Genomic DNA, 72,089 nt, shown 5'->3' on the forward strand with positions numbered 1-72,089 from the left:
AGAAATCAATATGTAAATGTGTCAATAAGTCGGAGAAATTAGAGACAAAGTATGTCAAAAGTATTTTTCTGAACAGAATTTATGAATTAAATTTATTCAGTTTTTTCATACTTTTTGCTTCTTTTGATCTGTTATTTATTAACTTCATATACTGAGGATATGAAGTAATAAATATTCAGTTTTTTTAGAATTTTAAAAAAATCCAAGTTCAAATTAATCGAGAAGTCTGGGTATTTATAGTGAAAGTGGATGACTTGTCGAGAACTCAAAAATAGACATTTGGAGTTGCCTATTGAGAAGTCATTTTGAGAAATGAAGTACATGTTGAGAAGTCATTTTAAATCACTCTTATAGAGAACTCAAACTTGACTTATCGAAATATCAAATAAATACCCAGTTTGTCCCCAAAAATGGACTGAAATAATTCTAACTTTTATTTGAATAAATTCAAAATAAAATTAGAATTCATTTTCCAAAAGTATTTTACCAAAATAATTTATCAATTTAAATTATCTCAGTTCTGAGTTATTGATAAGTTAAAGGATTGTACTTGTAGAGAACTCTGTGAATGAACATTATTAGAGAACTTTACAAGGACTTATCGATAAGTCATTTTAAACCTATCGAGATGTCAGTAAGTTGACTTATCGAGGACTCACTCGAGAAGTCCTAAAGTGACTTGTCGAGAAGTCAATTTATACTTATCGAGAACTCAGTTTTCTAAATACTTTTGGTTATTGTAATTCTGCCTGAGTTAATTTTACATATTAAGGATGTAAATTAACAACTAAGCAGTTTACTCAGAATTTGAAAATTTTCAAGTTAATTAAATTTGAAAAACAAATATGTAGAGATTTCTCAAATATTAATAATTCATATTTCAGTTAATTTCTAATTTAATTAAATTAACTTTGATTTACTGGAGATTAATCAGCTGCAAAACATTTGTTGAGTTCTTGCCTTATGATGAAGAATTGAGTATTCCAATTTCACCTACAAGTCTAGTGAAAGTTTCTTCATCCAAAGGTTTAGTAAAAATGTCAGCTAGTTTTCTGTTGGTACAAAAATGAGCTCAATGGTACCATTAGTAGCATGTTCTCTAATGAAATGGTACCTCACATCAATTTGCTTTGTCCTAGAATGATTAACTGGATTAGCTACTATGGATATAGCACTAGTATTATCACACATGATAGGAATTTTGTGTAACACTAGGCCATAATCCATTAGCTGATTTCTAATCCAAAGCACTTGAGCACAACAACTCCCTGCAGCTATGTATTCAGCTTCAGCTATAGAAGTTAATACAGATTGTTGTTTCTTGCTATACCAAGATACAAGTCTTTGTCCAAGAAATTGACAGCTTCCACTGGTACTCTTTCTGTCAACCCTGCATCCATCAAAATCTGCATATGTGTATCCAATAGCTTCAAAACCAGTTCCCTTAGGATACCATAATCCCAAGTTTGGAATTTCCTTCAAATATCTGAAAATCCTCTTTACGGCCATCAAATGTGATTCTTTTGGATTGGCTTGAAATCTTGCATATAGACATATTACAAACATGATGTTTGGTCTACTTGCTGTCAAGTAAAGTAATGATCCAATCATCCCTCTATAGCTTGAGATATCTACACTCTTGCCCTTTTTATCTTCATCCAACCTTGTTGCAGTAGACATAGGTGTAGATGCAGGTGAACAATCAACCATTTCAAACTTTTTCAAAGGATTCTTGACATATTTAGTTTGGCTGATGAAGATACCATCACTTCTTTGGCTGACTTGAAGTCCAAGAAAGTAACTCAGTTCCCCCATCATACTCATTTCATATTCACTTTGCATAAGCTTGGAAAATCTTTGGCACAACTTCTCATTAGTAGAACCAAATATAATATCATCTACATAGATCTGAACTAGGATCATATCTTCATCATATTTCTTGTAGAAGAGAGTCTTGTCTATGGTTCCTCTAGTAAAATCATGCTTCAATAGAAAATTTGATAGTGTGTCATACCAAGCTCTAGGTGCCTGTTTTAGTCCATAAAGAGTCTTGAGTAACTTATACACAAAGTTGGGAAATTTTGGATCCTCAAAGCCAAGAGGTTGTTGCACATAAACTTCTTCTTCTAGCTCACCATTCAGAAAGGCACTTTTGACATCCATTTGATACACTTTAAAATTTGAATGTGCAGCAAATGCTAGAAAAATTCTTATAGCTTCAAGTCTTACAACAGGAGCAAAAGTTTCATCATAATCAATCCCTTCTTCTTGTGAGTAGCCTTTTGCAACCAACCTTGCTTTGTTTCTGATAACTATACCATTTTCATCCATTTTGTTCCGGAACACCCATTTTGTTCCAATAATGCTTCTTTTATTTGGTGCAGGAACTAACTTCCAGACTTTGTTTCTTTCAAACTGATTCAGCTCTTCCTGCATGGCAGATATCCGGTCCGGATCCAGCAGAGCTTCATCAATTTTCTTAGGCTCTACTTGAGACAGAAAACATATATGTAGGCACTCATTAGCAGTTGCACATCTAGTCCTCACACCAGCAGTAGGATCACCAATAATTGCTTCTCTAGTGTGATTTCAATCCCATTTTCTAGTGTGAGTTTGTTGACTGGTGTCTTCATTATTTTCTCCATTATTAGTATGACTGGTAGATCCTTCTTCTCTTTCTCCCCCTGAGTTTGTGCCATCAAGATCAGGTGTTTGAGATGAGCTTCCATTACCATGATTTCCCTGTTCAGTAGACTCTTCATTCATCATTTGTTGTGCATTGACTTCATCTTCTCCATCAGAATCACTATCAATATTGAGGTTTTCAAATGTAAGGGCTTCAGCTTCTTTATCATCAAGGCATTCCAAGCCTGGACATTTGTCATCATCAAAGGTCACATATGTGTTTTCCATAATCTTCTTTTGATTAATCACATAGACTTTGTAGGCTGTTATTTCCAGTGAATATCCCAGAAAAATTGCTTCAAAGACCTTTGAGTCAAATTTTCCCACATAATCATAATTATCTTTCAAAATGTAACACTTGCTTCCAAACACATGAAGATGCTTTACAGTAGGCTTTCTCTTGGATATGATTGAGTAGGGTGACTTGCCATGTGCCTTGTTGATGAGATATTTGTTCTGAGTATAACATGCAGTGTTGACATCCTCTTCCCAGAAACTTGTTGGCATCTTGCAGCATTATTCTAGCAGCTTCAACCAATGTTTTGTTCTTTCTTTTAACTACTCCATTTTATTGAGGTGTCCTGGCAGCTGAGAATTCTTGAACAATGCCTTTGTCTTTGCAGAATTCAGTTAATGTAGCATTTCTGAATTATGTTCCATTGTCACTTCTCAGTCTTTTCACACAATTGAAATCTTCAGCCTGCTTTTCTATCTTCTTGATGTGCTCAATTATGATATGTGGAGTTTCATCTTTAAAGTACATGAACTCTACCCAAGTGTATCTTGAGAAATTATCCACCATCACAACTGCATATCTGTTCCTTGAGATTGATAAGACATTTACTGGTCCAAACAAGTCCATGTGAATAAGTTGCAAGGGTGCACTAATAGAATTCACAGTTTTTGACTTGTGACTAGATCTTTTTATCTTTCCTTTCTGACAAGCTTCACGGACTTCAACTTGAGCAAACTCCAGCTTGGGCATGTCTCTTACTAACTCCTTTTTGACTAACTTGTTAATTGCCTTAAAATTCAAGTGAGACAACTTCTTATGCCATAGCTTGCTTTGTTCTTCAGATGCTTTGGTGTAGAAGCAACAAATACCATCCTTATTTATTGAGTCCAAGTCTGCAACAAACAAGCTTCCTTTCTTTGCTCCTTTCAGAGCAATTTCACCAGTTTTCTTGCTGATAAAGGTACATTCTTCTTTGTTGAATAAAACTTCAAAGCCTTTGTCTGCAAATTGGCTGACACTGAGAAGATTCACCTCAAGACCAGCTACTAATGCTACATCATCAATGACAATATTTTCAAAAACAATCTTGCCATATCTCATTGTGAATCCCTTGCTGTTGTCTCCAAATGTCACCAATGGGCCATCTTTTTCCTCGAACTGTGATAGCAGGGCCTTATCACCTGTCATATGTCTGGAACATTCACTGTCAATGATCCATATGACTTTCTTCACTTTACCCTGCACACAATGAGATTCAGGTGTGTTTAGTAACCCAAGCAGTGTTGGGTACTTTCTTCTTATTAACTGATTTAGCAGAAGTAGAGTGATTTATTTCAGATAAAATAGAGTTCAATAATTGTTGTGCATTTTCCCTTTCTGATGTAGACTCAATTTGTATTTCTTTTAGGTCTACTCTCAGTTTATGACAACTCTTCATCACTTTCAAGTTGCAAGGGATGCAATCAAACTTATCACGGAATGAGTAGGGATCATCTAAATCTGCTTCATTGTATTTGCAAGTTCCTTCAGTTGGCTTACTAACACCCTTTTTACAAAGTTGAGTTAGATGATTTGTAGAACTACATATTCCACACTTCTTGCCAGGAATATCTACAGCATAGTTCAAATTGTTGCTTTTATTTTTCCCAATTCTTCCACTTTTATTTTTCTTCTTCTTACTTGCATCTTCAATCTTGGTTTCTTTGACAGGAGTTTTGGTATTTTGGTTATCCAAAAGATTTTCTTCATCCTTGGAAGATTGAATTGAATCTGCCTTCTTCTTTTCATTATCCTCATCTGCAATTTCTTGCTTGATAATCAATTCTTATTCACTGAAGTTTACCTCACAAGTCTTAAATACTGGTGACCCAACATTTTTCAGCATTGCTGTAACATTTTCACTATTTGTTGTTTTTTCTCTATCACCAGTGTTTTTCTTCTTGTTGTTTAAGGAATTATAATCAAGACCAATGGCAATGTTTGCACATGGTTTGTTTTTCTCATGGTACTGACCAACCAATTCAGATGCATTCTTGAAGGACTTCAACTTTACTTTACTTCACTTTTCTCCAGTTTTTCTCTTAGCACAGCCTCAATCTCATTTGCACACTTGAGCTTGTTTTTCAGATAGCCATTTTCTTGTTTCAAGGCTTCAAGCTCCACTATCAACAATTCAGCTTCTTGTTTTTCACTTTCAAGCTTCTCATTTAACTTTGTTAATCTGCTAACTTCTTCATTAGCAGCAACCATGCTTGTATAAATGTAAATATTTATGTGCTCATCTTTTTAACAGTTTCCTTATATTGATTCTCATTTAAATCAGTGGAGGTAAGAGTTGGTACATGTGATTTAGATGAGGATGATTCACCTTGCTCCAAGTCCATGAGTGCATAGTTTCCAAGTTCTTCATCTTCATCATTTTCAAAATCATCCCAACTTTTACCTTCTGCAATATAAGCTTTGCTTTGTTGTTTCTTCAGAAGAGCTTCATACTTTGCTTCAAGTTCAAGATAAGTCTTATCTTTCTTTGCCTTCTTGGGTTTCCTGCATTCTGTAGCAAAGTGGCCTAGTTCATCGCAGCTGAAGCACCTTATATTAGATCTGTCAACAGATCCAGTTTTGTAACCACTTTTGCTATCAGAATTATACTTCCCTTTCTCTTTCCAGCTGTTGTCTTTGTTAAAAGATTGTCCTTTACTTTTGAAGTATCTTGGCTTTCTTACTCTAATATTAGAGAATTTTCTAGCCAGATAGGCCATTGACTGATCTAGCTCATCCAGTTCTTCAAGAGTGTAGAACTCATCCTTTTCCAATTCTAGTATGACTTGCTCCTGTGAATCAATTATTCTCTGCTCACTTGTTGAGGCAACTCAGGTATGAGATCTGGGTTCATCATTGGTTGTTTGGCCTTCATTTACTATTAAAGTACTTGAACCATCTACAACATGTCCTTGGCCAGATCTCAATGATTGCCTTTGAATCATCTCTAGTTTATAGGTTTTGAGAATTCCATATAGAACTTTAGATTTACCTCTTCAGCTTCATAGTACTTGTCATGAAGCTTCAAGTCATTTATCAGCTTATTAAATATTTCAAACACTTCAGTAATGTTTTCCTTGGGCTTAGCCATGAAACCCTCATACTGTGAAATTAGTATTCTTCTTTGATTAGATCTAACTTCCTCAGTTCCTTCACAGAGTATTTCAATCTTCTCCCATATTTGCTTAGCAGTGTCACGGTTGACAATGTTGTTGTACATCACATTGTCAATTGACTCAATCAATATCAATTGTAAGCTGCTGTCCAGGGAGACTTTCTCCTTTTCAGGGTCAGAATACTCAGCTGGATCTTTAGGAGCATAATGAGCTGGTATGAACATGTCTTGATCTATAGATTCCTCAACTCTTACCATAGGAGTGAATGGTCCATTCTTGAGAATCTGAACATAGAGTGGATTGGCCATCTTGATAAACAGCATCATTTTCTTTTTCCAAAGAGTGTAGTTAGCTTTGTCAAAGGTAGGAATTTTGATGCTACCGATTTTCTGTGTATTCATTCTTCCAAGATCTTGAATCTGTTTTCTTTCAGATTTTTCTCTGATACCACTTGTTAGGTAATGAACCACACACAGAGGGGGGGTGAATGTGTTTTTCTGATTTTAGGCTTTTCTTGAAAGATAATGGTTGAACAAAGTAAATTAAATCTTGTATAGAAAAGTGTTCATGCAGAAATTAAACTTGCGCAAAATAATGAACACAGATCTTCAAAACTCACTTAATTTTTGTATTAAAAATTAAGATGCTTTGCTACAAAATTTCTAAGCTCTTCGAAGTTAAAGAGCTCGGCTTTTTCTCGAAAGTGTTACAAGAATTTTGATCTAAATTGTTACTTCTAACTAGAAGACCAGTTTTAAATTTATAGCTCAGTTAACTGCTGGTTTACACAGTGGATAATAAACATGCTATTAGCTTTTCTAAACTGTCACTTGTCATTTCTATTAATAGAAAAGAAAATCTTCTATTTCTGGCTTAGCATATCTTTAGTATCCCGTGTTTACTTTAATCTTCCTCTATCAGTTAATCTATTCCATTGATCTTGCACACACTTCAAGCTGCTTTTTGTAGACTTGTCAATCCAGTTATTGGATTGTTTGTTGATTATTTATCTTGGATATTAAACTGATCTGCAATTCTGTACTTTGAGACTGTACTTCGAGATCTCCAGTTTGATATATTTGAACACTTGATATCTCGATAAGTACAAAGGCTTATCGAGATCTCTAGTACTCCATAATGAGTTTGGCTTGTAGAGGTCTTTAGCTCATCGAGATCTCTAGTCTTCATAACTTTACTTTACTTGTAGATATCTCTGAGTTCTCAAATGGATATAGACTTATCGATAACTCTGAGTTCTCTAGTGAAAGAATGACTTGTCGATATCTTTTTGAGTTCTCGAGTAGCTTTCCTGACTTCTCTACTCCTGGTGGATATTGCTTATCCATTGAGTAGATATATAGCTCATCCATCGAGTAGATATATAGCTTATCCGTCGAGTAGATATTGTTCATCCGTCGAGTAGATGTTGTTCATCCATCGAGTAGATATATAGCTCATCCGTCGAGTAGATATTTCTTATCCGTCGGTACTCTCTGGATTTTAAATGACTTCTCGATAAGTCATTCTGGAGTTCTCGAATGACTTCTCTATAACATTAAATCTGTGACTTGTAGAGATCTTGACTTAAAACATTTTTCTCCAAACAGATTTATTCAACTCCAAGCTTCTTCAAAATTCTTCCGAGGCGTGATCTTTTTTATCTTCTTCCAGATACAATCCTTGGCTTGATACTGTTTTAGGAAAAAGACTCCAGTCTGCTCTTTTGCATTTTTACAGACTTTAAGTGTTACAAGTACAAAATACAAATTTAGATAACAATACAACTAACTTAGGGTTGTCCCCAAGCTTAACTGATTACTGAAAATAACTATTCATTAATCTTCCACTCAGATCATAGATGCTAATGACATTGTTAGCTTTGGTAAACTTTGACATCATCTATTATATATTAGAAATAGTACCTCTTGTGAAGTGATTTTCTAAGAGAAACTTTGATAAAGTATCATACCAGGCTCTAGATGTTTGCTTCAATCCATAAAGTTCTTTCAAAAGATAGTAGACATATTCTGGAAAATTTGGATTTTCAAAACCAGGAGGCTGACTGACATAGACTTCATCCTCCAAATCTCCATTTAGAAAGGCACTTTTAACATCCATTTGATAGACTTTGAAATTGGCATGGGCTGCATAGGATAAGAAAATTATGATGGCTTCAAGTCTTGCAACAGGAGCAAAAGTTTCATTAAAATATATTCCTTCTTGTTGATAGTAGCCCTTAGTAACCAATCTAGCTTTGTTCCCGACAACTATGCCATTTTCATCCATCTTGTTTCTGAATACCCACTTGGGGTCAATAGGATTCTTTCCTTAGGCTCGGGTACCAGCTTCCATACTTTAATCCTCTCAAATTGGTTTAGCTTCCTCTTGCATAGCTAAAACCTAATCAGGATCCAACAGAGCTTCTTCTACCTTTTTAGGCTCTTCCTGAGATAGAAAGCTACTATATAGACATTCCTCTTGAGTTGCTTTCCTTGTTTGCACTCTTGAGGATACATCACCAATGATCAGTTCAAATGGGTGATCTCTAGTCCATTTTCTCTGTTGAGGTAGATTAGCTCTAGATGAAGAGGCCTCATTGTTGTCTTGATGTGTGAATGAGTTTTGATTAGAAGAAACTCCCCCTAAGTTTGTGGATCTTTGATTTGAAGAAAGAGTTCTTTCTGTAAGTGATCTATTTTGATTATCAGCTTCTCTGATTGTTTCAACGGATGATGCACTTTGTATTCCGACAGATGAAGCTGATTATCTTCCAATGGATGATACATTTTGTACCTCGACTGATGCTGAATTTTGTGCATCATTGGAGATAGACTTTTCTGCATTATCCTTAGCCACTATTTCTTGAACCCTATCATCATCACTGTCATCACAGATTATCTCAACATTGTCAAATTTGAGGCTATCATGAAAACCTTCATCTTTTAGTCCTTCAATCTTCTTATCATTAAACACAACATGTACATATTCCATAACAATGTTTGTTCTAAGATTGTAGACTCTATATGCTTTTCCAACAGCATATCCAACAAAAATTCCTTCATTTGCTTTAGCATCAAACTTTCTATGATGTTCAGTTTGATTCCTTAGAATGTAGCATTTGCATCCAAAGACATGAAGAAAATTTAGAGTTGGCTTCCTATTCTTGAACAATTGGTAGGGTGTCATGCATTTTGCTTGATTGACCAAAGAGATATTCTGAGTGTAACATGCAGTATTCACAGCGTCAGCCCAAAAATATGTTGGTAACTTTGATTCTTCTAGCATTGTCCTTGCAGCTTCAATAAGAGATCTGTTTTTCCTTTCCACCGCTCCATTTTGTTGTGGAGTTCTAGCTGCAGAAAACTCATGCATGATCCCATTCTCTTCACAAAATAATCTCATCACAGAATTCTTGAACTCAATTCCATTGTCACTCCTGATTCTTCTTACTTTGAAATTAGGATGATTGTTGACTTGCCTTATGTGATTGATGATGATTTCACTAGCTTCATCTTTGGATTTTAGAAAATATGTCCAAGAGAACTTTGAGAAATCTTCTACAATTACTAGGAAATATCTTTTCCTTGAGATGGATAACACATTGACTGGTCCAAACAAATCCATGTGTAATAGTTGCAAAGGTTCTTCAATTGTTGAATCGAGCTTCTTTTTGAATGATGCTTTAATCTTCTTTCCTTTCTGGCAGGCATCACATAATCCATCCTTTGAAAACTCCATTTGAGGAATACCTCTCACCAATTCTTTCTTGACTAGCTCATTCATGGTCTTGAAGTTTAGATGGGATAGTTTCTTGTTCCATAGCCAACTTTCATCTTGACTTGTGTTAGATATATTTGATAATGTCATGACTAATATGATTTATGTTTAGTTTTCAGATCTTACTTAAACAGGATAAATCAGTACTTACTGGAAGTCAGGACTTAAGGATATCAGTACTTATAATATCAGAAGATTATCATCAGAAGATGGATATCAGAACTTAAGTACTGAAGGACGTTCAGATAAGGACAGCAGCTGATTAAAGGAAAGAAGATCGAGACAAACATAAGAAGAGATATGCATGAAGAAGGAATTCTATGAAGAATAGAATACTTGGAAGAAAAGATATCTGATTGATATATTTTAGGAAGCAGAATTATATTCCATATCAATTAGCGATTATCTTGTAACTGTGTAGTATATAAACACAGACATAGGGTTTACACTATAAGTGTTATCATATTTGAGAAGATTATTCATTGTAACCCTAGCAGCTCTCGTGATATTTGTTCATCACTGAGAGGTAATAGTTCCATACTGTAACAGAGTTTATTGTTTCAATAAAGTTTGTTTTCTGTTACTTGAGTTATTAAAGTTCGATTTGATTGTACTTTACACTGTATTCACCCCCTCTACAGTGTGTGTGACCTAACAAGTGGTATCAGAGCCTATATGTTAACGCACAAACAGTTTAAGATCCAAACACAATCATGTCTGACACAGAAACTCCAACTAAGCCCAGACCTCCAAAAACACAAATTCAAAGTCGGTATGAAACCATCAGAGTTCCCATATTGAGACCATCTGAATATGCCATATGGAAGGTGAGGATGACCATGTTTCTGGAAGCTACAGATCCAGAATATCTTGATAGAATCAAGGAAGGACCTCACAAACCAACCAAGCTCACTGTTGCAGTTGCAGGTGAAGCAACAAAGACTGTACCAAAGGAGAAGAGTGATTACATTGCTGAAGATATCGCATCAATTGCTAAGGATGCTAAGGTACAACACTTACTGCATAGTGCCATTGATAATGTAATGTCAAATAGGGTAATTAACTACAAGACTGCAAAGGAGATATGGGATGCTCTGGAAACAAGGTGTCAGGGAACTGATACAATTAAGAAGAACAGGAAGACAATACTCACTCAAGAGTATGAACACTTTGACTCAAAGGTTAATGAGTCATTGACTGATTTATATGATAGATTTGTCAAACTCTTGAATGATTTATCACTAGTTAATAAGGAGTATGATCTTGAAGATACAAACCTTAAATTCATGTTAGCTCCTCTTGAATGCTGGGATTTGAAGGCAACAACAATAAGAGACAACTATAATCTTGATGAAACAACTCTTGATGAAATCTATGGAATGCTTAAGACTCATGAACTTGAGATGGAACAAAGAAGCAAGAGGAAAGGAGGAAATTCAAGGACAGTTGCTCTTAAGGCTGAAGAAGAATCCCCCAAGGCAGCTACCTCAAGGAAAGACAAGGGTAAAGCTCTTTTCACAAAGTCTGATACTGAGTCATCAAGTTCTGAAAGTGATGATGACTCAGATTCTGAAAGCTTGCCTGAGACTGATGCTGATGAGGAGATGATGAAGCTGTGTGCTCTTATGGTGAAAGGGATCACAAAGATTGCATACAAGAAGTTCAGGAAGGGAAAGAAGTCACAAGTTCTGATAAGAAGAATTTCAGAAGATCTGAGGGCAGAGGAGGAAAGTCTGATAGAGGAGATTATACCAATGTCAAATGCTATAACTGTGGTGAGAAAGGCCACATATCTCCTGATTGCAAGAAAGTGAAGGGTGACAAAGGCAAGGCTCTTGTCACAAAGAAGAAAAGCTGGATAGACACCTCAGACTCTCAAAGTGAGGAGAATTATGCTTTGATGGCAAATGCTGATAAAGCAAGTGTTGAAAGCAGTTCTGAAACTGCTGAATCAAAGGTACCTCAGACTACTTATGATTTTCATACTGATGATATTAATGAGTTGAGAAGATATCTTAAAACCATATTTGTTAGTTATAAAGATCAAACTCTAACATGTGAAAGATTAACTTCTGAAAATCTTGCTTTTAAGAAAAGAAATGATTTCTTAGAAAAAGAGTTAGTTATGTTCCATCAAACTCAGAAAGATAGAGATGATGTTTTTTATGTTAGGAATGAAGTGCTAAAAATGAATGAATCTCTACAAACTGAGTTAGAAAAGGAAAGAGAGGTTATCGGGACTTGGACTAACTCTGGCAGAACAACTCAAAATTTGCTAAGTAGTGAAAACTGGAAAGAGGGCTTAGGTTATGGAGAGGATAAGAATGATAAAGGAACTGTAGAAATTAAGCCTGTTGTTGTTAAGCAAAAGCCAAAGTTAAAACCTGTTAAGTTTGTAACTGTAAAGTCTGATAATGAGAAATCAAAAGTTAAAAAGGGATTAACTTCTGACAAACTAAAATAGGAAAAGACAGCTGAAATAAACATAGGCTTAATGACTAAGAAGCAACTTAAGCATAAGCTGAAAGATGTTAAGAACGCAAACAAGGTAAAATCACCTAGGAAAAATAGGAATGGAAAGGAAGGTGTGAATAAAAGCAATGATTATAAGCCTGTTCCTAAAGCTCCTAGGAAAATGTGTCATAACTGTGGAAGTTCTAACCATCTGGCCTCTTTTTGCAGGAAGAATAAGAACATAAACTCCTTACCTTCAAAGTCAGGAGTTAAGAGTCAGTCTGTTAGATATAAGCCACAAAATCCTTGTTTTCATTGTGGTAGTTTATGGAATTCCATTTATACTTGTAAGGAATATCATAGTTTGTACTATGATTATTATCAAATAAAACATTCTTTAAAGAAAGTTTCCATTGTTCCTTCTAGTGTAAATTCTGATTCAAAGTCTGATAGTGTAAATTCTGATAAGAAAACTGTTAACATAAACTCTGATGCTAAATCCGCTGTAAATGTTAACAAACTTGATAAGGCCAAAGGATCCAAGCAAGTCTGGGTCCTTAAAACTAATCATTAGTGGTCTTTGTGATTGCAGGGCAACAGGAAAAACATCTTGGTTCTGGACAGTGGATATTCAGGACATATGACTGGAAATAAAGCCCTGCTATCAGACTTTGTGGAGAAAGCTGGCCCAAGTATTTCTTATGGAGATGGCAACGTTGGAAAAACTTTGGGATATGGCAATATCAATCTTGGGAATGTCATCATTAAAGAAGTAGCTCTGGTCTCAGGACTTAAACATAATCTGTTGAGTATAAGTCAAATCTGTGACAGAGGTTATCATGTTGATTTCTTTGAAGAACAGTGTGAAGTTGTGAGTAAATCTAAAGGCAAAGTTGTTCTGAAAGGATACAAGCGTGGTAACATTTATGAAGCTAAGTTTTCAACAAGTACTAATGATTCTGCAATCTGTCTGATGAGTAGAACATCAATTGAAGAAAGCTGGAATTGGCACAAGAAACTCTCTCATTTAAATTTCAACAATATAAATGAATTAGTCAAGAAAGATCTTGTGAGGGGACTGCCAAAGTCAGTATTTGCTCCTGATGGCCTTTGTGATTCTTGTCAGAAGGCTAAACAAAGAAAATCCTCATTCAAGAGCAAGACTGAATCATCAATTCTTGAGCCTTATCACCTACTACATGTTGATCTATTTGGTCCAGTAAATGTCATGTCTATTGCAAAGAAGAAATATGCTATGGTCATAGTGGATGAGTTCACCAGATACACATGGGTGTATTTCTTGCACACAAAAAGTGAAAATGCATCTATCTTAATTGATCATGTCAAACAACTGGATAAATTGGTCAAAGATTCCGTGAAGACAATAAGGAGTGATAATGGCACTGAGTTCAAGAATTTGATAATGGAAGAGTTCTGCAAAAACCATGGAATTAAGCAGGAATACTCTGCTCCTGGAACTCCACAGTAAAATGGAGTTGTTGAAAGAAAGAATAGAACTCTCATTGAAGTTGCACGTACAATGCTTGAAGAAGCAAAGCTTCCAACCTATTTCTGGGCTGAAGCTGTGCAGACTGCATGTTTTACTCAGAATGCAACACTCATTAACAAGCAAGGAAAGACACCATATGAGATGGTAAAGAAAAAGAAGCCAAATCTGAAGTATTTTCATGTATTTGGATGCAAGTGTTTTTTTCTTAAGACTCATCCTGAACAGCTATCTAAATTTGATCTAAAAGCTGATGAAGGAATCTTTGTTGGATATCCACTTTCCACAAAAGCCTTCAGAGTATATAACTTGAGAACAAGAGTGGTCATGGAATCTATCAATGTCTCTTTTGATGATAAGAAGATTACTGGACTTGAAGATTTTATTGATCATGATCAGCTGAGATTTGAAAATGAAGACTCAAATTCTGATACTGAAAATCCTGACAATATAAGTCCTGATACTGCAAACTCTGATGGATTAAACTCTGATGTTATTGAAACTGTGGTGACTACGCCAAAGGAAGATGCACATATGCAGGGGGAGCATACTCAAGATATTACCACATCTCAAGAAGCATCAGAACATACATCTGGCTCTTCAAGTTCTGATTCGTCAAGTTCTGATAAGCCAAGTTCTGATAGTTTTGAAAATCCAAATTCTGAAGAATCCAACTCAGAGAGCATAGTTTCAGGGGGAGCATCAGAAAATGAAAATGAAGATAGCATGGATCATGGGGGAGCATCCAGTTCTAGAGAAAACCTTCTATCTGCAAGGAAGTGGACTAAATCACACACACCTGATTTGATAATTGGAAATCCTGATGCAGGTGTCAGAACTAGAACAGGTACTTCAAATGAATGTCTTTACAATTCTTTTCTCTCTCAGACTGAGCCAAAGAAAGTGGAAGAAGCTCTTTAAGATGCTGATTGGGTGCAAGCAATGCAGGAAGAGTTAAATGAATTTGAAAGAAACAAAGTCTGGACCCTAGTGCCAAGACCAAAGAATAGATCTGTTGTTGGTACAAAGTGGGTATTCAGAAACAAAACTGACAGTGATGGCATAATTACAAGGAATAAGGCAAGGCTGGTTGCGAAAGGATATTCTCAACAGGAGGGAATTGATTATGATGAAACATTTGCACCAGTTGCTAGGTTAGAAGCCATAAGGATATTTTTGGCTTATGCTGATCACAAAAAGTTTATTGTCTTTCAAATGGATGTGAAAAGTGCTTTTCTCAATGGAGAATTGGAGGAGGAAGTATATGTTGAACAACCTCCAGGCTTTGTAGATTCCAAATATCCAGATTATGTCTACAGGCTTGATAAAGCACTTTATGGACTTAAGCAAGCTCCTAGAGCATGGTATGAGACTTTAGCTCAGTTTCTTCTGGAAAGTGGATTTAACAGAGGAACAATAGAAAAAACACTGTTCTACCTCAACCATGGAAAGGACTTACTTCTGGTCCAGATTTATGTTGATGATATCATTTTTGGGTCTATAAATGACAGACTTTGCAAAAAGTTTGCCAAACTGATGCAGTCAAAGTATCAGATGAGTATGATGGGGGAACTTAGCTATTTTCTAGACCTTTAAGTCAAGCAGAATGAAGAAGGCACTTTTATTTGTCAAACTAAGTACACCAGAAACTTGTTGACGAAATTTAGGAATGCAAGATTGTTCAAGTGCATCCACTCTCATGGCCACTGCAACAAAACTGGACAAGGATACTGGTAAATCAGTAGATATTACTGATTACAGAGGTATGATTGGCTCTCTACTCTATTTAACTGCTAGTAGACCTGATATCATGTATGCTACCTGTCTTTGTGCAAGATTTCAAGCAGATCCAAGAGAACCTCACTTAACAGCTGTGAAAAGAATTTTCAAGTATCTTAAGGAAACAGCTGATCTGGTATTATGGTATCCCAGAGAATCAGATTTTAAACTAATAGGTTACTCAGATGCAGATTTTGCAGGTTGCAAAATTGACAGGAAAAGCACAAGTGGAAGCTGCCAATTTCTTGGAGGCAGATTGGTTTCTTGGTTTAGCAAGAAACAAAAGTCAATTTCCACATCAACTGCAGAAATAGAGTACATTGCTGCAGGAAGCTGTTGTGCACAGATTCTTTGGATGAAGAATCAGTTACTGGATTATGGGTTAACATATTTCAAAATCCCTATTTACTGTGATAATCAAAGTGCTATTGCTATGACGGGTAATCCAGTTCAACACTCAATGACAAAGCACATTAGCATTAGGTACCACTCCATAAGGGAACATGTGGATGAAGGTACAGTGGAATTGCACTTTGTTCCAACAGATCAATAACTAGCAGATATCTTCACAAAACCACTGTATGAAGCTACTTTTACAAGATTGGTAAATGAACTTGGAATGGTTTCGGGTTCTTTCTCTAAATCTGCTTAGTTTTGTTCTGATGCATCAGACTTTATGATCAGTATTTACAGAAATTACTCTCTTTGTGTATTCTATGCTTAATTGAAAATTTGCTTAAGTACTGACTATTGTCTGATGTAACTTTCTAAACTCTGAAAATGATATGTCTGTTTATGTAACTATTCAATCCTATGAGGATACCTGTGCTAGATGCTGACCTAGTAATCTTCAATATACTAATGATCCCATGTTAGAAGTAACTATTTATGTGGAAATCCATTGACACAAGCAATTTCTGATATTGAGCCTAGTTGAGTTTACTTTGTCTATCTTATTACTAAGTCACAAACTAGAATATTGCTTCTCATCTGTTAAGTTCTGATGCTAGTAAATCTGTTGAATGTACTAAGTGCTGACAAACCTCTTTTATCAAAAGAAAAAAAAAGATTCAGGGATTAAAATTCAGGTACTCCTTTGAGATCTAGAGTAAAAATGTGGAAGGAACGACCCAAGTGCATTGCTGGTATTAAGTAAATATGCATCAGAAAAGCAAAATATTTTCTTGGTGACTTTTCACACTCTATGATTACTGGAGAAATACTCTGATAATAGCATAAATTCTGATAAGCAGTCGTGACTCACTTACACTGAGAAGCCACTGTAAAATGGAATTTAAAAAGATGCACAAAATTAGCACAAAATAGTTGAGGTGGACTCAAGCATGAACTCATTCAACAGTAGGTTTCAGAATAATGACAGGGTTTTAGTAAAGTTTTAGTTATGCCTTATTTCTAAGATGTACTGAAGTGAATCAGACTTTACTCTTTGTCTGATAATTAGCATAATGCACACACTAAACACTCCATATGAATGATGAAAATAACTGTGGTGATCCATGTTATTTTAGATGAACAGTATCTGTGTCACATTGCACAAATTCTGAGGACAAGTTCTGATTGCATGTTCTGATGATTAAGTTCTGAAAAATCTAAATCAGAATTTGTGCGAGGACTTACTAAGATAGGCGTTCATTTTTTGAGTTAAGAAATTATGTTCTGATAACTGTTAAGTTCTGATATAAGTCTAAGTTCTGATATTACATTCTGATCCTTTACTTGACTTATTTGTGGATAAAATCTAAAAACAGTCTCATTTTAAATCAGAACACGTTTGGGTAGAATATTAACAGTCAATATCATTAGGGATAGTGGTTCACGTACACGTACAGTAATTTTTACTTGTTACTTGTGCGCATTAACCCTGACTTACACTTCCAATGACTGTTTTTCATCTTCCCAGTCTCAGGAGACGAGGTAGAATTAATTCTACCTGTCAGCATTAAATTTCCTCGCGTCTCCTGGTATTCTTTTGACTATATAAACAACCACTTCACATCAACCTTCACATCAACTCTTTTATCACAAACTCATCTTCATACTCTTAATATCAAAAACACCATAGTCAATTACAATATTTTTCTGAACTATGAAACATTCAACATGGAGTTGAGATGTGAAGCCTGGCAACAGGAATGGCATATCACTGCCATTCCTGATGAGATATGGGACTCAGTTCCCCAGGAGGTACTCACCCACCTCCTGTTCTTCTACATGGATTACCATCGCCATCTGGAGCGATTGGAGGAGGAAAGGCTGGAAGCTCTCCGCCAGCAAGAGCGAATCATCCGACTCGCTATTCTGTTTGTCGAGAGTAGGAAGAAGAAATGATTTATTTTCTTCTTCCTGTTTTTCTTCATCGTCAGCCTTGCCCTACTTCTTGAGCTAGGACTAAGGCTGTTGATGTTAGGTTTAGAAGCTTAGGACAATCTTGTAAAAGTTCTAATGTAATTTAAATTTCATGAATGTATTCTCTTAATATATTAATGAAATTTCTTTTTTTGCAAGTTCTTGTCTCTGAGATGTTCTGAAATGCATTGATAAATCCTGATAAATATTCATATTCTGATGACCATTACAATTTAAATTTAAATTAAGTTCTGATTTTATATTATCAGTACTTGTTCCCTTGATTTATTTTGGTCATTCTCACTCGAATTTTTTTCAGAATATTGGTGTTGCAGTGAAAAATAATTGAATAAGTGGAAACAATTTCAATTTTGAATTAAAACTGATTTACCTTAATTAATGGAATTACTGGGTAAGTGGAACGGTTTTTTCTTGAAAAACTGCAAGTGTGTAAGTAATGATTACTGTTTTCCCGTGCCCATTAACTATTCATTATTACTGCATGTCTGACAGGTGTCCAACGGTTACATTTTTTTTAAAAGTATAAGTAAGACAGAGAGAGGATTTTCTAATCTTTTATTCACTTTTACACTTTATCTCTCTATTTTCTTTTACTCTCTTTCTACTCCTGACGTTGGTTTTTCATTTAGACATTTTATCAAACACCTAACAGGCACTCTTAAATCTCGATTTTTCTCATGGCACCTAAGGATTTGATCATTGATGGAGGTAAATTTGTTCCAAACAACTATGTTGCAATTCTCGATCATGCTGAAGCTCCATCTGAGTTGCATTTTGTGCAAGATCTTCTTGCACACAGTGAAATCGGGTATGCATTGACCCAACCTTCAGTCTTTTCCGGCCAACAAGTTCTGACGTTTTGGCAGACTGGGCACTTTGATAATGGTGGTACACATGGTACTCCCAGTATTGTTTTCAAAGTGGATGATTCTACACATGTGGTAACTCCTGGTACAATTCGAAAGGCTCTACATTTACCAGAAGGATGTACTTTTTCAACCCCGGAGGAATCAGCTCTTAAAGAATTAATGGCTAGTTTGGGATATGAGCAGAGTTTGGCAAAGCTTGGGCAGTTGAAACGGGCTCATATCAGAAAGGAATGGAGTTTCTTCTTCGACTGCATCACTAAAGCTTTTGGAAATAAGTGTTCCAACTTTGATGCAATCCCTATAATGAGTCAGCACATCGGGTATGCACTCATTAACCAAACTCATTTCGATTTTGCAAATGCTGTGATAGGTTTTATTGGGGATAGGATGACAGAAGATAGGAATGTTGTTTACTTTGCTAGTTTTTGTTAGCTTATATATAATTTTTGTTGTGCTGATGAACCCCAACCTACCACTGACTTAACTGCACCTTTCAAAATTGTAAAACGAGCCTTTAATGATTTGGTAAATGTTGATCTTAAGAAAACAGTGGTTAGACCTTTACAGATTCCTCAGTCTGTAAAACAGATCTTGGTAGATGCTGATCCTGACACCTATAGATCTGTTTATCCTGATATTCAACCTACCACCACATCTCAAACACCACAGCAACCAACAGACCATACCACTCATACTACTCAACCATCCCTCAGAACATATCTCAAATCATATCTCTCCACTTCACAGACAGCTCAACCCTCATCCTCAGCACCTACTGTGAAGCCTTCATCTTCCAAGCCTAAGAGGACAAGGACTGTTCCTCAAACACCTCAGAAGAGAAGCAGGATTGTTTTGAGAGATGAATCTGACAGTGAGGAACAGGTTTCTACATCAGAACCTGTTGTCAAAGAAGCTGAGAAAGTTCCTTCTCAGAAGGATTCTGCAATTGGGCGATCTAGGCTTCTCAAAAGGCTTAGACGAATGACTGTTGATGAAACTCCCAAGGAATCCATATCTTCAAAGAGATACAAGAAACAGAGGGCAAAAAGGCCAGTTTCAGATGATGAGGAAGCAGCAGCTAAGGAAGGAGATCAGGAATCTCTGATCTCACAAGAACCAGAATCTGCTAAAGCCACTGCTTCTCCATTAACTCCAACTAAGGAAGCTGCTACTGAAACGGCCAATACACCATCTGTGTCTCCTGTTCAAAAGTCTGTATCTCCTGTTGTTCCAGGCACAAGTGCTGAAATTGATATCCAGACCTTGGTTGTGCCTGAAGTACTTTACTTAGAAGCTCCAACAGCAACTAATCCATCAACAACACCTGTTAATGATGCTGCTCAAACTCCAGAATTATCTACTACACCTTCTCTGCATCTAGATGCTGATGATCAAAATATAGGTGAGTATTAGGATATGGTTGTTGATCAGAACTTGGATCCAGATCAGCACTTAGAAGATGATGCTGAAGCCTCAATTGCTTCGCATACTATTGTTTTGTCAGAAGATGTTGATTCTGTAAGTTCTGATGCTGCAAATGCTGGAGATACTGGTGATGCTGCTCTACAAGAAGATACTGATGAAGCAGGTCCTTCAGGACATGCCCCTCAATAAACAGTTCTTAAATATGAACTTGTTAAGAAGTTTGTTACCAGAGAAGCACTAGTGCCTTGGAGTGAAACTCCTGTTGGTCAGGAGTGGACTAAGGAATGGAACTCAATTACTTGTGTTCCATTTGCAAAGAATCTGGCTGAGCACTTGATAAAAGCTGATGAGATGTTAAATACTGATGATTTCAAAACACGGCTTAGAGTCACTGCATTGAGTACTAAACATCTACAAGGTCTCCATTCAACTACTCATGCAGAGCTACACAAGATTCAGGAAGAATTCATCAAACAGGAACAAATTCAGAAAATTGACAAGAAAAAATTCTTCCAACCTACCTTTGACCGAGTTGCTTATATTGAGAAGACTCAAGAGAAACAACAAGCTCAGATTGATGATATTCTGAAAAATCAAGCTTCTCAGCAATCTCAACTTAGTGAAATCCAAGCCTCAGTGGAATTGCTTGTCTCTCTTCTATTACCTGCTGATGCCAAAAAGGGGGAGAAAGTAATTAAGTCCAAATGCAAAACTGATAAGACACTGAAAGGGAAGGATGATGAAAAGTATGACCAAGGAAACTCTGGAATGGGTAGAGGTCATAGTCAAGGTAGAGGTTTCTCATCAAGAAAAGCTGAAATCACAAGTCACAGGACAAGTTCTGATGCTGGAAAAAGAATTAGTTCTGCTACTGGTAAAAGGATAAGTTCTGATGAACTTTTAGATCTTGATGAAGAAATGTCAAGACAGTTATTTCTTCAGGTTAAACCAGGAATGGACTTGGAGAGTTTAATGGAAGAAGAAGCCAGACTTAAATCAGAAAAAGTCACATCTAAATCTGAAGCTTCTGGTAAAAAAGACACTTCCAAAACTCAAAGGTATTGTGATAAAAGAAAGGACAAATACTGAAGCAATATTGGCTAAATCACAACCGCAGATAGATCCAGGATCCAAGGGTAAAGAAAACGTTGGTGAACCTATCAAGGTTTATGTGCCTCCTGAGAATGAAGAAATCACTGATGAAAAGGATGATCTTGCTCTGACTTCAAGAAAAGTTTCTAAGACAACCTCTGACATAGCTCAAGTTGTTCAGAGTCAAGAGACAGTAAGTTCTGATATTTCGAAGAAGCAAGTAACCTCTAACATAACTCAAGTTAACTTGATATCAGAAGATAAATCAAAGACACTCCTACCAGGATTCACTAAAGCAAAACAGACTCAACCTTTGAAGACTGCTGCAAGTGGTTTTGAAGCAAGAGTAGTTACTGGAAAGGAAGAAAGAGATAAAACTGGATTGGGAAGTGCTGATGAAAGAAGAATACAGAAAGCTACCAATGATCCAACTTTCTTGAGTGAACCAGGTATTAGAGCAACTCCTGAGAGATTGAATCAACTGGAATCTGTACAAATGGTTTACCATACCTACTTGAAAGAACACATCTTGTTGTACTTCATGAAAGATGGTAGGGTTTATCATATAAGGTAAAATGCCATTCCATTGAAGTATTTTGAAGAATTGGAGCATGTACTATTCTTACTTCAAGTGAATGACAGATTGACAGGAAGTGCTGCAAACTATTTGAAGGATCAGATTCAGACAGAAAAGGCTTTATTCTGTTAAGTCTGACAGCACATATGTTCCAAAGTACAGAGATCACAAGGGTGATATAGTTGAAATGAAGCCCAACACTGCTAAGATTATAACTACTTTTCTGGGTTACAGGGCTGTAGAATTCAATCTTGAGTCTGATAAGGCATATTTGATCAGACTGGATCAGGATATAAGAAAAGCTACGATTAATGATCTCAGGGCTGTAATCTTTCAAATTGGTGAAGATACTGCACAGTTTAAAGATGCTAAAAGGAGGATGATTGATGAACTCAGATATGCTGAGAGATGCTTGTTAAAGAACTATCTCTAAACAACTCCTGACATCAGAGAGATCAGAAGATGAAGCCAAGTCAAGATCTATAACTGCTTAAATTTTGATATTTGTACAGACTGAAGTTGTTATCAGAAGTTAAATATTGGTAAAGCTTTAAGGACTGTAAGTTGTAGTTATCTAGTCTAATTCTCATGCATTTGTACTTAATATTTTTGACATCATCAAATATCTGTTAAACTTGTATATTATGCTAATTTACAAGTTGGGGGAGATTGTTAGATATATTTGATAATGTCATGGCTAATATGATTTATGTTTAGTTTTCAGATCTTACTTAAACAGGATAAATCAGTACTTACTGGAAGTCAGGACTTAAGGATATCAGTACTTATATTATCAGAAGATAATCATCAGAAGATGGATATCAGAACTTAAGTACTGAAGGACGTTCAGATAAGGACAACAGTTGATTAAAGGAAAGAAGATCGAGACAAACATAAGAAGAGATATGCATGAAGAAGGAATTCTATGAAGAATAGAATACTTGAAAGAAAAGATATCTGATTGATATATTTTAGGAAGCAGAATTATATTCCATATCAATTAGCGATTATCTTGTAACTGTGTAGTATATAAACACAGACATAGGGTTTACACTATAAGTGTTATCATATTTGAGAAAATTATTCATTGTAACCCTAGCAGCTCTCGTGATATGTGTTCATCACTGAGAGGTAACAGTTCCATACTGTAACAGAGTTTATTGTTTCAATAAAGTTTGTTTTCTGTTACTTGAGTTATTAAAGTTCGATTTGATTATACTTTACACTGTATTCACCCCCTCTATAGTGTGTGTGTGTGACCTAACAACTTGCTTTATTGAGAAGACAAGGTCACAGATTCTGCATTTGTTGTGTTGAAGTCAGCTAGATACACATTCCATTTTATCACTCCAGTGAGAACCACTTTGTTGCTCTTCTTGTCAGTCACAACACAGGCTTCTGCATTAAAAGTAACTGAGTTGCCCCTATCACAAAGCTGGCTGATACTCAACAGATTGTGCTTGAGACCATCCACTAGGGCAACTTCCTCAATGATGACATTATCCTTTGAAATCAAGCCATATCTCACAGTATAACCCTTGTCGTCATCTCCAAAAGTAATACTCGGGACAGCTCTTCCAGTCATATGCCTTAAGCAACCATTATCCAGATACCAAAGATTCTTTCTGTTTCCCTGTACACATCAAAATCAAATCAAGTTGATTTTGGTACCCAAGTTTCCTTGGGTCCTGCCTTGTTAGCCTTTTTATTTAGTTTCTTAGGTTTAACCTCATATGACTTGGGTATTTCAGGTCCATCCTTTGTCATTTGAGTTGGACCTTTGAAACCATTCACTGAAGCAGAATTGTCATGCACATTTTGATTAACATGAAAAGGCATGTTATGTGCAAACATGTTATTCCAATAAGGCATGCTAAATAACATTTGAGGCATACTAAATGCATCATAATAAGAATTAGGTACAAATGACATATTAGCAAATTGTGCATTCAGATTCTGTGCAGGCAAAATATTAACAGGCATTGCAGACATGTTAGGAATTGAAAGTGGTGCAGACATAGGAGTAGGCATAGCAAGATTCCAATTAACAGACAAATGATTAACACTACCACACTTAACACAGTTTTTTCTTGGTGCATATTTATCAGGTGTGTAGTTGTTATGTTTGTTAATTCCTACTTTCCCATTTCTATTATTTTAACTTTTTGACTCTGCTTTCACTTCAATTTTCTCTAATATGTCATTGAATTGTTTGATAGACAGTTGACCTACATTGACTCTTTTGTTCTGTTTCACTTGACTTATTTCTCCTGGAACAAAATTCTTAGAAACTGATCCATATTTTTCATTCAACTTAGCTAGCTTAGCTTTGCTAACTGGCTTGCTTACACTCAACGGATGTGGCTCATTGTCTTTTGACGGATAATCCTTTTGATTATTCGACGGATAATTTTCATCCTCCGCCGAATCCACATCTGTTGAAAGTCCTTCAACCAGATTGGAATCAAACTTCTACTTGTTCTTTTTCCAGGCTACATCACAAAAAGATTATATACCTTGAACTTTAAAAATTTGAGCATGAACATCTCTAGATGATTTCCATGCCTTAATTACTTTATGTTCTCGTTCAAGTTGCTTTCTTAAAATCTCCTCTTTCTTTAAAGATTCAGTTAGTTCATCCTTAGCAATCTTTCATTCTATTTTCAATTTTTCAAACTCAACAAATTGAGTCTCTAGCACATTGTTTCTTTTACTTAAAAATACATTGTTCTCTTTAATTTTATTGTTTTCTTTAGTAAGAGACTTAAGTGTAACACGCAGGTGATATAATTCAGTACACATGTCATTTATGACATCATTACACTAAGCTTTAGATAAATGAGCTAGGTTGGTAGTGATTACCTGATTGCTTGATGAACTTGTTTCTGTTTCATCTGACTTGGCCATAAGTGCTAGATTGGCATAGCTTGTATCTTCATCCTCTTCCAATCCATCTGCAGCCCGGTCATTTTCTTGTGTAATGAAAGCCCTTTCCTTTTGCTTGAGCAACTCAAAGTATTTCCGCTTATAATCAACAGCCTCAAACTTCTTTTTACCAGAATCAGGCTTTCTACACTCACTAGCAAAATGACCTTCCAAGCCACACTTGAAACATTTGAATTTAGACTTATCAACCATGTTTCTATTTAACTTGGATGCTCCAAAATTCTTCTTGAATTTGAGCTTGGCAAATCTCTTGGATAGAAAAGCAAGATGCTCATCTATGTCATCCATGTCATCTTGACTAAGATGGTTTTCATGTTCAGCTACTAGCCCTTTTCCCTTGCCTTCACAAACTCTAGGGTTTGGTACAGAATCAACAGCTTCAACATTTATCTCCTTCTCCTTTTCTTGCTCAGCAACCAATGTAATGGATCCTCCTTTCTTTCTTCCTTTCTTCATCTTCTCACCTTGCTCTATTTCAAGCTCATAGGTTTTTAGGATACCATACAGTCTATCCAAGGTGAACTCCTTGTAATCTTGAGAATTTCTCAATGAGACTGTCATAGGCTTTCATTCCTTTGGCAGATATCTAAGGAATTTAAGGTTTGAGTCCTTTGTTTGATACACCCTTCCATGCAGTTTTAGAGCATTCAGTAGTTTTTGGAATCTATTGAAAATGTCAGTGAGTGACTCACCTTCTTCAATATGGAAATGCTCATATTGCTGAATCAAAAGTTGCATCTTGTTCTCCCTTACTTGCTCAGTTCCATCACATATAACTTGAATTGTATCCCAGAAATCCTTAGCAGTTTTGCAGTTTATGATATTGTCAAACATATCACTGTCAACACCATTAAACAGAATGTTCATGGCCTTTTTATCATTTTAAACTTGTTCTTTGTCTAGATCTGACCATTCTGCTTGTGGTTTTGGGACTGATGCTTCATTTCCTGTAGCAGCTCTCATAGGGACATGTGGACCTTTTTTAATGCAGTCCATATATGCTTCATCTTAAGATAGGAGATGCAGGTGCATCTTCACCTTCCAATGGTGATAGTTGTCTTTGTCCAGAAATGGAATCTTTACTCCAACATCTTTTATATTCATCTTGTTGGTTGTGGTGATTTTTAAACTCTTTGTTCTTCAAGAGCTTGCTCTGATACCAATTGTTATTCCCAAATAATGCAACAAGAATTACAAAAGAGGGGGTTGAATGTAATTCTGTTTTCTTTTCTGATTTTAAAACTGTTCTTACTTAATAATATAACTGTACAGATTTTTCTATGCTGCGGAATGATAAAGATATGAAAATCAAACACAAAGAAATAAAACACAAGACTTTAAAACTTTCTGGTGGATTTGAACAATTCCACCAGAGATATATATATTAAGATGAGAACTCTGTGATGTTTGAATAGCACACAGCTGCTTACAAGTAAACTTGCATAATTACAAAGAGATGTTTAATAGATACAACCTTTTCTATCTCTCTGAAAATAATGCTTAATAACTTAGTTTTTTTGTTCTACTTGCTACACTTGGTTTATATACTACCAAGTTACATGATAAAAAGACAAACAAGTAAAAATAAAAGTTGTTTCTAGTCTAATTTCATGCTACTTCATTACACTATCCACCATCTTTGAATATCTTCATAATTGCATGGTAATGGTAATGCTTCTTTGTTCTCTAAATCCTGCAATTAGGCTTCCACGTTCCATTTGCAAACACCTGATGCATGTGACTGTGTTGTCACTGTCAACTGCTCTTTTGAATATGATCATCCATCGGGACTATGTTGGTCATCCGTTGGAATCCTTGTTGATTATCTGTCGGGAACCTTTGTAGATCATCCGTCGGGAGCCTTTCTGCCACTTGACTTTATTTCACTTATACAGAATTACAAGACATCTTATATTTACAATTAGCCAACATATTCTGCATATCAATCTAGTAGTCAACGTGACTTAAAGAATCCTATAGCATCTACTCAACTAATACATTGTTGTTTGCAGCTACAAGACTTATTATTACATAAGCTACACTCTCGATGGATGTTCAGTGGTCATATATCGGGACTATAAAGTTCATCCGTCGGGACTATTGTAGAACATTTGTCGAGAGCTACAAAAACACTAAGTTAAATCTACTAAGGTATTTTTTTCAACTTATCATCAAGTTCACAACATATTCCTAACATATATGATGACAACATAGTTCATTAGACAATTAATCTCAACCGGAATTATCACTATTGACTATATACCATCAAAGGATAATATTGTGGATCCGCTAATCAAAGGGTTATCAAGAGAAGTGGCTGAAAAATGATCAAGGGGCATGGGTCTTAAGCCTATTGCTTAATGGCGTCATGATGGACACCCACCCATTGCTGACTGGGGATCTCAAGAACTTGGTTCAATGGGCCAACTAAATCATGATGACCAAATCAATGTGGGGGTAACCCCTGACTTGTTCATATGATAAGGAAACAGTGAAACCTATATGGTACGTGGTTAGGTTGTTGAGCTTTTAATGATCTTTGGTGAATACGTGGAATTCAGAATTTAAAGCATGGAATTCAGTTGAGTAAACGCGGGTTACTCTATACTATAAAGATCACCTATGTGGGAGAGGAGTGGGGCTGCTTCAAAGGAAAATTGCGAGGCACAATTTTGTAGAAACTCATGTAGAACCAGGATGATGTTCCATGGCCAAAATGGACATACTCATAAGAGTTGAACGAGTCATAAAAGATATAGTGAGAAGTATATCATCGTTTACACAAATTTTCGAACAATTCAAGGACAAATACGTCCATTGTCTACCAGTAAAGTAGATATGCTTATTCGAGTGAAAGTTCAGGAAACATTCTTTACCTAACATATGTTATATTTAATCAAATAAACTATCACCAAGTCCAACTCCATGTCTATCTGTCTGATGTGTGCTACGGAAACATCAATATCATCCATGTGGGGCATTGTTAGAAAATATGGGTAGTCATTTTGAGTCATACTTGAGTGAGGGATTATTGCGTGTGCGCAACAAGTGACGCTTGGAATGCGTGCTCCTCCGGGATAGCTTTCCGAGACAGTTTGAATCACTCAAAATGACTAAGAGATGAATGAGATATGATTATCTAAAGATCATCCCTTAAGAGTGAAAAATGCAAGTGTGCAATTTACATCTCACATTGAAATGGAAATCGGGCTTCCATTACTTTTTATAGCACAACAATTTAGTAGTGTATAAATGTGTTAATAAGCTTGCAAAGGGCGCATGTGCGACTTGCGGACACGAATGTAGCAGAAAATTGGGTCGTTCAATCGCGTTAGTTTTACTAATTCTTATTTCCACCAGGCTTGGCCTTTAAATAATTAATTCATTTTTTATATTATAATTATAATTGATTTGACATAATATTAGTTCGAGTCGATTACATATTAATATTAGCGGAATCAATAAATTAACGTGTTTAATTAATTAATGGAGTAGCGCATAAGTTTTGTTATCCCAGTATATTCATCACTAAGTTGTAGGGTTTTATTCATTCGAAATCTTGACCATTCTCTATTCTCTGTGTATTCGTCGGTGATAGTTTATTACTCGTCTCAAACTCACTGAAAGTGACGCTCTGCTTTAGAATGTCACTGCAACTCGTTTAATTACGCGAAGCGATTTGCTCACACATACGGTGAGGGCTAATACGCTTTAAGGAGACGGTCACGCACTGGACTCGGGTTTTTTTCATTCTTGTCTCCTCGTTACTTAATTTTGTTTTCGTTATTTGTTTTATTCACACACGAACACGATACTTTTCTTTGCTTGATTTTGCAGATTGTGCAACAAATGAGACTCTAAATATAAAAAAAAAGAGTAAAATATCGTATAATTTTTGAAATGCGCTGCAAAACGCGACTTTTTAAAATAATATCGGTCCAAGCCATGATCGGAAAATGTCACACACACTCTTTGGCTGCCAGCCATCCCATTTCTTCCCCGTACATTTACATATTGAATTATTATTATTTTCGTTGCTAAATATAGTAGTGCACGCTATTATTCTACACTATTATTCATTTTGCAAACTTTTTAAGAAAAATCTGTGCTCCGTCGTTTCATCTCCCCACAACACAAACACTCCCCAAGAAAGGTACCTCCATTTCTTCATGGTACATATTTTTTTACATATATGCATGCTTCTACCACTCTTGTATTATTTTATTTACATGCATTTTCTTGGTTCCCATTTTTTCTTTATATTTTATGGTAAAAAATCAATTTTTTTGTTGATCTAGTGATTATGTGTAATTATTTGTGTATGATTTTACCTTCTTAGGGTTTTAATGAGTGTTTCTTGAAATGGGTCAGCTTTATTTTGAGATATTTGAGTGTGATTAAGTGGGGTTACCATAAATATCTTGTGGGGTTTTGTAAAAATTGAGTTCAGTTAAACCCTAGTTTTGAAATGGGTGATTTTTGGGTTTTTAGTTGTGCTACTTGTTTAGTGGTCTAATTATGTGGGTATTTTTTAGGTGGGCTAGTGATTTTTACTTGAAGTCTGTAGAGGTGTTTTTGTTCGAATGCGAATTAATTTAATGTACAAACTAGAAACTTGTGATTATTATTTTTTAGGGCGGTGATTTGTAATATTGTGACAGTGTTTTGCAGTATTTTGATGGTGATTTGTATTTTTGTAACGGGTGTTTAGATGGTTTGTAGAGTTTTTGGGCTAAAATGGTTCATAGGGGAACTTGAATTGAATTTATTTGTACGAAGACGGAGAGATGGATTGTTTATGTTTTTTTGTTTTTGATTGAATAAACCAACACGGTCCAAGGCAAAATGTTTTTTTTTCTAATTTTGAATATTGAGAACAGGGTATAGTGTTTTGAGTTGTTGGTGACTGCAACTGTTTATAATGTTGTTGATTCTTATAGTTTTTTATGGGTTGGAGATTTTATGACAAATGACTTGTATATTTTGCTTTTTCTAATATATGATTGAATTACTGATGGTTCGTTGTGCTCTATGCTGATGTGGGTTTTTTTCATGCAGATGACGGTCCCAGAAGCAAATCATCCTGCTGCTGTGTCTCTTGGTGCTCAATATGTTGGAAAGGCTTTTGTGGACCAGTATTACTATGTTCTTAGCATCTCCCCAGAGTCGGTCTATAAATTTTATAATGAATCAAGTGTTTTAGGCCGACCTAATACGGATGGGACTATGACATCAGTGACTACCTTGAAAGTAGGTGCATTGTTAGTATATTCACTTTCTAATTGTTTTGGATTTGTTAGTTTATATATAATAGCTTATGCTATTGGTTACTTTGGATCAGGATATTGATGAGAAAATGCAGTCAGTGGATTGTAAAAACTTTAAGCCAGAAATTGAAACAGTAGATGCTCAAGATTCTTATCAAGAAGGGGTAATTGTTGTAGTAACTGGTTCTGTGGTTGGGGCTGACAATGTAAAAAGAAGATTCTGCCAAACCTTCTTTTTAGCTCCACAAGAGAAGGGCTACTTTGTGCTGAATGATATTTTAAGGTATGTTGAGGAAAGAGTGCAGTTGGAGGTGAACTCTAAACCTGTTGATAGTAATGGTGACAGTGTTCCATCGGCAACTTTGACATCTGATTCAGGTTTTTTATCTGTGTTCATTTCAATGTCATAGCTTTTAAAGCATGTCGTCACATATTTGTTTTGGTAGAAACTAATATCCATCCTTCATCATTTGGCTTTGTTTTCTTTGTTCTAGACGACGCTCATGTATTGCCTAGTTATGCTTATGATCCTTCAAATACTTTTGAGACTGAAAATGCTGAAGTTTGCGAAGCTCGGGAAAATGGAGAAAATTGTAGTCCTGTAGATAATGAGAAACATTCAGATGTTGTACCTGAGATTGTTAATGAACAACAAACTGATTCTAGTCAGAATGGTACAATGGCAGCCATCAGCTCAGATTCCTCTGTAGTTCAGCAAGAGAATAGGTCTTATGCTTCAATTGTGAGTCCATGCATGATATATATTAATTTTGGGAATTGATGAATAAGCTCTCTCTTTACTGTTCAATCTCCCATTCTTGATTTTTGACATGTAAATTACATAATTACATACAACCTTAATGTAATTTCTTCATCCAAAATATGAGAAATTATGTAATACTTTTCATGTAAAAATTAAGAACTGGGGCTTTGATAGTAGATTGTGGAGCTTATTTATCAACTTCCTTAATTTATTATTATGTTTTTAGTTTTTACCGTACGTTTTTATTCTTTTCTCTCTTTTACATCATCTATATGTTTGAGTTTATTGTAGCTGAAGGTAACAAAGGCTGCTGCATATCCAGCTAGTGATTTGAGGTGGGCTCCTACTAAAGCTAGTCCAAATAGACGTGGTTCTCCGAAGCTTTCTTCTGAACCAGCTGCATCATTTCCAACTATTGACAATGGTCTTGAAGGTAGCAATCGCGGTCTTGAAGGTAGCAATCCTCAGGAAGATGGTAATGACATTTAGATTGTTACTCAATAAAAAAAAATTGTTTATGAATCTCTGTTTGGACTTTTGTGTGTACCACATTTTAAATTATATTCTTAAAGAAAAAGGCCAAGGATAAGCATATGACTGACTTATTGTTTGATGTGTATTACAAACAACAATTTTAATATTTTTAGCGAATATATGTTTCTTTTACATGGATTTCTTTACATGTAGTTGAAGGCCACTCCATTTACATACGAAATTTGCCTTCAAATGTAACTGTTGAGCATGTAATTGAAGAATTTTCAAAGTTTGGCCATATAAAACATGGTGGTGTACAACTCAAAATTCACAGGGTGACTTTCTAACTTTTTGTATATTATAATAATAATTCAGATATTGCTGTAGTGAATTGCTCAATTGTGGTTATCTGTTCTGTCTTCTCTATATCTATTTCAGCAACATGGATACCGCTATGGCTTTGTTGAATTTGAAACAGTGGAATCTATGCAAAATGCAATAAAGGTACAATAAATGGTACTTCTATTTTATTAGATTCTAGACTTTAAATGAAAGTATCTCATACTACATAGTAGTGATGACCTAAACCATACCCTGTTTATATAGTTATTGTGAACACAAGGCCTCAAATATTATGAACATGTGTCTCCGGATATTTTGTTACATAATTATATGATGAGGCCACGGGGTGTGCATGATTTTTAACTCGACGACAACAGCGGAAGTTGTCTATTCACTGACATCTACTTAGTTAGAATTTGTGTTTTCTCTTCTTTAGAAATTATTTTAGGCTGATGCAGTACTATAAACATGGTAAGCTGGATATATTGCATTCTATGGCTACTATGTATTACCATCTACTTTCCTATTACAACTGCGTCTGCCTTCTTCCTGTCACAACTAAACCACTTCAATGCTAAACCTTTCTTTCTGATATCAGTACCACCACAAGGTTTAAGGGCCCATCACCATTATTGGCCAGATGTCACAACAATACTAGAGTGAAGGGGCAAGTTAACAAGTTAAATCGTGCCAAAAGTGAACAAGGGGAAGAACTTTTTTTTATGTTTTTTTTGCTAAACAGGGGAAGAAATATTTAATGTTTCTATTTCCATTAATAAACCTTATTTGTATCACATGTAGATTAATTTAAATTTAAGGGAGGTTGGCAGTGACAAGTGGTTCGCCTGAATTGAAGTACAAATCTCTTTATATGGAAAATGTGTTAAAAGGGCCATAGAGAAAGGACTGTCAAAAGACAGTACTTCAATGTTTTTCTCTTTGATTCAGTGTAATTTTGCAGATTGCAGGCCAAGTTTCCAGTTCTTTATTTTTTTTATAATAATTATCTACGTTTACTTTCATTTTATGTATGTACTGGATCATTTACCTTCTATATACTGGACGTCGGGAATTCTCATTTGTTTATAATGGTAATTGGAAGCCTTCTTCTTCATCAGAATTCACTTTGTCTTCAATGTTCTAATACAAATTTTCCAGTTGAAATTAAATTAATAACAAGATTGTTTACCTAAGCATCTAGATTTCTCTTATTTTGTAATTTACAGTTCAATCTTTTAGTAGCTGCTTGACTAACACGGATTGCAGCCTATTTAAATTGCATTCGCTGCATGTTCTACATTCCCAATTTCGGCTAGCACATTTTGTGTGAATCATTTCTGCACATTTTACCCTATTGTTGATAATGTTTTCTCTATTTAACATTTAGGAATCACCGATTGTACTTGGCAGACGTCACGTTGTGGTGGAGGAAAAGCTATCCACTATCAAAGGCTAGTATAATTTTCATGTTATCCTTTTTAAGAAATAAAGTTTATTATCGTAATATGTTTATCTTTTTATATAATCATTTAACATTTTTGAGATGTTTCTTCACAGTTGGGAGCAGTGGAAATACTGATAGGAATACTTCAGGGAGGGGTGTATACCAGGACGGTTTCCAGAGACATGGAAACATCGAAGACAGGTATGGTGGAAGTGAGTTCAGAAACAATCACAATTTTTCAAGGCGCCCAACTAGTAATGGTGGACGTAACACCGAGTATCGCTATCAACGTGTTGAGCGAGTTGGGGTAGATAAAAGTGGGCTGTTTAATGATTCTGACCTTTCATTAATGAAATATTTGTTCTAGAATTCAGGGTTCTTATTAGTATGTTACGACTGATGTTTCTTAAAATTGTGGTTAAGAGGCAGTCAGCACTAAAATGGCTATTAAATTATGAAATGCATGAATAGCTGTTGCTTCGGTGTTCTGAGATCTGAGTCTTTTGACACGGATATACCTGATCAGACGCTGATATATCAAGGCAACCTTTTCCTGCTAGCATTTTAAAGAATATTATCTGCTGAATGATAATGTTTATTCCACTATATAAACATACACATGTCTGAATGCACAAAATGTAATTAGCAGAACATCTTTATCCTCAAATTCAGTTTGATTTCTGCAAATTAGATACAAAATTTGATGCTGCAAAAGCAGCAGATCCACCGACTACACAGAGCAGGGCGACAGCAACTTGCAACCCTGCTTCCCAGGGATAATCTTCTGGCACTAAGTAAGCACACAGAGGACCTACAAGTAGCAATCCCAGGCTCAGGTTCAAGAGTGCAGACGGGGTTCCGGGATCAGTTGCTGCTGAAAGGACTCCAAGTTCTTCAGCTTTAGAGAGGAGACCAAGTTTCTCTATCGACGAAAGTGATAGTCCAAAGTCCTCTGCCGCCGAAAGTAATCCAGCTTTCTCCGCTTTTGTTAGAAGTTTCAATTGTTGCACTCTTGTCAAAAGCTTGATTGATGATGATGATGTTGTGGCCTTGAGTATAACAAATTCAAAGTATTACCTCTTAGATAATGCAGCACAGAAGACTAAATGATTCTGATTAAAAACACACACACCTAAATGATTCTGATTCATATGGAAATACTGACCTTTTTTGGAGCAACAGTTTTAGCAACTGAAGGAAGGGGTTTCTGGGCAGCCATGGATTGAATTGAAAGAGCCATCTGTGTTTGATAATCAAATGTATCCTCAGTGATATGCAAAGCAGAGAGATAGCAGCTAGCAACTAGTAGTGAAGTGATTAGGATTGCATATTAGTTGGTCGAGCAGTTGTCCACATTTCAGAAGATGAGTGGCTATGATAGCTCTTCTTTTGGCTCTTTCTCTCATCCACCTTTAGAGGACTTGGCCTGTAGAAAGACATGTATGTATGTAGGCTATAGCATGCCCATTCAGTTGAAAAGAAAAAAGGGTATGGCATGCCCATAATCCTTGATGTGATCTTAGGCTCTTTATTTCCTGGTTGAGAATGTTTGTTGATACTTTGAGAACATATGGGCTTATTTTATGCCAAAGTTTTACATATTAATCTTTTATTTCTTTGTAAGTAAAATATTAAAATAAATGAATAATAAGGAGAGAAACTTATGTTATCTTATTCTATTATCTTTAAAGGAGAGTTTTTGTTTATACCGGTTTGGTTACTTGGTGCAGAAAAGAAAAAACCAAACCAAATGTATACTGTATATCCCACAAAACTTGGGGAGGGTATGATGTACGCAGCCTTCCCCAAAAGATTATGTTTCAAAAGACCTTCGGCTTGTGTGTGAACATGCATAAATATAGAATAATAAAAAGATATAATACGCAATACCGAATAGTGACCGTTTGTAGTCACTTTTATCCCACATAAAAACACTTTTGATATTTTCAACCCAATCTTGCTTAAGAACACTCGCAGAATTTCTAATTTGTAAATCAAATAACTCCCTGTTCAAAAAAGACAAGACATTTGATCTACCAAAAAAATGATTAGTGTCAATAATGTATGAAACTCATAATACAATAATAATAGAATTAAGTACCTTAACAGAATGAATAAACTGACACTATATGTGACTAACAATGTATGCTACTAAATCTCAAAATACAAAATCAATCTATCCCATAAGTTAGTCAACCACTCTAATTCGACGCCTCCAACACCTTCTATCTAATACCATATCCCCCGAAGGTTTAAAAAATGCAAATCTAGTGAAAGTAGGTTATCCCAAGTTCTTCTCGGTCATCCTTTCCTTCTCACACCCGGCAACACTAAACCTTCAACTCTCCGCACTGGAGCCGTTATATGCCTCCTCCGAACATGTCCAAACCATCGCAATTTACCTTCCCTTACTTTTTTTTATTATAGATGCAACTCTTAATTTCCTTCTGAAAAAACCCATTGGCAATCTATCTAACAAGGTGCGGCCACAATCCAACGCAACATCCTCATTTCCGCTACCTTTAGGCGTTGTTCTTGGGCCTTTGTTACCGCCTAACATTCCGCCCCATACAACAAAGGTGGTCTAATCGCCATTCGATAAAATCTTTCTTTTAATTTTAAAGGAATCTTTTTTATCACACAGTACTCTTGAAGCAACCCTCCACTTTAACCATCCAGATGGGATATGATGAGTAACATCTGCATCTATCTTACCATCTTTATGAATCATAGATCCCAAATACTTGAAACTTTCTTTCGGAACTAATAAATGCTCTCCAATCCTAACATCAACCCCCTCTTCATCTGGTTCGTTACTAAAATTACACCACATGTATTCAGTTTTTGAATGACTAACACGCAAGCCCGAAGTCTCTAATGTAACTCTCCATTATTCTAACTTCTCATTAATCTCCGACTTTTACTCATTAATGATAACTATGTCATCCGCAAAAATCATACACCACGGTACAACATCCTGGATTCCTCTAGTGAGTACATCTATAATTATTGCGAATAAAAATGGATTTAATGATGATCCTTGATGAAGTCCTATCTTGACCGGAAAATATTGAGTATCACCAACAGGTGTCCTGACACAAGTCATTACATGAGAATACATTTCCTAAATTGCCCTCACATATAGCCAAGACACGCCTTCACTCTCCAAACTTGTCCAAATTACGCTGCGCGGAACACTATTATAAGCTTTTTCCAAATCTATAAACACCATGTGCAGGTCCCTCCTACGTTCCCTATATTTCTCCATTAAACACCTAAGAAAATGAATCGCCTCCATTGTCGACTTTACATGCATGAAACCAAATTGATTTTCTGACACTGTAACCTTGCTTCTAAGCCTAATTTCAATCACTCGCTCCCATAATTTCATAATATGACTTAAAAGTTTAATACCACGAAAATTACTACAATTCTGAGCATCACTCTTATTATTGTAAATTGTAATAACCATGCTAAGCTTCCATTCATGTGGTATCTTACCAGTCCGAAAAATAAGATTGAAGAGTTGAGCCAACCACCGCTCACCCTCCTTACCTAAACACCATCATACCTTTATAGGTATTTTGTCTGGACTAGTGGCTTTACCTTTACCCATCTTCCTTAATGTCAACTCAATTTCTTTACCATTTATAGGTTGTATATTAGAATCGTAATGCGATTGACGAACTGTTTCTCATTCAATCTCCTCTCCACTTATACAAGACGTTAAATAACTGTCTGAAATAGTGATACCGTCTACATTTAATATCATCATCCTTAACTAACACGCGTGCATTTTCATCCTTAATAAATCTGACAAATCCCAAATCTCGTTGTCTCTTTTCTCGAGCATTTGCTATTTTATAAATTCCATTTGCTCCCTCATTTGTAGATAGACCTATATACATTTCTTCATAAGCCTTATCTTTCGCCTCCACCACAGCCCGTTTTGCTAGACGTTTTGCTTCCTTATAAAGAATTTTCTTTGTATCAAATTCCTCTTATTCATTGCAGCATATAAGCTCCCTAAAGCGTGCTTGTTTAACTTTTACTCGCTCTTGCACATCCTCATTCCACCACCAAGCATCTTTTTGATCATGAATTTTCCTCGAGTTGATTTCTAACATATCTTTAGCCACACCCCTAATTAAAGAAGCCAGATGATTCCATATTTGGTTTACATCATCCCCAACAAAGCTTCTTTGTTCCAAATCAATTCGTTCCTTGAAAATCCGTACTCTTTCACCTTTCAGATTTTTTCATAAAATACGCGGTGTCGTCTCCTGAATACCTATTATTCTCTTTCTCCTCATAAAAATATTCATTACCAACAAACGATATTGTGTAGCACACATCTCATCCGGAATCACTTTACAATCTTTATAATTTTTGTTGCGTCTTCTCGTAAGAAAATAATCTATTTGCGTGCTACAACCACCACTCTTAAAAGTAATTAAATGAGCATCCCTCTTTTTGAAACAAGAATTAACTATCACTAATTCATGAGTTAATGCAAATTCTAAAAGAGTACACCCACATTCATTCCTTATACCATATCCAAAACCCCTATGAGTACCAATATATCCATCATAATGCTCACCAATATGGCCATTAAAATCACCCCCGATATATAAAATTTGATCACTAGGTATTGTACTAACTCAATCATCTAAACAATCTCAGAAGAATTTTTTTCTCCTTATCTCCCAAACCAGCATGTGGAGCGTAGGCACCAACAATATTAACAACCACAACATCCACAACTAGTTTAATCATCATCACCCTATCATTAAATCGAATCACCACCACTATATTATTCCTCAATTGTGTACGTAACATAATACCAACACCATTCATATTGGTTACAACACCTGAATGCCATAGTTTAAATTTATTGGATTCCTTTGTCTTAGCACTCTTCCACATAATCTCTTGCACACAAATTGCATCAACATGTCTTTTCTTTAAGCCATCTACAAGTTCCAAAAACTTCCCAGTAAGAGTGCCTACATTCAAAGAACCTACCCTGAAGATAGAATCAACAACCTCCCTATTACTCCCTCTACTCTCCAAAACACCACGACTACAAGTTGCCATCAATGAAATTACACCACTTACAAGAACAAAAAAATACTAAATAAACACAATAAATGACTCATAAAATTAAGAACAATGAATAAATTATAAGATACAATATCGAAAGTGACTGTCGCAAGTCACTCATTTTTCTTCAGAGATCCACCCAGACAAGATGTATATGATGTATATATCTTCTTAAAAAAGTACCCAATAGCAATGGAACACCCACAACACCGACCCTTATATCTCAAAAAAATGTAATGGTGTGGTGTCTCAAACACTACACAAACCCACGTATGCCTCCATGATTACCCAATAATTATATTATACAAATGAAGTGCCAAAAAAGGTGGACAATCTGAAAATGTTGAACATAAAATATTGGAAATCATTCAATAAATGAAGATGGTAACGGCCGCTTGATCACTCCAAACTCTTTTTCCAGTATTCTTCAAATGTGTGACCTGAACATCGAAAGAAATATACAAATTGTCTTACGATTACTGAAACTTTTATATTGGTGAAAACGGGCTTCCAAAGAACAATGATTAGGCAACCATCAAAACTGGCTTTTGTCTACTTCTAAATCAGGCGTCCAAAGAAGACAATTAAAATACCACTTTTTTCCACTTTATTTGGGGGAAGAAGAAAAGGCCAATAGATAAAAATATTTTATTAAGATAAGCAAAAATCCAAAATCTTTATTAGTGGCATTTCAAAAAAAATCTATATCTATATTAATATACTATAATAACCGGAAGGGGGTATAATTTAGTATGCTTTTTTTATTAGTTTGGTTATTCTCATTTATGACCGTTACTATACAATAATAATCGGAATGGAGTATAATTTGTTATGCTTTTTTGGTTAGTTTCGTTATCCCCATTTATGACCGCCGGATCTTTTTAATAAGTGATCAAGACCGTTAGATTCAAATACCAAAAAAATATACACAACTCAAGCCCCCAAGTTCAAACCCCGCCAACAACAAATATTTATATTATTATTTATATACTATTAAAACTTCCAGGTTCGAACCCCGCCAACAACAAATATTTATATTATTATTTATACACTACTCAAGATTTAGGTTCGAATCCACTCAACAACAAATATTTATATTATTATTTATAAATATTGTAATAAGGCAATGATCTAAAAATAAATTTAATATAATTTAAAATAATATGAAAATATTAATAAAGACATGTGTCTCATAAGGGTTGTAAAGCTAGTAAAAATAAAAGTGCGACTTTTACCTATAGCGAAGTACTTGTCCCGTTCCTGACAAAAAAAAAGAGTAGTACTTAACTTTTTAAAAAATAAAAAAGAAAATAGTAATTTTATGTATTAAACAATTTAGACGCTATCTGGTTTGGAATTTTGGCCACCGACAAAGGCCCAAGAGCGTTAAATAAAGATAACGAATGAAAATGCGTGTATTTCGATAAATCTGTGGTTGTATGATGATAAATTATATGTCGAATGGTGAATTTTGACGAGTATCAGGTGTTGAGTCTTTTATGGAAAAAATAAGGGATGGTCGACTATGTTAATATGAACATGTTTAAAGATAACGAGTATCGGACTTAGTTTGAGGGGTTGAATGTCTATATATATATATATATATATATATATATATATTGTTGACGGAGGAATCTGGTAACAACAAAGATTGAGGTTTCTCGCCGGAACTAAGATCTGTGACGGTGGTTCTTTGCCGGAAACTTAAGCGGTGTGTGGTTGATTGTGGTTGTTTTAGGCTGAGATTGATCAGAGTAAGTGGTGGCTCTCTTTTCAGCTCTCAACTTCTTACCCTCTCAATGTGCCTACGTACCCTTTATATAGGGATCAAGCCTGACGTAGTTCTCGTAGAACAGGAAGTCTAATGAATTTAGACTTCTTACTCCTAAACCCAGTAGAAGCCCATCTGATATCCATCTTCCGCTAGCTTTAGGAATGTCCAACTATGAGGCCCAACCGCAAAGGCCCAAGGCTCGTCCGTAATCGTAGGACTTCACGGATAGTGCATCTCCCTGCGCAAGGATAACACTCTGCTACATCTATCTCCCTTAATTTACGAACGCAGGTATAGCCACGGTTCACCCCAAATGCCAGACGCGTCCCTGTCCCCCGAATGAGGATAACCCACCAGAAAGCAGGACAGGTGATCCCAAGCTCTTGGGTGCAAAGTGCAGGATGACTCCAAAGTTCTCCAACGAGGACACCCGTTGAATACAAGAACAGAGCTCCCAAAGCACACACCAAAGTAAACCCCACATCCCCAACGAGGACACCCGTTGAATACAGGAGGAGGCCTTCAATCATCAGGCATACCCCTAGAGGCCTTCAAGCTTTTCACGGACATCCCCCTCCTTGACCATCTCAAGGAGGGAATTCTTCAGAGAGTACCTGCAACAAATACATTAGTAAAAATAATCCTCCATTGCTCCTCTCCATGCAAGCTTTGTCCTGAATTCAACATCAAAAGTATATAGATCAAACACAGGACGCGTCCTAACCAATTGGGCGCGTCCTAACCTCCACAAATCCAACCCTGCTTTAATCGTTTCTTATAACATGTAAAGTCACAGGACACGTCCTAGAATATAGGGCGCGTCCTTAACCTTATTAGACTTGCACCGTCTCCTCTAAACCATCATGCACAACATTTCACTTTCAACGACACATCCTTGCTAAGGTAGGCGCGTCCTAGAGCGTCCATCACCATAAGATTTCATCTGCCAAACACTTTCATAAACATTGACGCGTCCATAACGCCTGGGCGCGTCCTTCCTTGACCATGCACTCTCCCCGCCTCGTAACATATCCCTTCTCAAGTAGGCACGTCCTGTAGGCTTGGACGCGTCCTAACTCCCACAACGCAATGCCGAGTGTGACTGTAACTAGCCCGTGTTTGACCCGAGTCAATTTAATGCCAAATTTTGGATATAACATATATATACGGGGAAAAAAGTAGAGTCGCTCGCGTAGAACGTGGATTGATCAATTGAGGTTTGATATTAAAATTTTAAATATCACGACAGATAACATGGCATTAGATAGGATTACTTTTCGACGACCCATTAAATTAGATGAGGTTATGTCAACTAGTGTATCTCATATTTGTAACACCCAAGTCCCGCATCGAGGATATTTGGGATTTTGTTCAGTTTATAAGACAAAATATTACTACTACTTGCATCAACAAAACATGATCTTTTTGGGGCCTCTGGTGGGCTAGTCGTTATCCAAGTTGGCTGCATTTTAAACAGTAGGTTTCGGCTCATTTCTGACTCGGAATCGAGACTTTACCCAGTTTTCGAAAAATACTCGGAATTTGACCTGGGTTGTCACATATGGTATCGATGCCGACTCTCGAAAGCTTGATGCGTCAAATTGCCGGAGGTGGGGACACGAAGGCTGGTATTATCCCACAATGGCAAGAGGTCTGAAAGCGGGGATACGAAATCAGCCGGTATTATCCCACAATAGGTAGAGAGGTACGATATGGGTCCTATGGGATGTCTGTTCGGGCCTGACGAGGACGTCAGGAGTTTAAGTGGGGGAGTTTGTAACACCCCAACCTCACGTGGAAGAGATTTGAGACTTCTGTTTAGTTTATAAAACAAAGTACCACTGCTACTTACACCAACAAATCATGATATTTTGGGGGCCTGTGGTGGGCTAGTAGTTACTCAAGTTGTTTGCATTTGGGACAGTAGGTTTCGGCTTATTTGCGACTCGGAATCGGGATTTAACTCGGTTTTCGAAAAAAAATCGGGATTTGACCCGAGTTGTCACAATATTACAAAGCTATTATATTTGTGCACTCATCGTTTAAATACAACTATGGGCTTGATAAGTATTTAAAATTAGAGATACATAGGTAAGTCCCACGTGAATATGAATATGAGTTCATGTTTGTCTTATCCAATTTACTTATTGTTATTGTTGCATTCCTATTTATCGTAAATTCACACATATTTATATTTATAACATAATATTGTATTGTGCACTAAATTGAAGGTTTTCACGTAGGAAAGCCTTTATACTCTTCGAAGTAGTCGTATGATCTCGTATATTCCTTCTCAGACAGTGTTTGAAAGGAGGATAAACTGAATATGTTTGATTTGATTAAATTTAGGGGTTGTTATCCACTTTTCAATCCATGGTAATTTCCTCTTTTCATTGTATTATTTTGTAAAATAATATTTTTTTAGTGAAATATCCGTTCAAGAATCCTAGATCAGAAAATGTAGATTTTATCAATTTTATACGTAGCCGTTAAGTTTTGATTATTTTCCTAAATGGTATCACGTTTTATTTCATAAATAAAATATTACTCCCGCCGTCACATTTATATTGATAACATTTTCTACTTCTTTTGTCACAAATATATTTGTCATATTTTGTTATTGAAATAAATTAAATGTTAAACTAGCGTAAAAGCCTGTGTGAGACATGGACATGTCTATATATATATATATATATATATTAAAATATTATCTCGAATGAACTTGTACCTATAAAAAAATAATTTTTTAATACGTAAAATGATTATTTTAACTTTATTTTATATTCGCATAGCATTTACATAATAAAAATAATATATTTTTTCTAATTTGATTACACCTCGTAAATTTAAATAAATGAAAATATGATGACATAAAGTTTATCACTAAATTATCTTATTTCTTTTTCTTTTCATATATACTGTTCAAGTTTGATTTAATAATTTAACTGGCGAGAGTTTACTTTTTGCAGTAGGGTTCGATTATCGCTCAGCGCGTGAATTTTGAGATTAGATATTTATTGTAAGATATATAAGACTAATTACTAAACAAATTAAAATTATGTTATTATAACAAAAATATTTGAAGTTTGTTTGAAGGGATATGCATCGGGTCATTTCGGGGTCGGGAAATGTTATCATCGCCTCTAACCCGGAACGGGGATTCTTTTGCTTTCCGATCCCCGCTCGAACGGGAATTTCCACGGGATTCGGGATATAATTAAAAATAATAATCTTGTAATTTTAATAATTTTTTATGATTAAAAATAATCTAATAATTTTTATTATATAAAAACACTAATAATATCTCAATTTTTTAACATCAAATCATGTTAAAATTGAATTCTAATACAAAGAAATGATACATTAAAAATTAAAAAGATATATTATACTGCATTGTAAAAAAATTGGTCAAGAAAGTATAGATTATTTTAAAAATATATAATACAAAATTGAAACTCAAAGTATGAACAAAGTATGAACAGAGGTGTGCGGTTCGATTCCTATTGAAAACAAAAATAGTACTTAATTTTAACAATAATTTTGTAAGAATGACATTTTTATAATTTTCAATACAAAATGGTAAAATCGTAAGTTGACGGCCATTAAAATGACTCTTTTTACCCTTGTGTTACCATTTAATATATAGTAATAATAGAGCAATAGAAGCCAACATTTTATTCACTCAAATATTAAAGTTATAAAAAAAGATTTGATAAAAAGAAAGAATATCGCTTATTAAATAAGAATTTCAAAGTAAACTAAAAAATATGTAGCACATGTGGTAGGGACATGAAGTCTGTAAGCAAGAGATATGGGGTTCGATTTCTATTGATACAAAAATAGTTTTTAATTTTAACAATAATTTTGTAAGAATGTCATTTTTATAATTTTTCAATATAAAAGGGTAAAATCGTAATTTCGCTCCTTTTACCCTTATGTTGCCATTTAATCTATACTATACTATAATAATCGGAATGAGGTATAATTTGTAATTTGGTTAACCACTCATTTTGGTTATCACTTTCCAGCTTGACTGTCGGATCTTCTTCATCAAATTATCAGAACCGTTAGATCCAAAAACTAAAAAAATGCATTATACAAGTTGTCATGTTCGAATCTCGTTAACAACAAACATTTATATTGTTCTTTATAAAGATACATATAAGTTCTCAGGTTCGAATCTCGTTAACAAAAAACATTTATATTAATATTTATAAAGGTAAATATAAGTTTCCGGGTTTGAATTTCATAACAACAAACATTTACATAGATCTCATCAATCAAATACTATTTATATTATTTGAACTTAACTTAAAATTTTATACACAATCAAATTATAATTATTTAATTATTATTTAGTATTTAATTATTTATATAGAATTTTAATAAAATTACATAAAATAGAAATTAAAATATATAAATATTTAACAAAGACCCGTGCATCGTAAGCTAGTATATATTAATTAATAGAGTAATAGGTAGAAGATAGAAGTAAGAGATAGATAATTAATAGAGTAATAGGTAGAAGATAGAAGTAAGAGATAGATAGATAGATATGTTACGTTTTTATGAATATGTTAACAGTTTAAAATTAAATTTGATAGTAACTTTTAAATGATTGCTAAATATGATTTTCTTTAGCTGTTGGCCGATATTAGTGAGACCAAGCGTCTTGCAAAATATTTTATTAAATATATAAAAGAAATTGACAAAGGAGTTATTTATTCAAGCATATATTTTACTAAATATATAAATTATAAACTGAAGTTTAATATTCCATTACCAACTCAAATTCGATGAATTTGTATCATATTACATTTTAAAATATAATCTTAATAGCATCAAGAAATGGAATATTCCTTAAAAAACAAGTTAATCCAAAGTAAAGAATCTGTTAATAAAGTGTTTTTAGCCCATACCAAACAGACATTTGTGTGTATATAAAACACATGTACATTCAGTTGTAGGAACTCACAAGAAGAGTCAACAACACTATGGTTTCATTCAGTAAGCAATTCTAACTCAACCCCAGATTCTTGTTTTGTTTATATTGTCTTCTTTTAGTTCATCATATCTTCACTTGTTAATGAAACACACACACATAGATGTTAGATGCTTGTTGTTAGTACATTTTATTATTTGCTTGCTTTGTTTGGATTGGATTTGAATTTGAATTTAAATTAAAATTGTTTCTTGCTGAATTTTTCTTGATTGCCTACTGATTCTTGATCGTTGATCATAGACATAGTAGTGTGCAAATAATTTAGGAATCAATCTTTTCCATTTTTTCGCATTCTAGTACTTTTTAGATGATTGTTTTAGCTATTGTTAGCTTCGTTAAGATGCAGGATAATAAGTTTGTGTTATTCTAAAATGCGATGTCGTTTGTACTGTTTTTCGGCGTGTGAAGTTGAAGTTTTGGAGGAGTCAGACTTGGGAAAGTATTGTTGTTTTCAGAAGTTTATGTTTTTAATGTAACTTCTGAAGCGTAGAACTTGCAAATGTAATACTTGGACTAAAATTATGTGGCGGCTAATTGAAAAAGGTAATGAGTAGTAGGAGAAAAAATACCATTCATGATTGAAGCGTACAATGGGTGGTAACAAGCCTTTATCTTGTAGAGGCTAGTTATCGAGGACCAGATATAGTGTTATCCTTGATGCAAAACACTAAAAGACTAATAGAGAATGGTTCTCAGTATATGATATTAGACAAGTGACTGATTCTTTAAGGTATATATTTAGTACTTTTTAAAATTGGTAAACAATGTGATTTTGAAAATGGAGCAAGACTAAAACTTCCAAATGCATATGCAGAAAATGCATTTTTTAGCTTTTTACAATGAGGTATCCTCTAAGAGTGATGGTTTAAAACTCCAATGATCTATGGCCTGATAAATTACAGTGGAGGAATTTATTAAGTCATAGTTTTATGCATCCATTGTCTGTATATAGCTACTTGTTTAGTCGAGCTGGATATGCCAGGTAACCGGGTTTGTTTGGTTTAAATTACAGTTTGTATAGCTAGCATCTTTCATGCATTTTTTCTGTTAATTCACATTTCACAGCAATTTGATGTATTGTTAAACTTTTTGATGCAGGTATTGCCCCTTTAATCTTTCTGCTACTCCTTCTTGGATGTTCTGCACGACCTCTTTATCCACTCCCTAGCAGAAGAAATGATAAAACTAAACAGCCCCTCCAAACTTTCCGTCCCTATAATGTAGCACACCGTGGCTCAAACGGGGAAATTCCTGAAGAAACTGCTGCTGCATACAAGGTACATTAGTATGCATTTATATTTTTGCAAATTCATCTATAATCCTGTCAAGCTAGCCTTTAAAATATAGAGTTTTTTAAAAGCATCTAATTCATTTCAAGATGTATTAAATTTTAAGCCAACTAGCAGAAGTGTTTAGTTTTAGTGTTTGGGTCAAGCATTTTATTCATTTGCTCAACTTTTATGTGGACTTCTAAAAAGAGGATCCGAATAAGACAGATAACAGCTAGCTATACTACAGGCTTCCTAATTGAGACTTTTCTGTCTTGCCACACTAAATAGAGCCAAAAAGAGAAAATGAAGTACTTGTACTAGCTAAGGCTCTATTTGCAGTTTAAATGTGTTTTTAACACTTTCAGAGAGCAATTGAAGAGGGTACAGACTTCATAGAAACAGATGTCCTAGCCTCCAAAGATGGTGCACTTATATGCTTCCATGATGTAATCCTTGATGATACGACTGATGTAGCTGAACACAAGAAGTTTGCAACACGAAAAAGGACGTATGATGTGCAAGGGGTCAACACCACTGGCTATTTTACTGTTGATTTCACTCTTGACGAACTGAAATCATTAAGGGTGAAGCAGAGATTCTCGTTTCGGGATCAACAATATAATGGTCAGTTTCTCGGTCATAAAGTATGAATCATTTTCTTTGTGTATATCTTTTCAGTGAGCACATATTTTGCAATTTGTTTATGTGCAAGATGCACTCTGCCACGAATCATTGTTTTAAGAAATATGGATTGGAAAAGTAATATGCTGTAGCACCATGCATATCCTGTACCAAGTATACAAGTTAATAGATTGTAAAGAAAAGGGGATAGTAACTTTTACCAACTCTGATCCTTTCGGTGTCCTGTTTATAATAAAAATTGGTGAAACCGGGCTGCGGTTCACATGCACAAGTGAAAGTAGGTTGTTACGTAAGACATGTTAGATTATGTAAATTGGTGACCTAAAATCTTTTCCTTGCGAGAGACTACTTAACAAGAGGAAGATTGTAGAAATGAAAGAAGATACAATTGAAAATATTCAGTCTATTATTCGTATCATGATTTTGGACATTTCATCACTGTTAGCATATTACAGAGTTAGAAGTAAAGCACGGAATATATCTAACACCCACATGAATAATATGTTCTCTTTCTTAACTTTTCTGCCATCTTAGAGGGATTGTTATTTGAAGAATGAATGCCCTTAATCAATTTTATTTCCCTAAGGAGTGCGTAGGAGCAAATGTGCTTCATAATTGGGGGTATATTCAATGAGGCTAACCGCCAGTCAATAAGGCATGTCCCTCTATAACATTTTCTTACAATAACTAAATGCTACATCAAGTATAGCATATAAAACTTGCTCTATATTTATAAAATACAAATAAGTTCTTAATTTTAAAAAGAGTGCTTTGAATAGTTCAAATACAGAAAATTGGGTTAAATAGCAAAGCACATTATAGTCAATGTTGCAAATAGTAAAGTTTTGTGCCTTCTAATTTTAGTCTCCTCTAATTGGGATAAGTGTGTCACTTAGTCATAAGTTATATCCTTTTAGTGATTGAAAAAAAAAATTATTGCTTTCAGTAGCATTCTCATTCTCTCTATTCTATGCAGGAAAATTTTCTATAATTACTTTTGAAGAGTTTGTCTCAATTGCACTGGATGCACCTAGAGTCGTTGGGATATATCCAGAAATTAAGAATCCGGTCTTGATCAACCAGCATGTGGGTAACATAAGTCTTTGTCTGTGCAATAGGAGTATTAAATATAAATAGATGCTGAATTAAAAGAATTGACTATCTGGGTTATATCCTAGATACTATATTTGTTTTTTCTATTCTGAACTATGTTACATATAACAGGTAAAATGGCCTGGTGGTAAGAAATTCGAAGACAAGTTTGTTGAGACACTTGTGAAGTATGGATACAAAGGTTCATATCTGTCAAAGCACTGGTTGAAACAACCTGCATTTATCCAGTCCTTCGCTCCCACATCACTTATTTATATATCAAACCAGACCGATTTGCCTAAAATCTTCTTGATTGATGATGTAAATGTTCCATGTCAAGACACAAATCAGGTTTGTAATTTTTCTTTGTGCATAAGAAAATAGAGGAATTAAAAAAAAAAATTGGTCTCAAGTAGTCAGGAATTAGCATCCATATTGTTGTACTTGATGGCATTTTCCCCTTACAAAAATTAATTAAATTTTTTTGCTAATATAACTCTATGTAAATTATTTGTAAGTATCAACAAGTACAACATAAAGCTTCAGAATGTCAAAGTCAATATCACAAAATTTTCTCTGAAGCTCGTATCAGATTTTTAAAATGTTATTTTCTGTCCCCCTATCAATTTTTTGAACATGTACTGTCCAATGGTAGATTTATACATATTTTCGGTTATTCAGATTTAGTAGCTGAGCCGCTGAGGTTTACAAATTGCTGGCATGCAGAAAATAATACACATTGCATTAAGAGTTTTACTGTTTTCTCACTCGTGCTACTTTGCATGCGGTCATTGCTTTGTTAAAATTATGAAATATCTTTTCCATGGCATATAATGATTTCAAAGTAAAAGAAAATGTCTTTTTGCAGACATTTGCTGAAATTACTTCTGATAGTTACCTTGACTTCATAAAAGAATACATAGTGGGGATTGGACCTTGGAAGGATACGCTGGTAACTGTCTCAAATAATTATGTGCAGACACCTAACGACCTTGTTGCTAGAGCACATGCTCATGACTTGCAGGTTTGTTGCTCGAACCTTTTTATTCTGATCTGTTTTACACTTATACTAAAGTGGCAAGAAGAGCATTCTCTTTGATTTAATAATGTTGCAACCTGAATACCTGAGATTCAATATTGTAGGCTAGGTGTTCTGATTATTCTTTTATAACAAGATATATTAGGCAAATAGAAAGAGTCAAAGAATACTTTTATGATTTAAGTTACAGTGATCGAGGTATTGTTTTTCACGGCATAAAAGTGTGGCGACAATGATGTTTCCTCATTTTATGATCATGGTTTTACAACTGAAGGAAACTAGAGAAATGTTTTTTCCGAATCCCATAACTTATAACTTAATAATTATTATTGTACCATCTGAATACAAGGACACATTATCTGCAGACTACGCCAAGTATGGTACTTGCACTTTCAAATCAGTTTGCAGACTTGTAGAGATAAATCTTGATGCTTCATCATTTGTTGCAATTTTAAATCATACACAGGTTTTAAGTTCTTTTCTTGTCATGGTAATTGTTTCAGGTCCACCCATACACTTTTCGGAATGAAAATATGTTCTTGCATTACAACTACAGTCAAGATCCATATCTCGAATACGATTACTGGATAAACAAAGTAGGAGTTGATGGTCTCTTTACCGACTTCACCGGTAGCCTCCACAGATACCAAGAATGGACCTCTCCTGCCATTTCTGATGAGGATGCATCGACCTTATTGCAGAAGATTGCATCGATGATCTCAAAGTATAGGAATTAGGAAGACATTAGATGTTCAATAAACAATTATACTCTAAATTACTGGTGCAACATTATGCAAAACTATGTCCATTCAATTTTTTGCGGTTATCAATTAGTTTTTCTACTCGTTTGTCATCATTTTCAATTGTAATTAAATATTGGTCCTACACTGTTTTCAGGAAAGGATAATTCCCCAAATTGATATCTGATTGAAATCTGCTGTGGTGGTTTTCACCTGGATTCTGGTTTTTAGGATGCTATAATGTCCATTGTTGATAAAATTGTATTGATTGTTGTTTTTGCTTACTAGTTTCATATTCCCAAGTTTGCAAGATGTAGAAATTTTGTTAAATTTCCACAAATAAAATAAAATTGATATATTTACAACTTATAACTCACAAGTAGTTCAACCAAAATACGTTTAGATGCATCATCAAAACTCTATATCTAAAGTCCTCTCTAATCTTCTTCAGCTTGTGCCATAAAATTAGCAGTAAAGGCTAAATGTCATTTGGTCTATGTTCCTGTTTTCACTTGAACTTGCGTGACTGAGGTTCTGGGAAATTTAAACTAGAAAAGTTGATTTAGAGATTACAAGTAGGATCAAAAATAAGATATATGCTGTTAACAGCACTAGGAATAGTTTGTAAAACCATTAGTGTGTTACAAAACAAGGGAAGCCTTGCTGATGAAGTGAATAAAAAGACAACTAAAGAATTAATATCTAGACTGAATTAAGATGATATTAAAATGTAAGAAAATGGATTAATTATAAAGATAAGCTTAAATATATCAAAAGGTACCAATCATTCTGATCCATACAAAAACTTAAAAACCTGTTTGAGAAACATAATTCCTAACTTCGTTAAATAACATCAAGCTTCTAACAATACTTCCATAACCACTTTATTAAGAAGCTTTCATTTTTGCAATCTCTTCCAGCAAAAATCTGGACTCAGCTGCGTAATCAACAGGAGCAACAGTTCGGACAGTTATTCTTTGTCGCTTCTCATTGTTGTATTCCTGTGGGACAACACTTACTCGGAACAGGTGAGGCACCCATGTAGCTTCTTTCAATTTCATTTGATACGAACTTCCATCTCCATCCTACGGCACATAAAAACCGATGTTTAATTATTCCGGGGTCAAAAAGTAGGTAATTTTATTTTAAAGGAACAAGAATACAAAAGATAATGTATGTAGGAGTTACCTGTGATTTTAACTTGTCAAGCTCCTCTGCAGAGCAGCCAACTACAGTTTCAGCTTGATCATTGAAAAAAGAGAGCAAGGCCTCACCACTTGCATCAGCAACTTTTGCAACCATAATATACCTGAATTAAAAAGAAGTTTGGAAATCAGCATTTGCAGAAACAGAAGTGCGCAAAATATGGAAGGGTCTTGTTGAACCTCAAATTGCATTCATCATCATTCTTTTGGCATCCTTCACACCAAAATCCAGACCCGATAGCTTCAGTAACCTTCTTGTTGCATGTCTTGCAAGCTCGATACCACATTGACTGATCTGGCTTGATAAAGCTTATGTAACCCTTGGTACTGAAAAATACAGGCTGCGAGACAGGTTTACACATTATAAACATCAGCAAGAGAACTTACTTATGTTGAGATCTGAGCAATTGGTTTTAAGTTAATAAATAACAGGTTTATGGGATTTCATTTCTTCAAAGTGTAAGATTATTGTACCTTCTCTTCACCAAAGGATGGGTTAGATGTAATGTATGAAAGAGATACTCTATCAGCATACAAAGATCGACCTCCACTCTTGGAAGACGGGCTCAAGCCAGTGCCTACAGAAGCCATTGGACTTCCTTTACCTTCAGAATCATACCTGTCAAGGATAAAACGAGTGATTACTAGCAAAGTTGTATACAATTATAAAAAAAATTATATTAACACTTGAAATGTAGCAACTAACCAGGATTTCAACTTTTTCGATTCGGATGTCTCTGGATTCACCAAAATAACAGTTCTGCTCAATGCGGACAACGACACACCTATAACACAAATTAGAAGTTAAATCTTTTCATGCAACACTGATATAAAATATTATGGCTATAGAAACTTTAGTTACCTTGAAAGTCCCCAACTTTTAAGGATTTCATTGCAACTACAGGAGATTGATCAGCAATATCCAACAGTTCTTGTCCAACAGTAGTAGCAAGATCATTCCACAATGACACAACAACAGTCTTCTTACTGCAGAGAGCATGAGTTATTTCACTGTACCTGACAGCTAAAGAGGAAAGGAAACAACATTATTAACTCTTAAAAAGAATCTCACCTCTCATCTGCAATAGTTATGTCACGTTTAGGGATATTCTCATTATTGCTTTTTCTCCGTATACTCATGGTAGGGGATACACTTTGCACCACACCAATAACATCTGCAATTAACATAAGCATTAACAAGTCATGTTCAAGTCATTATTGGTTCACTAACATGACTAATTGCATTAAACACTCAAGAGTCAAAGTGAATATTCTTACCCACAAGCTCAGAGTTATTGACATATGGTCCCAACTGGTCAATAGGAACAAAATTAAATTTTGTTTCAGGAATGAAAGTTCCTTCTTCAATTGCCTCCTCCACCACTGAATTTTCATTCAAGGTCATCTCATAATCATTCTGTACAGTCTTGAACTGCTTGTTAGCAACTCTTAGAGTTCCCTTTGATATGTAATAAGCCTTTCCAAGTTGAAACCTGTCGTAGAACTTCTTTGCAGACTCATTGAACATTGTTGCTTGAATTTGTGTACCCTGCACATAAACCACCCTCTCATGGTCATTAAACAAACTATAAAACAGTACTGCCGAAAAAGGTAACTATGTCATGCTCACTAAAAAACTGTTGCTTACATCTTCATCTGTCAACTCTACATTGAAAACACAACCTTCCCCTCTAGCATTCTTATAGTTGCGCATGTTTCCTTTGTTTGTTAGCCGAACCTTTATGGTCCAGTTTCCTTGATACGGATTCAAAGAAACAAGTGGATGAACTCTCCGTGTCATTGCCATTCGCGCAGAAGGGGCCATACTAAATTTTTAAAAACACTACATTAGTTCCAAAAAAAATACATAGTTTGTAAACACGGGCTGTAAAGATCGTTAGCTAATTGACCTCAATAATCACAAATAATAAAATCATAAACCTAATTGTAGTACTTACTTTCCAGTTTGTTCATGAACTATTTGTGCAGCTGATTTCGTGAACATTTCTTGCTTTGGTTTTAAAACAATTCCAAGACCTTGCATATTATTGACCTCCAAGTCCAGTTTGGGCTTCTTCAGAATCCCTGTTTCTTCATTTTTCACCTCATCGACAATTTCAGCTTCAAGCAGAGGAGACACAACCTCACATTTTGTTACAATCAGGTACCTAAACAGCAGAGACATTATATTATGATTCTTCAACTGGAAGATGTCAAAAACTAAAACAGTGTTTTAAAACTAAAAATCTCATATATAAAATTCTCACTTTTTATTCTTGAGAGGAATGTCATTAAGAGTATAATCAAGAATACGAATAAGTCCCAAGTTCTGAATGTTCCCGGAGTTAACTTCATTCGACAAGCTAGATGGAAACATTCCATCAAGCTTCATCTTCCCATCATTAGCTACAAACCTGCAGCAATAAAATGAAATATCAGTCAAAATTCACATGATTACAAGAAAATATTGGACAAATTGGGCAGCACCAAGCATGAACCAAGTACATGTACAAATACTACTATAACATAAATAAACCATTTGCAACTCATAGAAGCTGACAGATAATGGCACCAGTTCATAGTTCACATTTATTAACTTTGCAAGAATACTTTTGTTAATTTTATTTTAACTAAAATCACCATATTATATTACTACATAACATTTTCAGTAAAATTGAGGCAAGCTAGCAACAAATATCCCCAAAAGCAAACATTATCCAAATAACAACACTAATGCTCTCAAAAACATCCATAGGCCCAACTGTTATAACACAACTATGCTCAACATAATTGGATTAATCAGAGATGCTTACCAGCCTTTGTCTAAAAATGACAAATTGATTATGTATAATTTAAAAAAACACCGCCAATTAAAATGTTATTAGATCTAATTAAAAAATTAATATCCAGACCTTGATTTAGCATTAACAAAATTGGACAAATCAAAACCAGTTATCATATATAAAAAAACTCCCAAATTAGTAAATCTAGGGTTTCAAACATCAATTAAATCACAACCACAAAATACAATCAAATTAACCCCTAATTCTAATCGCTTTATCAAATAATCATAAAACCCATGACACATAATACACAAAACAAGAGAGAGAGAGAGAGAGGGGGGGATGGGGAGAGAGAGAGAGGGAGAGAGGGATAGAGAGAGAGGGGGGGGAGAGAGAGAGACCTGAAGCGGCTATTGCCAGTAAGTTTAAGATCAAGAACTTGAACAACAATTTCTGGAAACTCCGAAGAAGATGAATCTGGAGACGGGTTAGCCATAATCAGTGAGATTGCATCTGGGCTCACTGTATTCACCATCTTCTCTCTCTTCAAAACAATATAATTTCACCCCTCTTTCTATTTCTTCCAAACACCACTAACTTTCTCTCTCTAGAAATTAGACTTCACAAGAATAAGAAGAGTGTGATTTCACTGCTCTCATTTTGGGGGGCTTTTGTAGATGCAAGTATTGGCGGGGTGTTTGTTCAATTCGATTTTTTTCGAAAGCATTTTTACGTTTTTAGGCGCCAAAATGTTGTGTGCATTAAAACACTTTCGCGCCGGAGTTGGAAGCTTTCTTCATATTGTCTAATTTGCCCCTGTGTGTTTTAATAGTTTATCAGGCGATGCAGGGAGTCGGGGATTATCAAAATTTAGCTTGAATGGCAATTTTAGCCTATTTTTAAATAAAATTAATAAAAAATAATCAATTTCTGAAATATTAACTAATTTTAATTGATGAAATACCCAACTTTTACTAAAAATATTCATTTTAAAAGAATTACACAACGATTAGTGAAGTATCACATTTATGAAATATACAACTACCGGTGGTTAGTGAAGTATATTATATAAATTGGGATATCTAAGTGATAGTGGAGTATTCAACCAACTAAGAATTGACATTTTTTTCATAATGGTTATTTTTGTTGATTTTTTAAAAAAATAAGTTATTTTTTCATTTTTTCCAAAATTTACTCAATTTTACATTTTTGTGTTGTTTGTTATCTTAATCCCGGTTAATTATTTTATTACTTTACCTATTTTTGAAGATTTTTGTCATGTAATGTAATGTAGCGGTGTATATATTATCATGAGTTTTTTTTTAGTTTTTTTCTTTATTTGCTCGGCCTAGGCAAAAAAATTTTGTTACACATGTATTTGGCTGTAATTCGGGTAGAAAAAGTCGAGTTGTGATTGTGAGCCGCGCATCCAGCTCGTTTAACTAATCGAGCATAACCCTTTGTGCGAACTCGACTCGTTTAATTTCAAGAGTCGAGTCGAGCCGGCTCATTGAGTCGAGTCGAGCCTGCGCGTTTAGCTAAACAAGCTAGTTTTAACGACCCGGGCGAGCCGGCTCGTTCAATTTTACACTTAATTGCGCCTAAATCTCTACGCGAAGTCGGCTCGTTCAAATTCACGAGTCAAGTCGAGCCAACTCGTTTTCGTTTAATTAAACGAGCTGGAACCTCTGCCCGAACTCGGCTCGTGCCGAATCGAGCCCACATGAGGGGGTTCGAGCCAGGCGAGGTCGCGAGCCGCCCCGCCCGACTCGAATTACATTCCTACATACTTAGATGTAAATATTTAATAAAAATATATAATTGTGTAAAATTTTAATATAGTGGGTTGGAAGAATCATTTTTCAACAAAAACAATAAGACGTGGATTGTCATTTTTTTACAAAATATAGTTAAGTATAATAATTTGCGGTTGACTGTATAAACATTTCAAAAAATCCGCTCGTATTGTGTAATATAGTTTTAACGAATATTTTATATTTTGTATAGTGAAAACGTCAAAGTTTTTCAAAATTATGTTCATAAGGTCTATACTATATAAATATCATGATGGTTCATCCACTTTACCTTGAGATTCTCAAGCATGAACCATTCATTTCTATGGTAAGGATACCTAAAGCAACTAACGATGATGTTGATTTTCCATGCACGTTATGCTTCAAAAGATCCATTTATATACACTGAGCCATAGAAACAAAAAGTCTCACTTGACAGTGGCTTGCAACTCATTTTGATCGAGTCTCTTGATAATGTTATGTACAACACCATTATTAATTGTGAGTCAGTTAAACAAATCTGGAAGAATATAGAGATCTTATGTGAAGGTACTAAAGAAGTAAGATCAAATCAAAAAAGAATCTTGATCTCACAATATAAGGATTTATGGCTAAACCAAAAGAAGGCATTACTAAAGTGTTTGAAAGATTTAACAAGCTGATAAATGACTTGCAGTTGCATGACAAGTTCTATGATGCTGAGGAGGTCAACTTGAAATTCTTACTCACTCTTCCTGACCACTTAGAACAAAAAAAATTTGTAATAAAGGAAGGAAGAGATCTAGGCTGAATAATCTTGGAGGTTTTATATGGAGTTCTAAAAACCTACGAACTTTAGATGTTGCAGAGAAAGTCGTTAAAATTAAATCAAGGATATGTTATTGATGTGCCAAGTGCCTTGATAGCAAATGACCAAAACATGATTGATAATAAAACTGAATCCTAAATTCAATCTATACAACCAATTGAGCAGAAATGCAAGAAACCTTAAAAATAAGTTATTCTGAAGTTTGAAGAGGATGAATACTACACTCTTGATGAGTTGGATGAAATAGAACAGTTCATGGCCTATCTGGAAAGAAAGTTCTCAAACATAAGAGTCAATAAGCCCATGTACTTCAAGGGTAAAGGTCAATCATCCTACAACAATGACTGGAAATGAAAATCTCAGAAGAAGAATTCAAACACAACTGACAAAAGTTGCTACAAGTCAAGATATGTGGACATATCTAAAATTAGATGTTATAACTGTGATGAGATTGACCATTTTGCCACATAATGCTGGAAGCCAAAGAAGGTGAATAAAGACAAGACATACTTGAATCTCAAAGCTAAGCATGAGGCTATTTTGAAGAAGTAACAAGGAAAATCTTATATTTCCAAGGGAACAAGTTGGGATGACACAGATGATGAAGATGAAAATGAAGAATATGTAAATTATGCTCTTACGGCCTTAGAGGAAGGAGAATCATCTGCATCAAAATCTGAGGTACTGTAACGCCCCCAAATCCGGGCTCAGGAATCTGGGTCGTCACGTCATCCTTCAATCATGTATAACCTGTATTGATTCAATAATCCAACAGACCTCAATCTCACGCCCACACACACACAGGTTATAGCCTTAGAAATGATGTGCAAAATATATTTTTCTTTTATTACAACTCAAATATACTTTATAGGATCTTAAACAATTATTTGTAACCTCTATATGACCTATCTGAATACTCTAGTCCTCCCGAGACAAAGCTGCAAGGGATTCTCCCCACGATTTCAAGTGAGTAAGTCCAACACCGGCATACTGGTAATTTGTTGTGTTGTGACATTTAAAAAAAAGCAAGAGTGGGTAATGATGCTCAACCATAATGTACAAAACAGTTGGAAAATAATTGTTAAAATAATACTTCGTCGTATAATAGGATGATTTCAAAACTTGATGGTATACACCTTTTCCTCTTTAAATCAAATCAGATATTTTATATATATATCAAAATATCTTCACAATGTTCTCGATAGTATTATGTATTCAGGAGAATCAATATCTAGGTGTTATACACCTCTTTTCAAAATAATGTTTTCGATTGACTTATTAGTCTTCAAATACCTTAATGGTAAACCCAGCACCTAGGCTTGAGTTACGGTATTGCATCTCAATTCCAATTGAAAGAATAGGACATTTACCGGAGCCACCGCATACGATGATCAGTCGTAATACAGAAATATGTAATCTTTTCCACTAGTAGAAGGACGACACCTTCGTATCCCGATTATCACCCCGGCCGCATTCGGGCTATGTGTCACATTTCGGGTATGCACACACTTCACAGGTTCCTGAGTACACAGAGTACCTTCGCATGCGGTACCTTTGATAGTCTCCCTAGTACTCATAGTACTAGAGTCTACCCCTCCTAATCCTTGAAAGAATCCTATCATATCCCGAGAACTAGAACCACATCGAAGTTCCCCAAGCGTTTTGCTTGTTGATAGGCACATCTTATCTCGTTTATATATATATATATATGTACTTCCGAGAATTTTCGGAGGTTTCACTAAGATAATGTGAGTTGACTGTTGTCAACAGATAAGTATTTAAGGGGGAGTTTCTTTTGACACTACAGTCAAAATATTTAAAATATGTCGAGATAATATTTTTCGACGATCCGAAAGGATTATAATGATTTTCTGAAACTCGGAAAATATTTTAAAATAGGTTTTATGATTTTTAAATCATTTTATAAATATTTAATAATTAAATAATAATTATTAAATAATTAAACATCGAATAGTTCTATTTTAAAAGAATATTTGAAATAATATTCCTCAACTAATTTATGTTTAAGTAATTAAATTAATCTTTAATATATATAAAATAATTGGTTTTAAAATAAAATAATCATTGGAGAATACTTCTGCCTTTTAAAATGAATATTTGAAATAATATTCATTGCTCGGGTAATTAAATAGAGTAGAGGGAATACGATCGTTAGAAATCGTTTTTAAATAAAATTTGAGGTAATTAATAAATCGTAAGAGGAAATCGAGCCCCTTGGAATAAAAAAGATACGGACTTTACTCGTCCGAAACATCTCCGAAATACTTCCGGTTTTGTAAATAAATTTTACCGACCGACACTCAGTCTAAAATATATATGTCACGCTACTCTCTAGCGTTAATATTCTTAAGTAAAACACCTCCGGCATACTTCCGACTTATATTGACCGATCCTCGGTCTAAAATATATACCTCATATATACAACGCCACTCTATGGCGTTATGGATTTAAATCCGGTAATATTCTTATACCAAAATCATTAACATATCGTATGATATTATATATCATAACTCATAAAATATCATATTACAACATCATGTTTATATATCGCAATTATTAGAAAACAAACTCAACACGACAGTTTTAAAAAGGTAGGGTTTGAAAACTTGTCTGGAGTCCAAGTTACGTTTTCCGACTTACTCTCGTTCCGGGTTTTGTAATCAACAAATATCATAATCTTAATTAGTATTTCTAATCCCATCACCGACTTATATTTATAATTAGTACAATACTTCATAATTTTCAATATTTGACCGACTCGAAATAAGTATCAATCCTTGGTCGTAATGGACGGCCAAAGTGGTCTTCTAGAGCCGACTTTACCGAATGTTACTATTATAAGACTCGCACTCTAACATTTTTAATAAATCGAAAAATTAATATTTTAATACGAAACCACCTCGAGGAGCTTATTGAGTGTTTGTAATATTTATCATAAAAGTTTCATTTTGATAAAATAAATCTAATTAGGTGAAAAGCATTTTAAAAGTTCAGTCAACTACGGAGTTTTACTATTCATACCGTTTTCACTAAAACGTTGATTTCTCTCAAACCGTTAATATTGACGCACCGTTTTCGCGAGCGAGATCTAGAAAAAATTTAGAACAGGTTATTTGAAAATGTTTTTTCTGGTAACAGGGGTGAAAATCCCGAAGTGGCGGTTTAATGGCTGTAGGTGTTCTTGGTGATCACTCCTTGCGCGATCACGTCTCTGACATTTTCATAAAATCGAAAAATTAACATCATTAGATGAAATTTTAAATAAGGATTCATCATTGTATAAGTAAGTTACTGACCAAGTTTCATAATTTTAAACAATATTTAAAGGCCTCAATTATATCCTCAAAGTCAGAACTAGGTAGCAGTTTGGTTTTATTGACTACGTTCACTAAAACGAACTTTCCTCCTAATCCGTAAATCGTCTCGGCATGATCTTTATATGGTTACAAACTAGAAAACTAAAAATTTACATCCATGTCCAGTGGTGTGTAAAAATATTAAATTTACAATTTATATTTATTGCTTAAAATAGTCCTAAATACAAACGGATATTACGACGGCTATATGCGTAACGATTCCCGATTTTAACTACGTTAATTTCATTGACAACAACTCAAACACCAATTCCTTCTTATTTCTTGAAAAATCAGCCCCTAAACTATATGAAATTATCACCAACATCAATACATAACAAATAACCATCCTAACCCCACTTTTTACGATCCAAACTCAATGAATCAATATGTACTTAAACATAACTCAAACTCAATCTTATAACTCAAGTAAATCAAAGAATGAACGATATTTATACCTTTATTGGAGATTTTTAACACTTAATAAAGTCCTAAGATCCTTTATTAGACCTTGGTATAGCTTTAGGAGCCTTAGATTTCCATGAAAAATCAAGAAAACAAGTTAGTAATTTTCGGAGTTACTATTCACCCTCAACTTCAAACATTTTTATAAAATTTAAAACTTCATGGATGGGCTTAAAATTAGGTACATGACTTATACATGATATGAAGGAAGTTTTACTGAAGTGTGCATATGAGATAGAGGTTGAACTGAGAGAAAATATTGAGAAAATAAACTTAAAATTAAGTCATTTGAAAATGCATCTGAATTAGTTGCCCAATATCATGAAACTATGAGACTATCCACCAGTAAAGAAAAATCAAATTGATAAATGCAAAGAAATGTTGAACAAAGAAGTTCCCGAGGTGCTACAAAAAGTGAATGCACCTTTGTTCAAATCCTTCGAGGTGGACTTTAGTGAGGAAAAGCTCATTATCAAGCAAGAAATTGCAGATGAGGATGAGAGCAAGAAAAATGTTAATTCTGTTATCAACATCAAAAGTGAAAAGAAGGCTGAGACTAGCCATGTCCCCAAGACTCGTGAAACTGAAGTAAGGAGTGAAGGCATAAAGAATAAAAAAAATAAGAATGGAAAGATTGGAGTTAAAAAAGCAACTATTATGCTTATGTTGTAGATGCCCCTAGAAAATAACGTCAAAAATGTGGCCATATAAATCACCAATTCATCTTTATAAAAAGACTGTTAGTTAGGCCAGGCATATGGCATGCAAGTACAATGAAACACAAACTGATGATCTTTATTTTTTGTGACAAGTTTGATTGCATTCCCTGCAACATGAAGGTCATGACTAGCTTTCATAAATTAAGAAAAGATCTAAAGGAAATCAACTTTGGATCTGAGGTCAAAAATGAGAATGCTAATTAGCCTAAGAAAAATGTTTCTTTTGATAATTCAAGCTCTACTCCTGCCAACTTTGCAATGAATAATAATGTGCCCAACACTGCTTGGGTAGCTAAAACACTTAAAACGTATTGTGTGCAGGGCAAGAAGAATAAAGTCACGTGGATCATTGATAGTGGTTGTTCCAGATACATGACAGATGATAAAGTTATGCTATCACAGTTTGAGGAGATGGTTGGCCCTTTGGTGACCCTTGGAGACAACAACAAAGGATTCAAAATGGGAAATCGCAATTTAATTTGTGGAAATCTTGTCATTCAAGACACATAACTGGTTGGAGGACTTCAGGTTAATCTTCTAAGTGTCAACCAAGTCACAAATAGAGGATTCAAAGTTAAATTTGACAGAGAAGATTGTACAATCTCAAAGAAGAAGACTGGTGAAGTTACTCTCAAATTAGTAAGAAAAGGAAGCTTGTTTGTTGCAGACATGAACTCAGCATACAAGGACAAGGTGTGTTATTTCTACACCAAAGTATTAGGTGAACAATGCAGGCTTTGGCACAAAAAGCTCTCTCACCTAAAGTTCAAGGCAATCAACACTCTTTTAAAAAGAGAATTATTGAAAGACATGCCAACATTGGAGTTTGTCCAAGATGAGGTCTGTGAAGCTTGTCAGAAAGGAAAGATGAAAAGATTAAGTCACAAAAGTAAAATTGTGAACTCTATAAATGCTCATCTACAACTTATCTATGTGGATTTGTTTGGTCTTGTGAATTTCATGTAATTTTTAAGAAGAGATTTCCACTAGTAATGGTGGATGACTACTCAAGGTACACTTGGGTGGAATTAATGCATTCTAAATATGAAACTCCATATATTATCATTGAGCACATAAAGAAGATTGAGAAATAGGCTGAAGATCACAATTCTGTGAAAAGATTGAGGAGTGACAATGATATTAAATTCAGAAATTCTATACTGAATGATTTCTACAAAGACAAGGGTATCACTCAGGAGTTCTTAACTCCAAGAACGCCTCAAAAAAATGGCGTGGTTGAAAGAAAGAACATAACTCTAGTTAAAGCTGCAAGAACAATGTTGCAAGATGCCAAGTTGCCAAAAAACTTTTGGGAAGAATCTGACATAACATGTTATGCTGAGAACATATACTTGGTAAAAAATAGCATTGGCAAGTCACCTTACTCAATCATGTATAAGAAGAAGCCTACAATTAAACATCTTCATATGTTTGAAAGAAAAAGCTTTGTGTTAAAAGACAACTCTGGATATGCTGGAAAATTTGACTCTAAAGTATTTGAAGCTATATTTCTTGGTTACTCATTGGAAATGACTGCTTACAGGGTCTATGTGCTAGAGCAAAGTAAAATTATGGAGAGTACATATGTGACTTTTGATGATGACAAGTACCCTGGTTTTGAATGTCTTGATGAATGTGAAGCTGAAGCTTTGTAGTTTGAAAATCTTAATCTTGACAATGACTCTGAAAGTGATGATGAAAATATGACAGCACAAACTCGGGGGGGGGGGGAGAGGTGTTAGTTCTGCAAGTCATGCCAATGATGGAGAAAATGAGAACACTTCTAGTCATCAAAATAATCACCCAAAAAAATGGGATAAAAGTCATACTAGAGATACTATTATTGGTGATCCCAATGATGGTGTGAGAATTAGAAGTTCCACTACAAAAGAATGTTTGTATGCTTGTTTCCTATCTCAAGTTGAGCCTAAGAAAATTGAGGAAGCTTTGCTTGATCCTAACTGGATAACTGTTATGCAAGAAGAGCTAAATCTGTTGGAGAGAAACAAAGTATATGAGCTAGTTCCTGCACCAAGAAACAACAATATTATTGGAATAAAGTGGGTGTACAGGAACAAGATGGATGAAAATTGAGTTGTTACTAGGAACTAGGCCATGTTGGTTGCTAAAGGCTACTCACAAGAAGAAGGAATTGATTATGATAGAACTTTTGCTCCAGTTGAAAGACTTAAAGCAATAAGGATCTTCCTTGCATTTGTTGCATACTCAAATTTTAAAGTGTATCAAGTGGTTGTGAAGAGTGTATTCTTTAATGGTGAATGGGAAGAGGAACTGGCTTTAAAGATTCAAAGTTTCCAGATTTTGCTTATAGACTTTTAAAGGCTCTCTATGGTTTGTAGCAAGTACCTAGAGCATAGTATGACACTTTGTCAGAATTCTTGATCAAGAATGGATTCACTAGAGGGATAATTGATAAAACTTTCTCTTACAAGCAACATGGTGATAATATTATTCTAGTTCAAATCTATGTAAATGAAATCATCTTTGGTTCTACTAATGAGAAACTTTGTCAAAGGTTCTTAAGACTCATGCAAAGTGAATATGAAATGAGCCTGATGTGAGAATTAAGGTATTTCCTTGGCCTTCAAGTAAGTCAAATAAATGATGGAATTTTCATCAGTCAAACTAAGCATGCCAAAGATCTTCTAAAGAAATTTAGAATGGTGGATTGCTCACCTGCATCAACCCTTATGTCTATAACTACCATGTTGAATGAAAATAAGAAATGATAAAGTGTAGATATTACAAGCTATAGGGAAATAATTGGATCTCTACTTTATTTGACTACAAGTAGACCAGACATCATGTTTGCTACCTATCTATGTGCAAGATTTCAAGTTAATCCTAAAGAATAACACTTAATGGTTATTAAGAGGATTCTCAAATATTTAAAGGGTACCCTAAACTTGGGATTGTGGTATCCTGAGGGAACTGGACACATATGCAGATTTTTCTAGATGCAGTATTGACAGAAAGAGAACTAGTGCAAATTGTCAATTTCTTGGTCAAAGACTTGTATCTTGGTATAGTAAGAAACAATATTTCGTGTCAACTTCCACAGCTGAAGCTGAATACATAGTTGCTGGAAGTTATTGTGCTCAAGTGCTATGGATCAGAAACCAACCAATGGATTATGGACTAGTGTTACAGAAGATTCATATCATGTGTGATAATACTAGTACAATATCCATTATTGCTAATCATGTTTATCATTCTAGAACAAAGCACATTGATGTAAGGTACCATTTCATTAGAGATATGCAAATGTTACCATTGAGCTCTTTTATGTTTCAGCAGAAAAATAGTTAGCTGATATTTTCACTAAACATTTAGATGAAGCAACATCTACAAGGTTAGTAAGTGAGATTGGAATGTTAAATTCTTCATCTTAAGGCAATAACTCAGCTAACATGTTACAACAGAATAATTGTCAATGAATCAAAATTAATTTGATTCAATTGAGAATTAACTGAAATATGATTTATAAATATTTCAGAAATATCTATATATTTATTTTTTAAAAATAAATATAGCTTGAAATTTTTCTAATTCTAAGAAAAATTGTCTAATGATAATTCATATTGATAATATGTGTACTTAATATAAGGCTAATTTAAATTGAAGCAAAAGTATGTAGAGAACTGAAATCCCCATAAGACTGAAGTGACTTGTCGATAAGTCTTAAGGTGACTTCTCGATAAGTCTAAAATGACTTCTTGATAAGTCTCAAATGGGTTCTCGATAAGTTAAATCTAGATCTCTACATATACCCTGTGATATAGAGTTCTCGATATAACATATCCTGACTTATCGACATCTTAGAATGGAATAATTCAATAGATTATTTCATTAACATACTTTTGATATAAAAACAATTTTAATTTTATGTTTTATTTTTGCAATAAAAATCAAAATTAAAAGGTTCTAGTGGGAAACTGGATATCTGTACAACATATCGATATGTCACTATCTAGTTCTCGATATGAGTTCACAAAATGACATCTCGATATGAGTTCTCTACATACATGCCTCATGTGACTTCTCGCCGTAATTTTTACCATTTGTAATTATCTTATCGTGAAGTAACATCTCTACACTATAAATACCCATACATCTCGACATAACCCCTCTTTACTCTCTCGAGATCTACTTTAACCTAATTACAATGATTTCTCTCAATTTCACATCACTACAAGCTTTCTTTTTCTAAAAAACTTACCCACAATTTCTTCAAACTTTCAAATGGCATACAACACTAACACTGAAAGAGTTGTCATACCCAAGGAGGGAACCAACTTCTTGGCTTTTATTGACCCAACACAAACACATGATAATTTCAAGTGTTTTGTGAAATTTGTATCTAAGTCTTATCTTGCAGGAGCTTTTACTGCAAATCCAACTCTGTATTTGGATGTTTTGAATGAGTTCTGGAATAGTGTTATCCTCACCACCACTGTGGATGAAGGCCAAGCTGTGAAGATGGTGGCCTCATGCACGATTAAGGGCAAAGCCTTGGTATTTGATGCCTGAGACCTGGACAAAGCTCTAAGAATACCTATGGACAAACAGGTTGCAACTCCTACCTATCAAGAAAGTGGAGACTTCATGGATTTCATCCACTATGAAGACAAAATTGATCTTGCTAGGCTAAACAAAAAACATTTTATGAGAGAATGGTCATTTGTGTTTGACACAGTGATTAGGGCCTTTACCTATAGAAAGACTAGAAGCCTCATATTGAGTTTGACAACATATCCAGTGTAGTTAAAAAGCCGGTCTTATCAATGGCCTACAACAGACAATTGGATGTTGGAAGCCTCATACTGAGTGAGCTGAACACTAGACTAAAAATGCCATTGGAAAGTAGAGGTAAGGAAATCTTTTTCCCTAGATTTATAATATTTGCCTTAAATTATAAGGTTAATGACATTCACCTAACTAAGGGTATTTATCAATTAAGTGTTCAAAGCTCTATTTGGACAATTGACCAAGAAAAACCAAGTAGGAGTAAGTCTAATTTTCAGTAACTTTATGTTAGAGAAATTTAGTACTTACCCCTACCATATGCCTGACATGAGAAGTCTTTCAAACACAAGTACAACTATGGCTCCTGGTCCAATGAAAGTACAAACACCGGACAACCCACATGGGCATTCCGTAACTGAAACCATTTCTTCACATTCCTTAGATGCAACTGCTTCATCCTCTCAAAAAGGTGAAGTTAGTAAAAAGAAGAGAAAGCTGTTAGATATTGAGTGCAATGAAATATAACACATAGGGGGTGAATGTGTTTCTTGGATTTTAATCCTCTTTAAAAGTGTTTAGTTTAATTTGAATAAAAGAAAATATGAATTTGTAGAGATAAATTTCTTGACAGTAAATATAAGACAAAATATCAAAACTCACTTTATTGTATTAATCAAGTTTGTTTTGCTACAAATTTGTATTCTTAGAAATAAGAACTCAATCTTGAGAGAGAATACAAAATTTTCTAGATCTATTTTTGTTAACATCTAAACTAAGGACTTGTGCATACTTTATGGTCCAACAACACGGGATTATAAAACTTGTACTAAAATGTACTAACACATTTTCTAAAGCTATCTTGTCTATCTCCTTTTCCAGTGTTAGCAAATCTGTGCAAAATCTGTAGGGCTGTGACCATCCTTTGTCCAGTGAATTTTGGCCCTTGATCATGTATTCTTTAAGTTACTTTTGTAGTATTTCCAATTCAGTGAATGAATTGTTTGTTGACTGATAATCTTGAATCTTGAACTTTTCTGCAGTCTGAATTTGATATAGTTTGTCGAGATCTCTTTTTTCCTATAGAAAAGTGACATATCGATAAGTAAAATGACCACTACACCATATATGACCTCTAGCAACACCCGATTTTTTTTGTAAAAACGGCCAAAAAGTGTTACCTAAAATAAAAAATTGGGCTATGGTTACACTTTTTGAAAACTTCGTGGTGTTGGATTTGGTCGTGCTAAAATAGGGGTCTATGGTAACATATTTTAAACATTTGGTAACATAGCTAAAAATGTAACAATAGACCCCCTATTGTTACACTTTCAGTATCCATGGTTACAAAAGGCAGGTGTAACCATAGTACTATTATAACACCCATAAAGATCTACTAACATCAAAAAATATGTTACAGTAAACTCTTTCACAACATCATTTTTGCTATTGTAACACCAGATGATAAAACAGTTCAATCTTTTGGTAACATCTTTACATCTTATTGTAACATTTATTTTTTAACACTTCTGTACTTATTGTTTCATTTTTCATGTTTTTACCAATATAAAAATATCTACTCATTACACTTGTAACACTAAACACTTAAATACATATTTAACTTAAGAACTCAAATCCAAATTTCAAATACAACACACCAATACAAAGTTTAAGTAAACTAAAATAAATAAAGTTTGCAAATTTATCCAAAAGCCATAAATTTTGACCACATTTCTAATTAAACAAAAATAATCTCAATTTCTGACATCTCTTCTCTTGGTAGTCATATTCAGCTTGAGTGGCATCTTCTCTTGTTGCTACCACTGGGATAAGCTCTGGTCCTTGCGTCGATCTTTTGTTAATGTAGACACAGACCTTGAGGCAGATACTCTATACCTAGATCACCATCCAGATCCCTCCTAACCTAAGCCTCCCATTCTGGTAATTACTTTTCCTGTATATATAGTTATTAACCAAATTACTACAGTTTAGTAATTATTACTATATAGATACTCTACAGCTTAGTAATTACTACAGCTTAGTAATTACTTTTTATGTGCCTGTGATATGTTAATATACAGTTAAGATATGCATTTACTAAAATTTTTATATTTACTCTTTGAAAATTACCTAAATTTAGGTAAATATTCCTTCTTGACTTGTGCATTAATTAAAAAATAACTGTTTACACATCACATACAACTTTAAAATGTTCAAGTGTAATTCTTTTTTTAAAGCAAAAGAAAGCATACTATTAACTCATGACATTTAACTCATGGTTCCCGTTGAACTGTGCATTCCTGAGTAAACAAACCATTTATGTATTCCTGAGTAACCAGCAACCATGTTTGATTGCATGAGTCGAGAACTACATAAACTAATACTTTTGATAGAAATTTCTTAAATACCTTAAGCGCTCTTGTATCCTGTTCTTCCAGTATGGCTGCATTCCCTACAGGTTTGCTGAACTCTCCATGTCCATTGTTCTAAACTGGGATGCAATCAGGAGAGCAACAACGATATGCAATTAATCAAGATAATGAACCTTTATTAGTTATAAACCAAAATGCATGACATTCTGCTTAAAAATACTCCATCAATTCATCTAAACCGCTCAAATTCTTATTGAAATTTACAAGACTGACTACTGAGTACTAACTACAGAATAGAACGTGTGTCTCTTGGTTCAACCACTGCTTATAGTTGAGTTCTAGACGAAAAATAGAATCACTATATGGCAAGTGAGGACCATCTCCATCCATTGTTTTTCATTTTTCAAACTCCATAGTTCACAAGGTTTGCGATCAAAATTTCAGAGGTAATGGCCACTTGGAAACAAATATTCAGTGCTCATCTTATATTTGGTGGAGCCATTTCAGATAAATATACATGAACTAATGCTTTGGACAGATTAAAGATATAAAACATAAAAAAAATCATAAATTTCATTAGGTAACTAGCTTGATCATTATAATATGTTACATCTTGGTCATGCAACATACATAAGCTAAACAAAAAACTGAACTCTTCCATATTTTTTTTGGATCTCTCCCTTGTGTTTTAATTAACCTAGAGGGTCGAGATTAAACTAAGCAAGTAATTTAATACTGAAAATTATATGCTTAAGTGAAACTAATTATAGAAATTTTTGTAAATTTGGCTTCCACAATGCTACAGGTAACACTTAATTGCATTTTTTTGTATATACATATAAGTACAAAAAACACCATTAATTTTTTTAAGTGAATCCGATTGTAGCAAGACATGATTAATATTTTTTTGGGTTCTCTTTACTACATAAATATTTTAACTTAATTGCATTTTTAGTATATACGTATAAGCACAAAATACATCATTCAACTTTGTTTTCTTTGCCAGACACTTTATTCAAATTTCAATAACAAGCAATGGAGTGGCAATGTTATCAAATTTGTAATTTTTAAGAAATTATGTGCTGCGTGTAATAAAGAAATAATTTAAGAAATAGGGCACAAAGTGTATTACCTTTATGGATACTTCAGATCAAATGCAAAATCAAGTTTATTCCATTGAGTATTCTACAATTTTATTGTCTTGCTCCTTGATCAATTTCAACATTCGAAAGATTCCGGGGATAGTACAAGACTTTTCTTTAGGCATACAGGACTGCTAGTTTACTATAAATCAGAATTTAAGATATCATCATACCATTTTGACTTGTAAGATTGAAAGAAGATCTTTGTTTTTTAAATAATGACGACCTTTAAGAAAGTGAGGTTTATGCGTTGTTTTTTTTGTGTATACTTTTCTTGTCTAGATTAACTAGCACTTTTGTACACACCAACAAAGATAAAAAGAGAGGAAAGAAAAACATACCGTTAACATTTATATATTCAACAATGTAAAGAAGGTTATCTTCCTTGATATCTCATGTTTCCTGAGTTTCTATGATATGATCTATGACACACTTCAAGCTATTGTTATCCACACCCTTTACACTTTCAAGCTTCATGTAAGAATTTCACAAAGAGACATCTGCACATTAAACTTCTGATCTCATGTTGGCATAAAAGAAAGGCGATCGCAGAAGTCAGTCAAACTTGCTAACTTGATTCTTAAACTCTCTCTGTATAATATTCTTAATAAACTTTTAAACCAATTTGACATTTAGAAAATATATAAAGAAATAGAAGCAATCAGTTTGATAGTTAATTATATTACCATCTGCAAGCATCCGATGAAAACTCCCTTTCTTACCAGTTGAAAATTCCTGAAGACATGGATATGTATAAATTTGTAAGCAAAGCTTCAAGTCGATATACTTCTGACTAGATTATATACCAATGTCAATACATTCAGTTTGACATCAATATATACATATATTTATATTTATAGTTATATTTATATATATATAAGAACATATGTGGTTAGTACTCTCATCAGTTCCTCCATCTGATGATCCATCCGCTTCCGCTTTCGACACTATATTTGGTTCATAATAAAAAAGGATTAAATGATCAGCAAATGTACAATTATAAAAGGTCCCCATGCTCCGTCACTGAGTAATATAACAAGAAATAATGAGGGAGCATTTTGTAACCGGAGATTTGAATTAGTGTAGCAATGCAGAAGACTTGTATTACAATCATTAACCAATCTCAACCCTAAGATATAGATTATATGACAATATATCTATTAAAAAGAAAAATAATATTTCACCTAAGCACAACTAAGTTCAACCTAAGATATAGATTATATGACAATATATTTATTATCTAGTTATCAAGGTGCAAAAAATACATCCCATGAGCTTACCCTAAAGTCAGCAGCATAGGTCGCATCTGTCCTATTCTTCCCCTCAATGAGAACATGTTGCTGCATAAGTAATATTATATCATAACATAGATACTACTTGCATATACACCCTTACATTACAATCGCAACCCGATCAAACACCAACATCTTAAAATTAACAATGTGAATCTAATATTTACAAACCCCAAATTAATTCGCACACATATTCAAATATTTAAAGCTCTAGGATATGTTAGTGCATATTTGAGCTTGTTTCAGAGGATAACACAAAAAATTAAACACTAATAACAAAACCCTTAAACAAAACTAAATTTACATAAATAAGAATATATACACACAAATATGTCATAAGCACAAAAACCAAATATACACAGCACATAAAAAGATATACACATAAATAACAGTATAAAATAAGAAGCATACCGACTAAATTAATGTTGAATCGAACAAGAAGAAAGCCCTGAATAACTCCTTATCACCAATTTACTCCATTTACAAGCCCTAATTACAAGCTCCAATATCTAAACCCGACTAAAAAAGTAGCCCCGATTTTCTAAAAATCTATTTACCAGAACCCTAATTTACTCTTACAAATCATAATTATAACTACCCAGATTGAGAAAAAAGCTCCAAGGATCTGAACGCAACTGAAGCATTTTGTTCGAGAAAACACTACTCTCCTGAATATTTTCAGAGTGTTTGGATTAGTGAGCATTTTAGAATTGATTTTAGTATTTTAGAATTGACAAAACAAACTAAGCAGGCTAGATTTGGGTTTTTGGCCGCCCAAAATGTGGTCAAAATTTGACCCGCCAATTATCCCGCCCAACTTTTTAGTTCTATGGTAACACATATTTTATTATCAATACTAACACTTTCTTTTTTTGTTACAATAAAAATTTGATCTTGTCTATGGTAACATGGACTAACCTCTACTGCAACATCAAAAAAAGTTTTTACCTCATATCAAATTTTAGTGACTTAAGGTAACATTTTTGCTTGTAACACCAAAAAAAGTGTTGGTAAAGGCCATACATGGTGTAGTGGACTTATCGATATCTTGAGTTCTCTACATCTGTATTTGACTTGTCAAGGTCTCTAGTTCTCTACATGTAGAATGACTTGTTGACATCTCCAGTTATCTACATAGGCTTCTGATTTATCGACATCTTTAGATCTTTACATGCATAAATGACTTGTCGATATCTCCAGTTCTCTACATATACATTTTGACTGGTCGATATATGAGATCTCTATATGCAAGTTGACTTGTCGATATCTCCTGGGACTTCTCAACAAGTCATTTTAGACTTCTCGACAGACTTCTCTATATCCCTTGATCTGTGACTTGTCGATATCTGACTTAGAACATTTTTCATAGAACAGTTTTATTCAAATCCAAGTTGCTACACTTCTTTCTGAGGCATGATCTGAGTTAATCTTCTTCCATAGTTTATTCCTTAGCTTGAAGGTTGTTCACAGAAAAATCCCCTAGTCTAATCTGCTAAACATTTTTTCAGACTCAAGGAATACAATTACAGA

At 34.5% G+C, this 72,089-nt stretch overlaps 5 protein-coding genes across 8 annotated transcripts; 2 read left to right on the plus strand and 3 right to left on the minus strand.

Moving 5' to 3' along the window:
• The first annotated feature begins 28,839 nt into the window (after positions 1 to 28,839).
• LOC141713131 (nuclear transport factor 2-like) lies at positions 28,840 to 33,649 on the plus strand. 4 transcript variants are annotated; one of them, XM_074516404.1, is made up of 9 exons: positions 28,840 to 29,061; positions 29,948 to 30,139; positions 30,231 to 30,534; positions 30,651 to 30,898; positions 31,211 to 31,394; positions 31,607 to 31,728; positions 31,832 to 31,897; positions 33,123 to 33,186; positions 33,293 to 33,649. In XM_074516404.1, the coding sequence occupies exons 1-9, from the start codon at positions 28,846 to 28,848 to the stop codon at positions 33,544 to 33,546; spliced, it is 1,650 nt and encodes a 549-aa protein (XP_074372505.1). In that variant the 5' UTR covers positions 28,840 to 28,845; the 3' UTR covers positions 33,547 to 33,649. The 4 variants fall into 4 exon arrangements, with proteins under 4 accessions (XP_074372505.1, XP_074372506.1, XP_074372508.1 ...); XM_074516405.1 differs by having other exon boundaries at positions 31,211 to 31,373; XM_074516406.1 differs by having other exon boundaries at positions 28,920 to 29,042.
• A 154-nt stretch (positions 33,650 to 33,803) lies between these two features.
• Positions 33,804 to 34,627, minus strand: LOC141713132 (uncharacterized). Its single transcript, XM_074516408.1, has 2 exons — positions 34,345 to 34,627; positions 33,804 to 34,228 (listed from the first exon to the last, which is right to left on the minus strand). The coding sequence occupies exons 1-2, from the start codon at positions 34,417 to 34,419 to the stop codon at positions 33,848 to 33,850; spliced, it is 456 nt and encodes a 151-aa protein (XP_074372509.1). The 5' UTR covers positions 34,420 to 34,627; the 3' UTR covers positions 33,804 to 33,847.
• A 3,217-nt stretch (positions 34,628 to 37,844) lies between these two features.
• On the minus strand, positions 37,845 to 38,276 carry LOC141714844 (uncharacterized). Its single transcript, XM_074518340.1, has one exon. It carries the CDS (start codon positions 38,274 to 38,276, stop codon positions 37,845 to 37,847), a length of 432 nt encoding a protein of 143 aa, XP_074374441.1.
• Positions 38,277 to 44,923: 6,647 nt separating this feature from the next.
• LOC141713133 (glycerophosphodiester phosphodiesterase GDPD6) lies at positions 44,924 to 50,075 on the plus strand. The gene is made up of 7 exons (XM_074516409.1): positions 44,924 to 45,063; positions 46,157 to 46,335; positions 46,695 to 46,953; positions 47,948 to 48,057; positions 48,196 to 48,414; positions 48,932 to 49,087; positions 49,606 to 50,075. Exons 1-7 carry the CDS (start codon positions 45,051 to 45,053, stop codon positions 49,837 to 49,839), a joined length of 1,170 nt encoding a protein of 389 aa, XP_074372510.1. The 5' UTR covers positions 44,924 to 45,050; the 3' UTR covers positions 49,840 to 50,075.
• A 510-nt stretch (positions 50,076 to 50,585) lies between these two features.
• On the minus strand, positions 50,586 to 54,533 carry LOC141713134 (replication protein A 70 kDa DNA-binding subunit B-like). The gene is made up of 12 exons (XM_074516410.1): positions 54,232 to 54,533; positions 53,315 to 53,461; positions 53,006 to 53,215; positions 52,696 to 52,873; positions 52,326 to 52,596; positions 52,120 to 52,222; positions 51,910 to 52,034; positions 51,754 to 51,832; positions 51,522 to 51,666; positions 51,228 to 51,388; positions 51,031 to 51,151; positions 50,586 to 50,927 (listed from the first exon to the last, which is right to left on the minus strand). Exons 1-12 carry the CDS (start codon positions 54,363 to 54,365, stop codon positions 50,730 to 50,732), a joined length of 1,872 nt encoding a protein of 623 aa, XP_074372511.1. The 5' UTR covers positions 54,366 to 54,533; the 3' UTR covers positions 50,586 to 50,729.
• Positions 54,534 to 72,089: the final 17,556 nt, after the last annotated feature.

This window comes from Apium graveolens, chromosome 3, assembly GCF_009905375.1.
Source record: "Apium graveolens cultivar Ventura chromosome 3, ASM990537v1, whole genome shotgun sequence".
NCBI classification, from domain to species: Eukaryota; Viridiplantae; Streptophyta; class Magnoliopsida; order Apiales; family Apiaceae; genus Apium; species Apium graveolens.

Coding starts and splice junctions, on each gene's coding strand:
- LOC141713131 (XM_074516404.1), top strand. CDS start 28,846: ATGTCACACACACTCTTTGGCTGCCAGCCATCCCATTTCTTCCCCGTA. Junction 30,535..30,650: donor AACTTTGACATCTGATTCAG/GTTTTTTATCTG, acceptor TCTTTGTTCTAG/ACGACGCTCATGTATTGCCT. Junction 31,729..31,831: donor TACAACTCAAAATTCACAGG/GTGACTTTCTAA, acceptor TATCTATTTCAG/CAACATGGATACCGCTATGG.
- LOC141714844 (XM_074518340.1), bottom strand. CDS start 38,276: ATGGCAACTTGTAGTCGTGGTGTTTTGGAGAGTAGAGGGAGTAATAGG.
- LOC141713132 (XM_074516408.1), bottom strand. CDS start 34,419: ATGGCTCTTTCAATTCAATCCATGGCTGCCCAGAAACCCCTTCCTTCA. Junction 34,229..34,344: donor AAACTGTTGCTCCAAAAAAG/GTCAGTATTTCC, acceptor GTTATACTCAAG/GCCACAACATCATCATCATC.
- LOC141713133 (XM_074516409.1), top strand. Junction 46,954..47,947: donor TCGGGATCAACAATATAATG/GTCAGTTTCTCG, acceptor TATTCTATGCAG/GAAAATTTTCTATAATTACT. Junction 48,415..48,931: donor CATGTCAAGACACAAATCAG/GTTTGTAATTTT, acceptor GTCTTTTTGCAG/ACATTTGCTGAAATTACTTC.
- LOC141713134 (XM_074516410.1), bottom strand. CDS start 54,365: ATGGTGAATACAGTGAGCCCAGATGCAATCTCACTGATTATGGCTAAC. Junction 53,216..53,314: donor ATTCCTCTCAAGAATAAAAA/GTGAGAATTTTA, acceptor TCTGCTGTTTAG/GTACCTGATTGTAACAAAAT. Junction 52,874..53,005: donor GTTCATGAACAAACTGGAAA/GTAAGTACTACA, acceptor TTAAAAATTTAG/TATGGCCCCTTCTGCGCGAA.